This window comes from Bubalus bubalis, chromosome 3, assembly GCF_019923935.1.
Source record: "Bubalus bubalis isolate 160015118507 breed Murrah chromosome 3, NDDB_SH_1, whole genome shotgun sequence".
NCBI classification, from domain to species: domain Eukaryota; kingdom Metazoa; phylum Chordata; class Mammalia; order Artiodactyla; family Bovidae; genus Bubalus; species Bubalus bubalis.
Window position 1 is genome coordinate 105972733 of NC_059159.1, and position 72089 is coordinate 106044821.

At 42.8% G+C, this 72089-nt stretch overlaps 1 protein-coding gene across 8 annotated transcripts; it reads right to left on the reverse strand.

Moving 5' to 3' along the window:
• Window positions 1–3244: 3244 nt before the first annotated feature.
• Window positions 3245–44173, reverse strand: DMRT2 (doublesex and mab-3 related transcription factor 2). 8 transcript variants are annotated; one of them, XR_003108181.2, is made up of 5 exons: window positions 40891–42242; window positions 39133–39235; window positions 18687–18747; window positions 12367–12489; window positions 3245–4738 (listed from the first exon to the last, which is right to left on the reverse strand). XR_003108181.2 is itself a non-coding variant. In XM_025281577.2 (4 exons), exons 1-3 carry the CDS (start codon window positions 41602–41604, stop codon window positions 18701–18703), a joined length of 864 nt encoding a protein of 287 aa, XP_025137362.2. In that variant the 5' UTR covers window positions 41605–42242; the 3' UTR covers window positions 11197–12489; window positions 18687–18700. The 8 variants fall into 8 exon arrangements, 7 of the variants coding, with proteins under 7 accessions (XP_025137362.2, XP_044795852.1, XP_006044532.3 ...); XM_025281577.2 differs by lacking the exon at window positions 3245–4738 and having other exon boundaries at window positions 11197–12489; XM_044939917.2 differs by lacking the exons at window positions 3245–4738; window positions 12367–12489; window positions 18687–18747; window positions 40891–42242 and adding exons at window positions 35724–37039; window positions 42249–42928; window positions 43999–44173.
• Between the last annotated feature and the right edge of the window lie 27916 nt (window positions 44174–72089).

Genomic DNA, 72089 nt, shown 5'->3' on the forward strand with positions numbered 1-72089 from the left:
TGGATGAAGCTGTCACAAAGAAAAAACTTTAGACCCACATTTTATGAATATAGATACAAAAATCTTCATCAAAATACTAGCAAAATGAATCTAGAAACACATACAGAAGATTATATTCATATATAATGGTCAAGTGGAGTTTATCCCTTGAATGCAAGGTTGTTTAACAACCAAAAAAGGATCAACACAATATACCACAATCATGCCAATAAAGGACAAAAATGGCATGACCATCTCAATAAATGGAGAAAATCATTCACAAAATTCAACAAACCTTCATGATAGAAACAGTCAACAAATCAGGAATATGAGGAAACGTCTTCCACCTGATCAACGGCAACTACAAAAAAAACCTGCACCTAAAAATTACACTTAATTGTGAAAGGCTGAATGCTTTCCCCTGTAAGATTACAGACAAGACAAAAATGACTACTTCTATTCAACACCGTACTGGAGATTCTAGCCAAGACAATTAGTCAGTAAAGTGACATATTAGAAAGGAAGAAATGAAGCTCTGTATTCACAATGAACATAATATTGTCTATGAAAAAATCCTATCTAATCTGCTAAAAAGCCTTTAGAACTAAAGAACAAGTCAAGCAAGATTTTTAGAATAAAAGATCAATATACAAAAGAAATCAGTCATAATTCTACAGAGTAGCAATGAGCAACCCAAACATGAAGAGAATTTCATTTACAACAGTATCAAAAAGATAACTAGATCTAACATAAGAAATACAAAACATATTCCCAAAACTTCAAGGTTGTTGAAGGAAATTTAAGAAGACCTCAATAAAAGGAAGTCAATAAACTTCCTCAATAAAAGGAATTAAAAAATAAATAATAAAGAACAGGAAAGCAAAGGTACAAGAAATAGCAGCTCTAATTTATTTCTCTATGAGAGTCTTAGGTCTCCTTAAATGTTTTCCTGTTTTGGCTCTTCAAATCCAACCTAAGCTAAAGTGAAGAGGTATGGTAGATGCTGTTACACATATGCACAGTTCCCAAAGACCCTAGTAGGGTAAAGACCAAAAGGAAGCAAAACTAAAAGAAGATAAAAAAGGAGAGCTGGGTTTGATCCCTGGTTTGGGAAGATCCCCTGGAGAAGGGAATGGCAACCCACTCCAATATTCTTGCCTGGAGAATTCCATGGACAGAGAAGAGCCTGGTGGGCTACAATCCATGAGGTCGCAAAGAGTCAGACATGACTGAACGACTTTCATTTATTCACTCAATAAAAGGAAAGATATTTCACACTCAGATCAGAAGACATAATACTGTTAGGATGGCAATACTTTATACAAATTGAACAGACTCAATACAGTCTCTACCAAAATCCCAGCTGGCTTCTTTGTATAAATTGACAACTGATTCTAAAATTCATACAGAAATTCAAGGGACCCAGAATACCCAAAACAATCTTGAACAAAGTTGAGAGACTTACACTTGGCAATTTCAAAACTTACCACACAAAGCTACAATAATCAAGATAGCGTGGCACATTCATTTCAGTGGAACATAACTGAGAATCCAGAAATAAGTCCTCATGTTTATGTCAACTGATCGTAGACAAAAGTACCAAGTCAATTTTATAGAAAGGAAAATCTTCAACAAATGATGCTAGGAAAATACATGGAAAAGAGTTGGACCCTTACCTCATACCATATAAATAAAATATACCCAACTAGAAAATGTTTGGGCTTCCCTTGTGACTCAGTTGGTAAAGAATCCACCTGCAATGCAGGAGACCTGGGTTCGATCCCTGGGTTGGGAAGATCCCCTGGAGAGGGAATACCCACTCCAGTATTCTGGCCTGGAGAATTCCATGGACTGTATAGTCCATGGGATCACAAAGAATCAGACATGACTGAGCAAATTTCACTTTCAGAAAATATTTTCACCAGTTATTTTGTTAGTCCTTAAGGGAAATGTGAATCAAAATAACTTCACACCCATTCAGTTCAGTTCAGTTCAGTCATTCAGTCGTGTCCGACTCTTTGTGACCCCGTAAATCACAGCACACCAGGCCTCCCTATCCATCACCAACTCCCGGAGTTCACTCAGACTCATGTCCATCGAGTCAGTGATGCCATCCAGCCATCTCATCCTCTGTCATCCCCTTTTCCTCCTGCTCCCAATCCCTCCCAGCATCAGGGTCTTTTCCAGTGAGTCAGCTCTTTGCATGAGGTGGCCAAAGTATTGGAGTTTCAGCCTCAGCATTAGTCCTTCCAATGAACACTCAGGACTAGTCTCCTTTAGGATGGACTGGTTGGATCTCCTTGCAGTCCAAGGGACTCTCAAGAGTCTTCTCCAACACCACAGTTCAAAAGCATCAATTCTTCGGTGCTCAGCTTTCTTCACAGTCCAACTCTCACATCCATACATGACCACTGGAAAAACCATAGCCTTGACTAGACGGACCTTTGTTGGCAAAGTAATATCTCTGCTTTTTAATATGCTATCTACGTTGGTCATAGTTTTCCTTCCAAGGAGTAAGCGTCATTTAATTTCATGGCTGCAATCACCATCTGCAGTGATTTTGGAGCCCAAAAATATAAAGTCTGACACTGTTTCCACTGTTTCCCCATCTATTTCCCATGAAGTGATGGGACCAGATGCCCATTAGGACTGCTAAAATTTAAAAGACAACAATAGTATGTGTTGGCAAAGATAACAGAAAAATTAGAACTCCCATTCATTATTGGTGGGAAAGTAAAAATAGTATAGTCATTTTGAAAGAGAGTCTGGCAGTTCTACAAATGGTTAAACAGAGTTGTCATATGAGCCAGCAATTTTACTCCTTGGTATGCATCCAATAGAAATGAAAGTGTTTATTCACATTAAAAAAAAAAAACTTGCACATGACTACTTATGGCAATAAGCCAAAAGACAGAAAAAATCCAAGTATCCATCATTTGATGAATAAATAAATACAGCATATCCATACAAAACAATATTACTTGGCATTAAAAAATGAAAGTTTTAACACAAGCTAGAACTTGGATGAAACTTTGAGAACATTATATGAGTAAAAGAAGCTACTCACAAAATGTCACATACTATATGATTCCATTTTTATGAAATACCTTAAATAGGCCAACCTACTGGTGGCTCAGATGGTAAAACGTCTGCCTACAATGCAGGGGACCCAGGTTCAATCCCTGGGTCAGGAAGACCCCCTGGAGAAGGGAATGGCTACCCATTCCAGTATTCCTGCCTGGAGAATTCATCGTCAGAGGAGCCTGGTGGGCTACAGTCCATGGGGTCATAAAGAGTCAGACACGACTGAGCAACTAACACTTTCACTTTTCACTTTCACAGAGAAATTATATATCTAGATATAGATTTATTTAGATAGAGCCTACTAATGGGTACAGGATTTTTTTTAAGTCATTAAAAATGTTCCAAACTTATACTGTGGTGATGGTTACACACTGAATATAATAAAAAGCTACTGAATTACAAATTTTAAATGAGTGTATGGTACATGAATCTTATCAACTGTTTTGTGTCCCCTCAAAATTCCTATGTTGAAGCCCTAATTCCTCATATAATGGTATTTGGTGGTGGAGTCTGTGAGGGAATTAGGTTTAGATGAGGTCATGAGGGTGAGGCCTCCAAGATGGGATTAGTGTCCATATGAGAAGATGCTCTCTGCTATGTGAGGACAGCTAAAAAAGCTGCCACTAGAGAGCTCTCATCAGACACATAATCTGCTGGCACCTTAATCCTGGACATTCCAGCTCCCAGAACTTTCAGATAGAAATGTCTGCTATTTAAGCCACTACCCGCCCCCCACTCCCACGCCAGTCTATGGTATTTTGTTAAAGCAGCCTGAGCTAAGACAGGGAGTTACCTCAATGAAGGTTTTTGTTTGTTTGTTTTTTAATGAAGAACCACTTGAGTAACAAAGGAAGAGAAACTCACTCTACCATACAGAGAGTTTTCAAGCAAAGACACAGGACAGAAATACTCAAGAGGCCCATGGGACTAGAGCAGTTAGCAAGGAATACTTAATCGGAGAAAACATTGAAAATATAAGTTTGTATCTGACTCACTGGCCCTCAAATGGCAGGCAGAGATGTTCTCTGTTTCCCCAGCAATGAAGGGGGACACTTGGATGTTACATTATCTCTGCAACATTTCCTCCCCCAAATAAACAGAGCAGTTTGCTTTTGAAAGCAAACCACCATGAGCTGTGACTAGGGTCGAATTGTCTTTCAGAAATAGAGGACTTAGTAAAACAATCTCCTTACTAACAAATACATTCCCATAGTAGTTTTAGGTTTGTTTATTTTCCCCTTAGCACAGCTGCCCAAGTTCTTCCAACCCACTCTTTACCATATGGATGAACATCCCTGAACGCTCCACTATGAGCACCCTGAGTTGTGTTTGCACTGAAAATGGCTGAAACAAAGTATCTGAGTGAGTGAAAGAAATCTGCTCTCCTCACCCCTTTATTCCCACCCCCCAGTACTAAACTATATTGGCTTCATTTTCTTCTCTCTCTCCTAAGAAATACCACCAGTCGTAAATATTGTAGCTGTCCCCTAGACTCCAACTGACATTTCATGCAAAATTCATTTTAGAGAACATCTACCTTTTAGTGATTTATAACCAAAGTGTTAGGGATTTCAGAAAGCGCAAGATTTGAAATACAACCAAACAAAGACCTCACCTTGTCAGTCACCGTGCACTCTTTTTCCGGTGGGTGGTGGTGCATTGGAAACTTATTGTTCTGAAATTAGAAACAGAGCAAAACCTCTATGTTCTTGTGAAAGGGATTTAACTGTCATTATATGAAAGATAGAGAGGAACATTCTTGCCTGCCTTGCTATCAACCTGAGGGCTAGATATTTCACTACATCTTAGGGGACCCCAATTATAACTGAGGAAAAGATGCAACTACAGTAAACTTCACGGAAATTTTCACAAGAGATGCTTTGATAGAAGGAGTCCTGTGGGGAAAGCAGGGGTGAAAAGTGGAGATGGAGCCTGGAAACTCAAGTCTAGGCCTTCTTGTTTCCAGTTTTGATGCTAAACCAAGTAACTTTTGGCTTATTATTTAGCTGCCCTGTCCCACAGTCCTCACTTACAGAATGGAGATCAAACTAACCTATCTTGTGCCGCACAGAAGCATTAGTTTAGAAAAAAAGAAAAAGCATAAACATCAAAAATTCTGTACAAAGAAGCTATGTCATACAAAGATGCTTTAAGCCATGCAAACACACTTCAAGAGGAGTTTGGGGTGTAACGGGAATAACTATTTTCATATATACCTACACACCCACTCTCACTTTTTATAAAGAACCAAGAATCTCAATTAAGATGTTCAAAAACTACCAGCTATAATGTGTTTTCATACAACCTTCTCAACCTTGTCTGTCACTTTAAATATTTAGCCATTTTAAAAAAAAGCACTTGAACACCTGTGATACACAGAGACTATTTCATTTCCCTACTAGAAAAACAATCGAGTGAATTTAAATAAATCAGCTCAATGTATCTCCAGCAATGGCCCAGCTGCCTGGTTATTTGTCCCTGACTTGTCATTAGATTCAAGTTATCCCTGCCCAGAAGATTTATCTATCAAAAGCACAATGTGTTGTTGGCATTCTTTGGAATAAGAACATCTGAAAAGCTATACAAGGAAAGGGGAAGTGACTTTGCTATAACTAAAAGACAACCTCTGTTTACACAGATTCCCAGTTCACTGTCCCCCTGCTCCTCCAGGATATCCCAGCTCCTAGCCTCCACCCCCTCTCCGCCCATTTCCGGCACCCCCCCACCCCCATACTCAGAACAAAATGCTGTCATGCAGTGGTTCTCTCAGTGAGGTCCCTGGACCAGCAGCGTCAGAATCACCTGGGAATCCGTTAGAAACTTAGAAATGCAGATTCTCAGGCCCCGCCCATGATGTTCTAATCAGGAATTTCTGGGTCTGAGTGGGACCCAGAAATCTGTGGCTGGCCAATCTCTCTCAGAGATTCTGATGCGCTCCCATTTGAGAACCACTGCTGCAGCATAAAACAGTCATACAACTGCTCCAGTCACATCCGTCTCCAATCTTCTTACCCACACAATCTCATAGTTACTACTCTAGGACCATTGCAAGTCACCTTAATTTGGACATTATTTTTTTACATTGATAAAGCAGCTATAAACCTACCCAGAAACTTTAAGTTGTTTGGGCTATGCTAGGCTTTTGGGTTTTTTCCTTCTTTTATAATTAGACCATCACATATGCTAAGCAAAGACATCAATATCCCTCAGAAGAAGGAGCTGAGATCCTCACATGCACTCTCTCCAAGCAAGTAGGCCAGAATAATTTCTTCAGTTCTTGCCATGCAAGCATCTTCTCAGCAAGATGTGAGCCGAGCAAGGAAGAAAGCAAGGAAGCCCGCACTATGGAGAGCCTCTTCCACCCACAGGCGTCACCTAGTGGGCAGTGCTGAGACGGAAGTGGCCTCAGAGTGCTCACCACAGGCCTGACACCTGGCGACCTGGCTGCAACCACTGAGACCTCATTTTGCAGCAGAATGACTCAGGCCATGGGGACAGGCCAGGCTGGCTTGCAAAGAGGGGTGGGCAGTTCTAATCACAGTGTTTAGTTACCCTGATGTCAACTGTGAAGATGAAAAAGTATTTTTAAAGAATATATTTAAATATACCTTATTTGAAAGCAAGACCTGAGATTGCAAGACAAGGCAGCTTCCAGGTTTCAGATGCAAAGACTATCAAGATAAAGACACACATCTCTGGCTTGGCTCTAGCTAAAGTAACACAGCCCTGGTTTTTCTATCAGGGTGTGTCCTGTAAAAACTCTGCACTAGGCGGTCTACTTTGTTCCAAAATTTTAGGATGCTGCAATTCCCCCAGGATGCCCTGATGTGGGTATTAATCTATGACTCCCAGGCCCTCGAGATCCCTAAACCATGGTCCCCACCTTCTGCCTCTTTGATTCTGCCGCTGGCTCCAGCCACCATGCAGCTCTCTCCCTCCATGACTCATGGGCGCCGTAAACTCGGTTTTACAGTGCCGCTAAGACCCTGCTCAAGTCAAGTGAATGAGGGCAGAGCACTGCTAACTGTAGCAGGACTGTTTTATAGGAAAGGCTGGCATGACTCTCACAACGGTAAGAGTGGGGCTCCCATGTGGTCAGATGTGGGCCTGATTAAACAGCAGGCTTTCAATGTGCACTGCCGCTCACACGTTTCATCAGGGATGGCTGTGTCAAATACTTATGGAACTGCCAATTTTAATTTTCAGTGCTGCAAAACACCACTCTCCACCCCTCAAATTCTCAGGTTAGAAAGGAAGCGAGTTGCTGTCTTTATGCTTTGAGAATTGTTTAATATTTGAAGAGAAACCGGTAAAAAAATCTTCATAGAAAAGTGGCTAAATTTCAGCAGGCTGGAATACTGGAGCTGTGAGCACCCGTGATTGGGCAACAGGGTGACCCCCGACCCACGGAGAGGAAACCTGGGAAACCGCCTGTGACCCAAACAGCCTCATACTTCAGTGAGAGAGGAGAGCAGGGCTCGACGGAGGAAACTGGGTACCCCCATGCCAGCCCCACACTTCCTTGAGCAAATGACCTCTCTTTCTCAGTTTCCATTTCCTTATTTCTGAAAGGGGGAGAAAATTATCTTGAGGAATAGGAGGTGTTTGATTAATATCTTTCTAAGTAGTAGATAGTAATAAAATAATCCACTTGCATTCACACCTTGAGGAAAGAAATATTAGCAGTATCTTTGAAATCCCTATATGCCCATCTCTGTGCTCCACCTAGAAAATTATCAACTATTCTTATGCTCTGAGGTCTGCCCCGTCAACCAGATGAACTGGCTTAGCACTTCACAGACCAGCACTATTTTATTCACTGGCCAAGTAAAAATCATAAGAGGCTTCAAAAAAAGGGCTTCACTTCAGTTGTGAACACTCCCATTCCTGCATGCTTTGGCCCCAGTGCTTTTCTAACCTTTATCTGGTTTTTGACATACTGCCTCATTTTAAGCACAATTTTTCCTTGGTTTCTGACCCACAGCTTCTGGGATCTTTCTGATCTAACCCGTGCTTTACCCCAGCCCTCTCAGTTCCAACTTGACTTAGCTTCCCCAACCCTGAATTCAGTTGCCACCTCTGTGCAAGGTCTCAATATGATGCATTATGAGAGGGGGCAGTGAGCTCTGCTCATGCTGAATGGACTGAGGGCAACAGGAGGCAAGGTGGGAGAAAGGATGCTTGGAAAACAGATTATGAACCCAGAGACACAAGCGATAAATCTTCCCTCTGGTGTGATGACAGTGAAAAGTTAACCTGACTGCAATACCATTAAGATAGTGTCAGGTTGAGAATCTACCATTCCAGACTAAAAGGCCATGTTTTTATAAGAAATTGCAAAACTCTGCACAGGTGTGTTGTGGTTTCGAGATACAGTGAGAGAGTGTCATAGCACAATAAAAAATGGATGTTTCTTTCCTTTCCACATTCACTTGCTCCATCTCTCCCCTCTCTCTATCAATCTTCCCCAGGCCAACAACTCATTCATATGTCCTTGGAGCCATTTATATGGTGCCGAGTCCACACAGCCAAGTGAAACCATCTGGTCCACAGTAATGAGACCTATTTTCTATTCTCAGCATCCCAGGACATACCAAGAAAGGAAGAGACCTGGCCTGGGCCCAAGTGATGTTTGCAACACACCAGCAATATGATAAGCCTAACTACTAAATATAAGTCAGGACCCAAATTAAGGAGCTAATAGTTCATATGGGGTCAATTAAAGTCATGTAATTTATTAAGCCCTATGGAAATAGTTCTCGCAGTGTGGCTCTCAGACCACCAGCATCAACATCACCTGACAACTTGTTAGAACTACAAACTCTCAGCCTCCTCCAAAGCCTACTAGATCAGAAATTTGGTAGGGGGCAATTGTTGCTTTAACAAGCCTTTCAGATGACTGATGACCAGTACAATTTGCAACCCTCTGCTCTACAGCTGAGTTTCTCAAACTAAGCACTGACATTTTGAAGCAGATAATTAATGTTGTGGATGCTGTCCTGTGCGTGGAAGGATGTTGGGGAGCATCCCTACTAGGTGCCAGCAGGAACTTACCCCCAGTCACGACAATAAAAAAGTGTCTCCAGTCATTGTGAAATGTTCCCGAAGAACAAAATAGCCCCCAGTTGAGAACTACTGCTTTATGGAAAAGTGTTCCCTGATGTGAAAAGAATTATTAAAGACAATATCACTACAGGATGTTAATAACAGTGCACAACACAAGGGCATACAGTTATTCTCTTCTAAAATATTTAAGGGAGACAAAAGTCTGCACAGACTCTAAAAGAGTAACAAATCAATCAAGCTCTTGGAAAAATTCTACTTCCTGGTAATCTCTGAATTATGGAGTAACAGGTGACTACTATTTTATTCTCTGTACATTTTTTGTTTTCAAGTGTTGCATTCCATATGTGTGGTATAACCAGAGCAGAACAGAGGACTTAAAAGACATAAAAGAAAAATGACTGGGATAAACACTGAGGTGTTTTAAATTCAAATATTTCTTCCTTCACTTTAGCAAAGGAAGTATGAGTCCAAAATGACACTTGCACTTTCTTGCCAAAACTGCTCTCATCTGACATTCAAAGGGGGAAACTAAAATGTGTACACAGTGCATATTACCTGCCACCTGCCTACCTTTATAAATTGCCTACTGCTTTCACATACATCTTGTTTATCACAACAATCCTTTAAAGAGTCTGAAGCCCCAAGTTTCGTCTACTAGTAAGTTTCATATTGTTAAATTTTAGTGTCAAATGATATTCCAACAATTTTCTCCATCATAACTAAGAAGCTTTGCTGTTCGTGGTTTCCCAGCCCCTAGGACAGACTCACAGTCTAGACCCTTGCTAAACCAAGCATACTTTCCAGACAAACAGCACAGGCATCACCCAGGAAGTATTTGCAGTGTAGAATCTTGGGGTCACTTAAAACCTCATTGGTCAGAATCTATATTTTAGTAAAAATCCTCCTGGTCACATTAAATTTGACCATCACTGACTTGGACCAGGGAGTTGATAGTCATCTAAAGGCTAGCGTTAATACCTTATTTATTCATATTTCCCAATCCGTAGCACCATCTGGTATTTTCTCAATGTATCAGGTTTTTTTCTTGTTGTGACAACAAATTATCAGGAGTTTAGTGGACATAAGCAAAAAAAATACATAAATGTATATATGTATATATATATATATATGCTTATAGTTTTGAAGGTCATCCAAAATGGGTTTCACTAGACCAACAGCAAGGTGTTGTCACGGCAACATGCCTTCTGGAGGCTGTAAAAAAGAATCCATTCCCCTTGCTTTTGGGCTTCTAGAGGCTACCTGCCTTCCATGGCTTATGGCTCTCCTCTCAGACTTCAAAGCTACCAGCTCTTCAGATCCTTCTTTCTCCTCCCCCTTCACTTACAAGGACGCTTGTGATTACACTGAGCCACCTGGCTGCTCTCCCCATCTCAAGCTCATTAACTTAATTATACCAGCAAAATACAAAGTAGTCGATTCACAAATTCTAGGGATCACAAGGACAATTTTTTTTGAGGAGGTAGGGATTATTTTTTTTCTATCACACTTGATAAATGTTTGCTGAACAAATGCTGGTGAGATGTGGAAAAAAGGGAACCCTCATATATTGTTGGGAATGTAAATTGGTGCAAACACTTTGGAAAATAGGATGCAGGTTTCTCAAAAAAACACAACAAAAATAATGTTGTGTTGGCTATCCTGCATTAAAAATAAATTTTAAAAAAGAGCAAAAAAAGTCCCACTAAATATAGAACTACCATATGACCCAGAAATTCCACTCTGCATATGTATCTGAAAAAAAAGAAAACACTAATTCAAAAAGACACAAGTACTCCAATGTTTATGGCAGCATTATTTAAAATTGCCAAGATATGAAAGCAATCTAAATGTCCATCAATAAATGAATGGATAAAGAAGATGAAAGGATATAATGGAACATTACTCAGCCATAAAAAAGAGTAAAATTTTGCCATTTGCAGGAACGTGGATGGACTTAGCATTATGCTAAGTGAAAAAAAGTCACACAGACAAATACTTTTTTGCATTATATCAGTTATATGCAGAATCTAAAAAATAAAATAATGAATATAACAAATAGAAGAAGACTCACAGATACAGAGAACAAACTGGTGGTTCCCAGTGGGGAGAGGGAAGGGCAAAAAGGGGGCAGAGGATCAAGAGGTATAAATTCTTAGATACAAAATAAGCTACAAGGATATACTGTATGACACAGAAAATACAGCCAATATTTTATAATAACCATAAATGGAATATAACCTTTCAAAATTGTGAATCAGTATATTGTACAGCTGTAACATATAATATTATACATCAACTATATTTCTATCAGAATTAAATTTTAAATAAATTTTTAGAAAAATTTTAACAAATGTTTGCTGAATTGGACTCAAATTGGCTGAACTGATCTATGGTGGCTCACTTCTGCCCCAACTCCTACTTTCTTGGGAATATCCTCTCCTTTCTAGTCACTCTGGTGCTTCCTGCAAGCCAGCCTAGCTCCCTGCCCCCATTTCCACTTTCCTGTCCCTGACCTGGCCCCCTTATTTCATCTTCAGTGAGACTTCCAGTATCAGCACTCACTTCCTCCCACTCTCCTTTCACCTGCCCAGCCTTGTCCATTAGCCACTGCCTATACCTCCTCCTTTTTCTGCCCTCTTTCCACTGTCTTCCCCAGAACATCTACTCCGGAGGTTACCTTCCTGGCAGGAGCCTGATGGCCCAGCTACCAGGCTTTCCTCTTTCAAATCTCCCTGAATATTCACAATGTTACCATCCTGGGAAGATATCATTTCTGTATTTATTCTCCAGTCAAGCTCACAAAGAAAACTCAAAGTAAGAAACCACAAATAAATATATGATTTCATGTTTACAAAGCACATTTCCATGGAGATTCTCAAAAGTGCATAAGGTGGACTTCATTATTGCCTCTACACCATGGCGAGTAGATTAGAAGGCTAAGAAAGGCATTAACTTCTGGATGAGAACACAGACTGAAAAACTTTTGTACACAATGACAGCCAAAGTTTACTTTCAGAGTTCACCTCTTAAGTGCGGTTTTTCCCATGAATCAGTCCATCAGATTAGCTTGATCACCACAGAGTTCCCAGGGGCAATGGGACATAGGAAAATGTTAGGATTTGGGGAATTTGGAAAGCATATCACATTGTGGGAGAGACCAAAGCAGGATGACAGAAACTTAGTGAAGTGGTAGGATTCAGAGAGATACAAATGGAAAAAGAGTAGCTATTCTCATACCTACAAAATAGGGCTGATAAGATCTCCCAAGGTGACTTGGAGAAATAGCTGAGCCAACATGAGTGAAAAGTACTCTCCAGCTTCAGTCTGTTATAGATGTTAAAGTACTAATGATGACAATAACTGTAAAAAAAAAAAAAAAAGTACATTAAGTTATACAAGAAAAAAAAGAGAACTCAGACTAACAGCTTTGCCCACGGTGCCCTGACCATCTTAGCCTAAAATCACTAGGGGCAGGAAAAATTACGAAGCTGGGACAGACACATTCCACCTTACTGACAAAATTCCAATTTAGTTTTAAATAGCTATGTACTCAACTGAAACATTCCTCAGCCACACTGAAGCTATGAATGGACAAGGGAAGTTCTGGACATTGAGGCATAAACAGAAACCAGACAAAAATGTCTGAGAAAGTTTTGCTTTCCTGTCATAAACATTGACCTTTCCTCTTTATCTGCTTCCATGAATACGTGTGTGGAGAGCAGGTGTAATGGCTGGAACTGCAGCAGCTATATTGTATGCATGACAGAGGGCAAAAATTGACAGACCTCAATACTGAAATCCTTGAGCCACTGGATCAATACAAATAACTTTCTATCTCTAGAGTTCTTTTTGCATGAGAAAAAAAGTAAGCCCTTAATTGTTTAAGTAGCTATTATGCCCATTCTTTGAATTTTCTCATCCTTGCACCCAAACAATTCTTTACTGATACAGAAGCCTCAAGTAGGCACTAGAACTGGTCCTGGGAAAACTTGTGCCTTTGATAAAATGAGGTTTTGACACTTTCCCAGCTTCACTCCCAAAGTCCATCTCTTTCATGATATCCCCTACTCTCTCCTCATTGGCCTACTTCTCAGAAAGCTCAAATCATTGAGATTTAGTGCAGTCCTGAAAAGTATCACTCTATTAGATTCCACCACCTAACTTATGAGACCTCTCTGTCCTCATGCGATTAAATTAATCTCTAGCATTTCACAGTGTTTAATAATTGTGGGAAATTATTTTATTTTATTTACATTATCTCACTCCTAAAACAAATCCTTAGTGCCATTATTTTCAAAGTGTGGTCCCTGGCCTGAGCAACATCAGCACCATTGGAAGAAATGCAAATTCCTCAGAAACCTTGAGGATTTGTGCAGCAATCTGTGCTTTATCAAGCCATCCAGGGGATTCAGATGTGTGCTAAAGCTTGAGGGCCATTGCTATAGAGTATTATGCACATTTTTCATATAAAGAAATTGAGGCTTTTGTGAATTATATTGATTTATCAAAGACCTCATAATAATGGGTTGGAAAAAGGCCTTCTGGCTCTTATCTCAGGGTTAGATTAAATACTACAAGTAATTTTCCATCCATATACATGCCATTCTAAAGGGAGCTGTCACTTTGAGAAAAAAAGAAAACCTTATAAACTTACTCACTCTGGAGTACTGATAACCTGATAATATTTGCTTTTCCTTCTCAAGGGAGTTTGCATTTAAAAGAAATCCAACTCAAATCACAATGAGATATATGCAATAGGATGACTGCTAGTAAAATAAAATGAAATAACAAGTGTTACAGAGGATGTGGAGAAATTGGAAGCTTTCTGTACTGCTGATGGGAATGTAAATTAGTGCATCCACTATAGAAAAAGTATGATGGCTCCTCAAAAAATTAAAAATAGAATTACTATATGATCCAACAATTCCACTTCTAGGTATATATCCAGAAGAACTGCAAACAGGGACTTGAACATAAATGTGTACAGCAATGTTCACACCAGCATTGCTCACAAAAGCCAAAAGGCAGACAAAACCCAAATGTCCATCAACAGGTGGATGACAAACAAAATGTGGCATATATGTAGTAGAATAATATTCAGTCTTGAAAGCAAAGAATATTTGACACACGCCCCATGGATGAAACTTGAAGACATTATGCTAGGTGAAACAAGTCAGTCACAAAAGTATAAATATAGTATCCACGTATATGTGGTACATAGAGTAGTCAAATTCACAGAGACAGAAACTAGAATGGTGGTTGCCAAAGTCTGGAAAGGGGTGCCAAAGGGGTGGGGAGAGGGAAGAAGGAAGTTACTGTTTAATAAATGCAGAATTTCAGCTTTTCAAGATGAAAAGATCTGTGGATGGAAGGCGATGATAGTAGCACAGCAATATGAACGTACTTAACGCCACTAAGCTGTATGCTTTAAATGATTATCTTATAAATTTTATAGTATACATTATATGTATATCATCACAATTTTATATGTATTCACTACAAATTTTAAATTCATTTTAAAGAAAAAAATAGAAGTATTATGCAACTTACAGAATTTCTGTTCACTTCTAAGCAAAGCATTGGTGATAACACAATCTGGGTGACTTGCTTGGCACCACACAAAACACATCCCCAACATGACTCTGAGCTCCATGCAGAATCCTGGAGCACAGCAGAGACTAAACAAAAGTCAGTGGTTTTTCACTCCCCTCGGGTGCAGGGTGTCACTGAGGGTTGATTTCTTAAAGATTATTATTATAAATACATCAAATTGGGAAACAGTCTTGGCAAGGCTTAGGCTTGGCATCCACCATTCTGAGCAAAGGAAAACAATAAAAACCTCTATTCACTAACAAACGCCTCCTTTCCTTTTAATAATGGTACTGAATTTACAAGCAAGAGAAGGCAGATAACCAACAAGAAGCTTTCTGCTTCTAGAAAGTCCATCTCGGGGACAAATGTGTAATTTAGGAGTGTCCATCATCCATTCTATGGGAAAACACAGATGGTAAGGGTCAAATCTGTCAGTACTTTCGACAAAGGGCTTTACTAGTTCTTACTCAATATTTTTTTCATTCTGAAATAATTTCATAATTTCTGAAAATATGCAAAAATTGTACAGAGAACTTCCATATTGCCTTTACTCAGATTCACTAATTTATTACTATCGTGCCACATTTGTTTTCTCATTCTTCTACCTGTACATATTTTATTATTTATTTCCTTTCTGAGCCATTAGAAAATGCTCCATTTCCCCTTAATATTTCAATATATAGTCCTTAAAAGCAAAGTGTTTATATGGTGCTACAATTGCTATCTAATTCAAGAAATTTAACACATAGTTTTATCTCCTCTACAGTCAATAATCTAGTTTTATCAATTGTACCAAATGCCTTTTTTTTTTAATAACATTCCTTTCTCCAGGATAGGATATAGTTAAGGATCACAAACAGTATTGAATTTTATATGTCATGTCCTTTTCATCTCTTTTAAACTGAAACAGTTCTCAGTCCTTCAGGACAGGTCAGCTATTATATAGAATACTATTTTATAAAATATTCCTCAGTTTGGGTTTGGTTCATGTTTCCTTATAATCAGATTTGGTTATAGACCATGATGCTGCACCCTTGAAGTATCAAATCTAGAGCCACACAAGCCCATTTTTGGTGAAAATGATTTTTATTGCTAACTTAAGGTGTTGTCCAATTTTTCCACTGTATATTTATTATTTTCCTTCCTTGCACTAAAGGAAAAAAAAAAACCTCTGGACAGACATTTCAAGACCATGCAAACATTCTGCTTCACATGGGAATTTAGCATCCATTGATGATTCAAGCCTAAAACAATCTCTGCAGTGATGGCTGCAAAATAGTGATTTTCCCAACTACACCACTCCCTCCAGGTTTATCATGTGTACAAAAGGAAGAATCTTTTTTTCTATTTCAATTTATATATTTGTTAGTACAGACTCATGGATTCTCACTTTATTCAATGGATTACAACTAATTACTGTTCTTATTTCTTTTGATGCTCAAATTTTTCCAGATTTGACCATCAGGAGCCCCTTTAGCTGGTTCTTGTACCCTTTTGACAGGTCCCTATCATTTTTTACGAGAACTTCTCTTACTTTCTGGCAACAACATGTTCCAAGATCATCTTGTACCTTCATGGTCCCAGTCCTGAAACTGGTAATTTCTCAAAGGAGCTCTAGTTCATTTTTCTTTTCCCCAAATTTATAGCATATTGAGATGGAATTATTTTGTTTTGCTTTTGATGACTGACTGGGTTTCATCTTTATATCTCTTTTATGTTATCAATAGAGATTTTTTAAGGAATACAATAACAGTGTGTGGGAAAGACATGAGCTTTGGAAAGAGATCTGAGTCTGAACACTAGCTCTATTGCTTGCTAAAGCTCTGATGCTGGGAAAGATTGAAGGCAAAAGGAGAAGAGGGCGGCAGATGACCAGATGGTTAGATAGCATCACCAACTCAATGGATGTGAGTTTGAGCAAACTCCAGGAGATAGTGAAGGAAAGGGAAGCCTGGTGTGCCTGAGTCCATGGGGTTGCAGAGTCAGACGTGACTTAGTGACTGAACAACAACAACAAAAGAGAATCTGTGAAATTTTCCCTTTTACTCCTTTTCCCCCATTTCCTGGTTTCTCTCCTCAAGGCAATCAGCATTCACAACATTCCAAGAAAACAAGAAGTTATTCAACTTCTTTAAGCCTTTGTTTCTTCTACCTTAAAATGTGAGAATAATTCCACCTCACATGGTTATTATGAGGCTTAAAGAGACATAACAGCTTTAAAGTTGCAAACTAAGATCCTGACACACAGTAAATACCCAATAAATTTACTTTTAATCACCATATTATACAATTTTAATGAGTTTTTTTTTTCTCTCACAATCCCTTCAACTGCTTCCTATGAAGCCCTAAAGAGCCATAGATTTAACTGCCCCTGGTATTGTTCATTATCTCCAAAAAGTCTGCCCATAATCTCCAATTCTCACTTTATCCTCTCAGCATTCTTTGACATAGGACAGATGCTTAATGATGTGATGTGGGAAGGAAGGAAGAAAAATCATGTGATTACCTAAGAACATGCAAACAAAGCATTCAATAAAGATCAGTGATCCAAGAGAACTGTTTCCCTGAGTTTAAATAAACTACATGCCACACACCTATATTAAACATCACATATAATAGAGAAACATTTCACTTATTTCCACTAATAATGAATACCAAACAAGAATGCCCCATATCACTTCTTCATTTAACAAGAGAAACTGACAAATGCTATAAGGCAAAAAAGAAAAAAAAAAAAGACTTAAGAAGTATAATGATTAGACAAAGAAGATAAAACTTACTGTGCTAAGATAATAGCATTATCCACAGAGAAAACTCAAGAGTTTCAATAAAGTATTAATATTAGAACTTCTAGAGTTTAGCAAGAGTGTTATAAGATAAATCTACAAAAGCAGTTAATATCCCTCTATGCTGACAATGATGAAGTAGAAAGAAGATGCCATTTACAATAACAAAAATTACAAGGTATCTAGGAACTAACAATAGATGACCTTTATAAAATAAACACTAAAAATATTCTATTAAAGTACATAAAGGAAAATCTGAATAAATACAGAAATACTGGAATGATGTCAATGCTTCTCAAATTAATCTATGTACTCAAGGCAATCTCATCAAATTTCCAAGGGGATTTTTTAAAGAATTCCATAAACTCATTCTAAAATGTATATGGGAAAGTGAAATTCCACAAATAGCTAAGGCGATTTTGAAACAGACAGTCAAGGAGGAGACACTCACCCCACCAGATACTGAGACATATTACAAAGCTGTGCAGACAGCATGGCACTGAACCAGGAATAGGCAAACAGACCAATGGCAAAGAACAGAGTTCTTAGAAGCAGCACCACACATACACAGGAACTAATGTGAGATAAAGCTGGTGCCACAAAAGAAGAAGAAAAGGATGAATCGTTTATAGTAATAAATTCTAATGGGAAAGTAGGTCACCAAGATAAGGCAAAATAAGGCTGGACCTTATACAAGACTAGTAAAAAAAGGTGTACTTCAGATGGATTAAAGGCACAAATGTGAGACGTAACTTTATGAAGAAAATACAGATGAGATATGAGGGAACAAAAAATGTAAAGAAAATGTACAATAGTACATTTTTTATATAGGGTTAGTGGAAGACTTCTGGAACAAGACACTAAAAACATAAATGCTAACATTAAAAAACTGATGATTTGATTGTGTCAAAATAAAGTTACTCGGGAACAACAAAAACAAAAACAATAAAATGTGTTTCTTGGAGAATAAAAAAGATGAAAGAGAAATAGGTGGTGGTAACCTAATGATTCCCCTGTGCTCCTGGCCCCTGGAATCCTATTTTGTCATCATTGCTGGCTAGTTTGTTACAAATTAGAAAAACAGGAAATTTGCAAGTTAGAAAAACAGGAATTTCGCAAGGCTGACTTCTGGTACAAATAGCGATGCTAGAATTTTTCAGGTAGAGAGGACAAAGCTACCTTGATGTTGTCCCTCAACTGAGACGAGATGGATCATGGGAGGTGATGAGCCACTGCCCACCTGGAAAGGAAAAAAAAGGATTATCAGTTTCCACTGTCAGATGGAAATTGATCATCAACAATCAACTTCCCAGGGGAGTCTGGGGGACAATTGGTACATTTGGCTGAATCCTTTTGCTGTTCACTAGAAATTCACAATATTGTTTGTTAATCAGCTATACCTCAATACAAAATAAAAAGTTTAAAAAAATAATAAAGAACACCATAGACAAATTAAGAGATGAGAATTTAGGGGGAAATACTTTTAACACAAAACCAGCAAGAATTTTGCACCAAATAATATCCAAACAACTCCTGAAAATCCATAAGGAAAAAGTGGGAATTCCAATTTTAAAATGAGCAAAGTATTACAAAGGTAATTCTCAGAAACAGAAGCCCGAGTAACTAAAAAGAATATTAAGAGATGCTCAGATTCTTCAGTAAACAAAGAAATTTAAGTGAAAATAAGACTATTACCACTGAAGAAAATTAAAAGTAGCTAATTCTAGAGAAGGCAGGATATAGCAAAATAGAAACTTTGGGATACCTTTGGGGAAACTGTAAACTGGTACAGTCTTTCTAGAAAACCATGTATCCTCTATGATTCCAAAATCTCCTTCTAGTTCTATTAAGCCAGAGAAATTCTTGCACAGCTTCATGGGGGATCTATATGAGGTCAGTGGTGGTGGTAGGGTTTGTGGTACTGGGACTTGCAAATAGCCTCCGTGTCCATCAGTAGGGGAATAACAAAATTCAGTAGATGCAATGGTGGTTGCCAGAGGCTGAAGGGAAAGGAGAATGCGGAGTTCGTGTTTAACAGTTAACTTTTGGTTTGGTAAAATGAACAAGTTCTGCAGAAAGACAAGAGTGATGGTTGTAGAATCATGTGAATGTACCTAATGCCAAAGAACTGTACACTTCAAAATAGTTAAATGGTAAATTTTATGTGATGCATATTTTACCAGAATTTTTAAAATATTTTTTAAATACAGTGGATGCTGACTATGCAATACCTTGCAGTAGTTAAAAATACTGAGCTAACTAGCTACAGCCATATGATATTAAATGCAAGATTGAATCACAATTAAAAACACAAATATGTTTCAAACAGCAGTCTATATTTTAGTAACACACACACATCTTTAAAGACTCATTATCAACATATTAGCTGGAAATATATTGGGGAGAGGGAACTTGAAGCGGAGGTTGGGGAATTAGGGGGAAAAATAATAAAATAAGAGGGAATTACATGGACCAATAATGAACGACAGTAAAGTATTATGAACTGAAAAGTTTGCACCTTAAAAAGAAATTACATCATACACATGAAAACCCTTTGAAATGATATTAAGTCTTACAGTTTATAGTTCATTATTTCCTTCATTGACAAGGAACAAAATAAACCAAAACAGATTTGACTCCTAATTTTTTGTATATTCAGTGAATTCTGAAAAATGCTGATCCACACATTGGATAAGCATCACACATTGGAAGTTCACCTATATTTTATGAGCTTGTAAATGTCTCCAGTGATCTCTCATTACCACAAATTTCTTTTTTTCTCTTTTTTATATTCTATTCCATACTGAGCCAGATTAAGAGGTAGGTCAGGAAGGAGTTGCCTGGGGTGCTAGTATTTAAGAGGTGCTAAAAATATCACTAGAATTATAGCAAGATGGAAAAAATTATTTTTCCTAGCACTCATGTTACCGAGAGCACTTTGCAAGGTTAGAAAAGAACTGAGTTATAAATTGTGTGAGGTGGGACTGTGTGTGGCCCCTCTCCCAGGGAAACACATGAAAAATAATAAGAATTATTTAAACTCAGGGAAACAAGATCATAATGCGAAGTCTGCACAACTCCAGCAGATGTCATTTACATATGACCTGCAAGGCTGTCCATGATGACCTTGTTTAAACTGCCACCATAAGAGGCTTGCTCAATCATTTAGGTGAACAAATAACCCTACTCAATCAGAATGCAAGGCTTTGTTTCAAAAAGATAAGTATGTTTGGGGCTGAATTATTTGGGAAAAGAGAGAAGCAGAGCACCACTCATGCTTCTCCCATGCAGCCTGAATAACAATTGGACACATATTTACAGAGCATCAAGGCACCAAGTATGAGACTGCCTGGGAAGCCACCTGCTCCTATCTAACTCTGCTCCCCAACAAAGAAGGACAGATTCAACAGAAGCTCCTCTAGTTTGGAACACTGAAGCCCCATGTGCCAGACCTTCAGAGTCTAACTACCCTTCATCTGGCCATCCTTCCTTACATGGCAGGAAGAGGTAGGAGTAGTGGATGGCAGCTGGCCAACAGTGGTCAAGGGGTTCTCTGTGGATTCCATTCGCTTACTGAGCAAAGCGCGCATAGCCATGCAGAAAACCAGGCCAAGAATCCCGGCCTGAGCCTACAAAAAGGGTGTTTTTGAGAAGAGGGATAGGCATGTTTATTTGATCCTAACTCTTGGGGAAAAATAGATGTGAGCCATTACTAATTCCTAAAGGCATTTGGGGACTATCAAGAGAACAGTTTGTTCACTAGTTTTGTTTGTTTGTGCATATTCTGTAGGATGTTTGGTAACCACAATCATTTAACCCCTCTTCTCAATTTAACACATCATAATCCTAGGTGTAAAGCAGACATCTAAAAAAGTATTTCCTAACAGCCTAAGAATGATTAGGGTTTCAACTGCACTGTCATACATCAGTTAGCAGTTTTCCTTCAAATATCCCATTTTTTTGTTCAGTACACATATTAGGCTGCTTAGTAATTTGTCTTATATAATAAGAAGTTCACAATATTTTGTTCATTGACTCTTCAGAAAGACATAAAAGCTGAAACACAAAGCAAAAAAATGATGTCTTCTGGTTAAAGTTTAGCATCCCTGAGTTTCATTTACCAACTGGACAAACTTTCACTGAACGCCAGGCATCATAACAGGCATTGAATACACCTCTGGGGGCCCTGCCCTGGTGGCACTTAGAGTCTGACAGTAGCATGGTTTAGCAGGAGCACCATGCTAAGGCTGAAACATGTGCCTTTTCCAGCCTATTATGCCCATCCTTTCCTGGGAAAAGCCACTGCCTCAAAATCAGGAAGTCTCTCAAAATGAGGAAGTCGAACCAGATCGTTTCAAAGGTCCATTCCAGCTTTTGAATTTAAAAAGTTGAATGAAGCCTTTCTTATATGTAATGAATTCTAATTAAAAAAAAAATACACTCTACACTAGAGCATAAGAAAATCATTTTATGCACACTACTGTTATTCAGTAGGCTCAGGAGGTAAAGAATCCACCTGCACTGTCAGAGCCACAGGAATGGCGGGTTTGATCCCCAGGTCAGGAAGATCCGCTGGAGGAGGAAATGGCTATCCATTCCAGCTTTCTTGCCTGGAAAATCCCATGGACAGAGGAGTCTGATAGGTTTCAGTCCAAAAGGGTCACAAAGAGGTGGACAGGACTGAGAGACCGAACACAGACGCACGCACTGTCATTCATCCTAAAAGTTCTCCGAGGCAAACACAGATAGGCCCAGTTTTTAGGAGCAGAAACTAAATAACTTCCTCTGACTAGCAAGGGCCGGGTGGAACACAACCCAGGTCTTCCGGGACAGAATGCAAGACCTTGCACTCAGTGCCTTTTTAAACTGCCTCTGAGGTTTGTCCCTAGTTTTCAACAGTATCGTTTCCAGGCTCCACTTGTGACCTACCAGTTGTCAAATGTCGGTGTTTCAGCTCTGTACAGGACAACCACTTACTTCCTCTCTGTGAAATAAGCAGCCAGCCTCCAGAAGTGCAACCCTTTGTACCAAGCTCCAGCGAATTGCTGCTGCTGCTGCTGCTAAGTCGCTTCAGTCGTATCCGACTCTGCGCGACCCCATAGACGGTAGCCCACCAGGCTCCCCCGTCCCTGGGATTCTCCAGGCAAGAACACTGGAGTGGGTTGCCATTTCCTTCTCCAATGCATGAAAGTGAAAAGTGAAAGTGAAGTCGCTCAGTCGTGTCCAACTCTTAGCAACCCCATGGACTGCAGCCTACCAGGCTGCTCTGTCCATGGGATTTTCCAGGCAAGAGTACTGGAGTGGGTTGCCATTTCCCTCTCCCCAGCTAACTAGAGGAGCTATAATTTCAGGGATGTGCCCTGGTGACTGACAGCAGCGTGGCACATGCTCCTTGAGGCTCTCCCCACTAAGGGTTGAGAGGCATTCGCATACTTTACCTGCTCCGCTTGAAATATACATGCTGAAGCACCAGTATGATACATCTGTTCCCTTGACTTTTTAACCAAAGAGTGCTAGTTTATTGCTGAGCTTAAGGATAAAAGAAGCAAGAAATGAAAGTGGTTGATTTTTTTTCAAGTTTCCTCCTCACTAAGTACAATCAGATGTTGGACTCTCAGACCCTGTTGCTGGGTGGATGTTCATTTCACTTTGCCTTGCAATTTATCAGCTCGTTTCTTGAGGTAACACTTTTCATCACAATAGAAAACCCAGGACTCTATACAAATATTTTCAATTAAACGGATCGAACAGCCCTAATGTTGTGCCTGAAAAAAAAGTCAAATCAAACAAAAACAATATCAAAACTGATTTATGAGGTTTTGTGGAAAAATAACTGTCCTTTCATCTCTGGAGACACAGTTTATCTTTGCCCTGGAGTACTCGCTGGAATTCTGAGCAAAGGGCACCTATTCAGAAGTAATCTATCCAAGATCTAAGGAGCTCCATCACGAACCAGAGATCAAACATGTTTTATGTTCTTTCTGGTCCAGGATTAAAACTGCAGACCTATTGTATTTTCATGCACAAATAAAGAATCAAGCAGGGAAATCTGCTGCCTCAGCAAACACCTTCATCCCAAAGAAAAAATTATTTGTGATATCAAACCAGTGAGTGTCTCCACTGAGTATTTCAAAGACGGGGAGGTAGGATGAGCCTTTGCAAAGGAAGTTAGGGAAATGAATGTGTTAGTGGTTTGATACGTCTTTTTATGGGGAAAAGAAAATGCCAAAGTGCTCATGTTCACCCCGGCTCTAAGAAATGTGTGTTCCTTTAGGGTGTGTGGTGTGAGAAATTTCTCTACATCTTTATCCTATGGCCAAGAGGATCTTTTCCCCTGGGCCAGAGATTATTATGTGGTCTGCAGGTACATCATCCAGAGTTCCTCCAGATTTCCATACCTGGATTTCAGCATAGGAACATACCAAGTATACAGGATTTTTTCAGGAAATGAAGAGATGCCTGAGCACCTAAAGAGACCTAGGACTAGCAAACTGTGGTTGGTACCAAATGGGGTCTACTTGACTCAGGAGTCTCTCTTCTGGTCTCTGGTAGCAATGCCTAGGCCCTATCTCTTCATCTTCCTGGCTAGGGTTGATTGGTCCAAGGTTGGTACTTTACCCAAGCCTGACCAATCAGAGTTCTTTCCCAGGACTTTTAAATGGAACAAAGGTAGGAATTCAGTATTCTCAGGGGTGAAAGCTATGAAATATGACGCTTGGGAGGGACTTGGTCTGCAATGAGAGCGAATGAAGGAAGAATACCGCAAGAAGAAGCAATGATAGATGTTAGACATGAGAGAATCCGGTACAGAGATAAATGTCCCAGTTCCAGTTGTTCCTGAAGGGAAGCCTGAACATTTCCTTGCTTCTTTTGAGATTTTATTTATAAACCCTTCTTCAATTATATAAGAAACCCCTGTATTTCAAATATTCTTCATTTCTGTTTAAACTAAATGCTTAAGGGTTAGATTTCTGTCACTTGCAACACAAAGTATTCTAACACAACACCCAGTATACAGTCCTGTCAGCAGGAGCTGGTGAGTGGATATTCTTCTCCCAGGCACATATCAGTTTATGGAGGGCAGCGGTATTTCTGCAAACCCAAAATCTAGTCTACATCAAAAAACTTTCTTTTTTTGATGCCCTAAATCTGCAGGATACACTATCAAAATTATTCAAGATACATTGAATTTTGAGAACAAGCATAAATGAATCATGAATATGCCTTTCAAATACCCCTGCCCCTACCTTCATTTCAGTGTCCTAGTTTATTCTGTATTATTTAGGGTTTAGGTCTCCTGCGAATAAAAGACCTAAGGATTACAGTAAGAGTCTGGAAAGAGGTACATTTCTATCCTGTCCTGATTTGGCAACATCTAATATCTGGCATTCTCATCCTCAGTAGGCTTCACCTTGAGTATAAGCCATTTTCAGTCATTACTTCATTATCAGAAAATTAGATACTGAAAAAAACTGAATTATTCTTTGCTCATAAGTATCCATGTTTTTATAGCAATGAATTATGAAAAAATTGCATCCTTTACCTTCTCAGAAAGAGTGTTGGATTCTGGTTAAGTGTTTCAAAATAGTATAGTCTAGGAAAATACAACTTGTTTAAAAATCAGCACTATGTCTGGCAGTGATCTGGGAACCTATTGGTTATGAACATCCACATTCTAAAAATCTTTCTTGATCACAAAGGTAGGCTGTAAGCTAAAAGGCTTTCCTACAAATAAAAAAGACAGGTTAGAACACAGAATATAGCTGCCAGGAAAATCCATTTTTGCAAAACTATGAACATCGATATAATAATTATCCGAAGTTAGCATATACTTATTGAGTGCACACAATACAAGACCTAATTTAAATCTGTGTGACAACCTGATGACATATATGTAAGTAATTCCACTTTATGGACAAGAACAGAAAGGCATAGAATATTCGTTATCTTGCACAAAATTATACAAAAAGTATGTACATCCCAATAAGAGGTTTATGAAGCATGTTCCCTTAGTTCCCCTAGCTGGATGGAAAAGCATGCCAATCCATGTTTCCTCAGTATCTATCTGATCCATGAGACCATAACTAATCACCACTGCCTGGTAGCAGGTGCACCAAAAGGCAAGCAGAGCTCTGGAGTTAAATTTACAAACTCCAACCCCATGAGTTTTCAGTGGGAAAGCTACAAGAGTTGTGAGTGATGAGGAACTGATTCATGAGATTATGGAGGATGAAATTCTTTCCATCTGCAAGCTGGAGACCCAGAACAGCCAATGGCATAATTCAGTATGAGTCCATATGCCTGAAAACCAGGAGAGCCAAGTGTAAACCTCAGTCCAAAGGCAGAAGATGAGATAAGATGTCTGAGTTCATGCAGTGAGGCTGGAAAAAGGGACTCATTCTTCCTTCCTCTGTCTGTCATTCTATTTGGGCCCTCGATGGACTGGACAATGCCCATCCCCAGTGGGGAGAGCAGTCTACTTTACAGAGTCCTCCGACTCAAATGCTGATCTCATTGGGAAGCACCCTCTCAGACACACCAAAAATTATGTTTAATCTTGGGCACACTGCGCCCCACCAAGATCACATGGTAAGATTAACCCTTTGTCAAATTGGCATCCACATGCATCTCTTTAAACCATACTTGATCTTTAAATAAAACAGTAATAAGGTAATAATTCTGCCTAACATGATATAACTATCTTGTGTAGGCTGAAGTCACAGTAACCTCCACCTCAGAACAAACCGGAGGTAAAGTCCTTAAGTCATGTTTACTCTTCATTGTATCCCATAACTTATAAACTATGATGTAAAATAATAATAAATAATAAAATATTAAGTAATAATATTTAAATACTGATATAAAATTAATACATTTTATGCTACATGATAAGGGAATAAAAGAGGAAAGAAAAAAAGATTATACATACACTCACATACACGCACATATTCAATGCAAAATAGGGAGGAAACATTTATGACACTACCTGTGAGCAGGGAGTGCTTTTCAACTTGCCAGAAAAAGGCAGATCCTGGCCGGAGGCAGCCAGCCAGCATGGCTGTGGCCACATTACTATGTCATCTACTGTTCACAATCCACTGTCATGGACACAGCCTTAGGATTCACTGTGATTCAGTGCTGCAAGACAGGCCTTGCAGGAATCTAAACCTATAACCTAAATGACAAATACAGTGGTGTTTTCACTGTGAGTGAAGGTAGCTCGAATGATTTTGTCTTCCAAGTCTGATAAGGGAGCACATTCCAGGGGAAAGAGGGAAATGAAACTGGGCAACACATGCCATGGTTTAAAAGAAGGAAGTGGGATGCTGACCAAGTTGGCTGACAGGTTTGGTTCTTACAAACAAGATGTCACTTAGTGGTGTCATTCTGAGAGAGCCTACAGACTGGGCTGTCATCATGAAGCTGTGATGCCCTCACCACACCTGCAGGCAACTTTGACCCACACTTCCTAACGACCCATCTTCCCAGCCACCCTCACCTCTGCCAATACAACACAATGTGCCTTTCCCTCAAGATTCAACAAAGTCATTTGTTTTACTGGAAGTATGTGTGTGCACACTTAGTCGCTCAGTCGTGTCCAGCTCTTTGTGACCCCTGAACTGTAGCCCACCAGGCTCATCTGTCCATGAGGATTCTCCAGACAAGAATACTGGCGTGGGTAGCCATGCCCTCCTCCAGGGGATCTTCCCAACCCAGGGATTGAACTCAGGTCTCCGACGTTGCAGGCAGATTCTTTACCGTCTGAGCCACCAGAGAAGTACTTCACATTTAATCAAAATCTAATCACTTTACACCACTTTGCATCCTTTGTCCCCACTTTCCTGAAACTCTCACCTCTAAGAAGGAGAGAGAAAGTTGGGTGCAGTGCCAAAGGGTATGGATTTTAGAGCCTGAGAGAACCAAAAACCTTGAACAGATTCTTTACTTAAGCTCACTCTCCTCATTTGTGTCTGTATCTCTTGTTATGACTTTTAAATGAAAGGCTTGTTATAACTTTTAAATGAAAGGTACCATGTCACAAGTAGTAGGTATTAGCTAACTCACTGGCCAGTGTGCTCACACACGTCTGTGCACACACCTATACTCATCCACAGCTTGGTGACAAGGAAACCTCACCAGAATGAAAATTAAGGGATCTGCAACCTTGAACAGTTCACACTCCTGTAAGCCAGTGTCCTCCTCTACACAGTGAAAGTTTGCACAGGCCTCTCTCTCTGTATACAAAGGGAATGGATGGGGAGATTGGTTCTGAGAACCCTGACAGATACCAAAATTTGTGAAGCTCAAATCCTGTAGATATAATGGTGCAGTACAATGAATACAGTCACCCCTCAGTACTGAGGGTCCTGCATTCACTAATTCAACTGAATGGCAGCTCATTGGTTGAAACTGTGAATGTGAAATCCACGGATATAGAGAGTGGACTATACTGTGTGTTAGTCGCTCAGTGGTGTCCAACTCTTTGCAACCCCAGGGACTGTAGCCAGCTAGGCTCCTCTGTCCATGGAATTCTCCAGGCAAGAATACTGGAGTGGGTAGCCATGCCCTTCTCCAGGGGATCTTCCCGACCCATGGGTTGAACCTGGGCCTCCTGCATTGCAGGCGGACTCTATACCATCTGAGAAGGTCATCTCTGAGAATCTAGTTCAAGACACAGAGTCTACATTAAGTCAACATTAAAGCAGCTCAACATGAATTGGCATGGAATGTGTCCCAGGATACAGTACTAAAGACAAAGTGCAGAACTCTGCACATGTCATCTCCCATTCACGCATCTGTGTTCATAGATTATCTCTGGAAAGATATGTAATGAATGAGCAATAGCAGTTGATTCTGAAGAGGGGATTCAGGAGCTTACTTTACAGTGTATATCCTTTGTAGTCTTGCACCATGTACATTCTTCACCTATTTTTTTAATAGTTTAAAATCTAGAAAAGAAGTCCATATTATGAGTGGGTACAAAATGGCTCATTTTTATTATAGCATTTATTATATTTTATTACAGAATTTATTTATTTTATTATACACATGCTATAATAAAATGTTTATTATGTTATAAAATTAAATGACATAGTCTACAGTTCTGTAGAATCTTGAGGCTAAATTTTTCCATCTTAATAATTAGTCTTTAAAACCATGTAATTCTTGTAGACTGTTTGAAGTTACAGACTCTTGGTGCAGAGAAATACCTTCTAGGGAATATCACGGGTCAAAGGTAGGGAGAGCAACTTGATTTGGATCAAGCCCTTTATACACATTAAACTACCTAATCCTCTGAACAATTCTGATGTTATTGTCTCCACTGCACAGAAGGAAAAGAGGAAGTTCAGAAAAGTGAGATGACTGGCCAAGGATGAGCTAGATTTTAAATTGCTTTAACCTAACTCCAAGCCTGTATGCATTCCAGTTTGCCATGCTGCCTCCTGCAAGCAATCTAAGGGAACAGGTTCATATTAAGAATATGGTCATTTAAGTGAGTGGAGAAAGGAAGAGAAATGCCATATAAAAAGTAGACTAGCGCTGACTTAGTGACTATGAGCCATGTCTGTTTCCTGTTGGAGGCTTTTCAGCATCAGGGTAAGCTTCTTAAACATATCCTCTGGTTCATGCTTCAGATGTCCCCCTGGACAATTTAGTTTTATTCCACATAAAGTGGATTTTAAAGAGTCTCTTTCCAGAGGATTAACACTACAGATGGAGCCCAGGATGAATAGACCAGCCAGAGCCACCACAGCTCAGGGGTTCTGTTGAGTCTTCTTTCCACGTGACAAGCATGTGGTCCACCAGGATTCAAACTCTGCCTTTCAACAGCCAAGTCTTTCAGGCCCATTTCACCAACCCTTGTTTTACAGATGGAAACAAAATCTGAGAAGTAAAAGGACAGAAAGAGGAAGCATGAATTGGAACTCACATCTCCCACCTCTCTGTCCTCATACACCAAGATATGGGCATGAAAAGGAGCTTCGTTTCATTTCTGTGAGGTTGCATAAGATGCAGGTTAAGAGTACACTCTGAAATTCCAGTGACCTGGGATTCTTCCCTACACAGTCAAGTCCCCAGTGTGTGATCCTGGGCAGGCTACTTCACTTCTCTAAGCCTGTGTTCTTACATGTAAAGTGAGGATAACAATTATATCTACTTCACAAGTTAAACTTTGTGTGAATTAAATGAAATAATGCATGAAAAGTTTCAGACAAAAATGAAGAACATAAGTTAGCTCTTTTATCACTGTCATCTGACTTAGAGTTGGATTTTTGTAAAGAACAAAACAAAACAAAAAGCCCACTAAGCATATGTATGCTTCTGCTCCAGTAGGCTCTGAGCCCTTAGGGTGCAGGGACCATGTCTTATTCGTATTTTTAACTAATTTGTAAGGGGATATAGTATATTAATATTCCAAGAGCCCCCTATAGCCAGTGAGAGGTTTCCTAATGAGAGCACCATGGCTTATACCACAGGACTCCCCATGGAGACCAAGTCCAAGTACCTTACCTGTAAGGCTTGGATGAAAGAAGACAACAGGAATTAGCTGAACTCATCGGATCCTACTCTTGGTATGGAGGAAGGAGTTACAGTATGATGGAACAATAGCAGAGAAAGAAGCCAAAAGATGCACGTAGAGGCAATAGTAAAGAAGGGAAGGAAAATTAGAGAAAAGAGAGTGGGAACAGAGGAAAAGCAGGCAAGCAGGCACACCCAGCAGATGCTTCATCAGAATGGAGGAACCCTCCCCACTTTATCAAAAGGGATTACATTCAGCTGTTTGTAACCATGAGCCAGTGACAACAGCTCATGCACATGGTATCTCCCATAAAAAATGAACAGAGGAAAGCAATCGAGGGCTGCTATAGCAGATCCTCTAAAGAAACAGGCATCTAGACTTTTTTGATTTCTCTGCTTCAGCCTCCTTTGAACATGGCTGCCAACCTAAATGTCATCACGTGCTACAGGATTCTTCCAAATTCCAGGAATAAAGAATGCAAAACAGAAAAAATCCAAATGTGCTCCTCCTTGTGGTTTCCGTCCCTGTTCGATACCCTGCAGTCTACCCATGGCTGTCCACCCGTGTCACAACAGCCACGTGCATGCGTGCTAAGCCTCTCAGTCACGTCCAACTCTTCTGACCCATGGACTGGAGCCCGCCAGGCTCCTCTTTCCATGGGATTCTCCAGGCAAGAATACTAGAGTGGGTTGCCACACCTAGATGCAAATCAGCCTGGAAATGCAGACTTTTAGCTGGGCTTGTCACCAGTCCAAATAAATCGAGGGCTCTGTCACTAAAGGAGAGGAGAGTAGATATTGAATAGGCAACTAGCACTTTCAGTTACTTTCCCTAGGTCACACAGTAATTGCCAAGGGAACAACAAGGAAGCAAGGTTGCCAGACCTGGACTGAACCAACTTTTAGTGTTCCGACCATGTCCCAGTCTTTAGGAGACCTGCTAAGTGCCAAGATTTCCATCCTCCTTATGTCCTTCTCTTTAAAATAAAATTTTATTTAAAAAAAAAGAAAAAAAAAAAACAAGTAGTCTTCTGGGTTCTTTTTTCTACTTAAAAGAACCTAAATAATATAGGCCCACTTATCAGCATGTATCTGGCATACAAAAAGTTCTTAGTCGATGTTCATTAAACTGAATTCCATGAATAACCACATACTCTAAACATGTTCAGATATAACAAGGTAAAAAACAACATAACTAAGGATGGTAGAGTACGATAAAAGCTTGGTACAAGCATTAAAATAAATATAAGTGGGTGCCACAAACCAAAGTGTACAAACTGCAGAATCCAGCCATATCAAAAACTAACAGCCCTAGGGCTTATTAAGAAATAAGCCTAAGCTTACAGACCTAGAATAGGAACAAAGAAAGTTAATCCAAAAATAAATAAAATCAGGATGGCTAGTAGAATTCTAGTCCCAATTGAAAATCCAGCCTCAAAATGAAGTGATGTCTTTATTATTCTACAGGGAATTGCAGACTCTCCTTTTCTTACTTCATCCTGACCTTCAGCCATTTCTTTGCTCTTTAGCACTGCTGAGACTTTCCAGAAGACATTCCAGAAAGTTTCTTAATACAAGTTAATGCAAGTCTTTCAGTCTACAATTAGAATTAAGCTTTTAAATGAAGATGATGTGATAACACACTCACTTAAACTCACATTAAAAGGTACATGACTGACACTGGAGCCTCTCTGGGCAAAGCAGAGCTAACTTGGTGAGGAATGAAGATGGTTCACTCGCTAGGAGACAGGAAAACCATGTGGGACGGGTGTACACTTGAGAAAACGGAGTTCTTGAAGCTGGAAAGTGAAATCAGGAAGTGGGGACTAGGGGAAGAGATAGCTACACACCCACGTTTACAGCAGCATTGAAGCAACCCAAGTGTTCATCAACAGATCAAAGGATAAAGAAAATGTGGCATACACACGCAACAGATACTACTGTCTTACAAAGGAAGGAAATTCTGACATATGCTACAACATGAATAAAACTTGAAGACAATATTCTAAGTGAAATAAACCAGTCAGTCACAAAAGGACAAATACATTATGTCTCCACTTATATGAGGTACCTAGAATAGTCAAATTCACTGGTGGCTCAGTGTTTAAGACTCCGCCTGCCAGTGCAGGAGACACTGGTGTAATTCCTGTTCTGGGAAGATCTCACATGCTGAAGGGCAACTAAACAAGTGTGCCACAACTACTGAGCCTGTGCTCTAGAGTCCAGCAACTACTGTGCCCATGCATCACAACTGAAGCCTGAGCACTAGAAAGCCTGTGCTCTGCAACAGAAGTCACCACAATGAGAGGCCCACACACCCCAACTAGACAGGAGCCCCTGCTTACCACAACTAGAGAAAAGCCCCACGCAAAAGCAAGGAAGACTCAGCACAGCCATAAATAAATAAATAAAAGGAGAACGGAGTTTGTCAAGGGCTGTGGGGAGCAAGGAGTTATTATTGTTTAGGGGGTAAAAGGGTTTCAGTTTTGCGAGAAGAGTTCTGGAGAGGGATGGCGGTTATGGTTGTACATAATGTGAATATTCTTAAATACCACTGACTGTGTACTTAAAAATGGTTAAGATAGTGATTTTTATGCTATGTGTATTTTATCACAATTGCAAATACATATTACTTTTTAACCAAATTGAAAGAATATCTAGGCATTAAAAAAAAAGGGAAAACAGAAGCAACTTGTTTGCTTCATGACTTTGCCTAGGTCTTCTACTTCTGCCATCAAAGGGTCAGAAAGAGAGGGAACTTTCGTAACCGACATGGCAAAATTGAGGGGACAGTACAGAGATCTCCCATGTTCCCCCTTCCCCAACACATGTATAACCTCCCCCTTATCAATATCCCCACTAGCGTGGAAAGTTTAACTCATGAATCTTCACTGTCACATCATAATCACCCAAAGTCCATAGTTTACATTAATATTCACTCTTGATGTCAGATATTCTATGGGTTTGGAGGGAAATTTTTTTTAATAATTCATCGTTACAGAAAAACCCAAATGAACTTTTTGGCTAACCCAATGTTAATTCATAATGACTCTATTGCATTAGAACCTAACATACACAGAAGAGTGTGTTAAATGTGTATTAAAATAATAGAAATGTAAACATTTGCTATTCAAAGTGTGGTCTAAAGACAGCAACACAGGCAGGCCCTGGGAGGAATGTTAGAAATGCAGAAGCTCAGGCCCATTCCAGACCTACAGAATCAGAATGTGCATTTATCAAGATTCCCAGGTGACTCATCATGCATTAAAGCTTGAGAACCACTGTTGTAAAGGATTCAGAACTGCTTGATCCATTGAGATGGAAGGAAAATAGGTTATTAAAGTGCATTATTGTACTGTTGAGTCAAATTGAGGGAAAGGTCCATGTTTTGCTATTCCTTAAGTTCTTAAAAATGATTAAAGCCAAATCCATTTATTGTTTTGAACATAAAAAATACTTAAACTGAAATTTTTATTCAATTTGTTGAAGGTAGTATTCTCTGAAGACTGTATATAGCCAAATACTAGCTTTTACAGAAGAGAAAAGATTAAAAGAAGCAAAGTGCCAAGCACAAAGCTCTCACTGAGTGGCTGATGGTAGATGTGAAATTCCAAGAACTCATCATTACAGCAGAATTAATGCATGGTAGAGTAATATATTCACCAAAGAAAGTACTGACCCTCATAAATGTTCAAAACAGTGAAATTTTGGTCACTGGCAATGTGAGGAAAACTACTAATATTCACACCCAACTGGATTCGCTTAATGAGATTAAAATGATATACAGAGAGGTCAGAAAATATATGCTCAAATGTCCAATGAACACAAAAGGATAAAAAATTTGACATATATATATATATATATTCCCAATACTAAAATGTGGTAAGAAAAAGAGAAAAATCCATGTGTGGATTGAGAAAGCCTTCTCAATGGGATTTTTTATGTGGTTTTTCTAATGTGATTTCCCCTGTTACCTCTGCAGCAGTTAGTTTTGATGCTAAGTTTACACTCAATGTGTGTGTGCATCAGTCTCAATCGTGTCCTATTCTTTGCAACCCTTTGGACTGTAATTGGCCAGGCTCCTTTGTTCATGGGATTTTTCAAGCAAAATTACTGGAGTGGGTTTCCATTACTTCCTCCAGGGGATCTTCCCCACCCGGCAATCGATTCTACATCTCCTGTGTCTCCTGCATTGCAGGCAGATTCTTTACCTGCTGAGCCATCAGGGAAGCCCTTATACTTAATATGAAGAATAAATTCCTAATAGGAGGAAAACAATTAGTAACTGTAAAGATAAAACGAAGATGACTGGGGGTGGGGGCAGAGGGGCAACTGCAGTGCAAGATTCTGTCTCTGACACCAGGACTTCATGACTGGAAAACACTTTGCACTTAATGAGAATCTTCAACAGTTATTGGGATCGCCACCTGCTTTCATTTTCTTTTTTTCTGGCGTACTTCCATTCACTCTGGCTCTTGCAACAGTAAAAATAAGAAAATCTGACTCAACTAAATCAAGTGTTATTTTACAAGTACAAACTGAAAATCAATCTACAGTCTGGCTTGTTTTTGCAACTGCTGTTGATTTTAAGCAACAATCCAGAGAACCCCTTGAGCCTTATATGAGCTTATAAGTAGCAAGAAAATCATTCTTAAATAATTTTTAATGTTTTTCAGAGTGAAAAATTCTTCAAACTACTGAATGTCTTGGCACATGCCATATGCCCACCTAGCGTTCCTGTTACCCAATGAGAGCAGAGTTGAAAGTAAAAACCTCACTCCATGGCAAAATTAGAGGTGGATTTGGCTCTTGATTGTTTGAAATGACCATAACATCTTAGTACTTGATTCCAGGTCCACAGGTGAAGTCTTCAAGGATGAATTTCATACTTTAATAAATGCCCTACTGACATTTTATCAATCTTATAGAACAACAGATAACATTTTGTTGAACAAAACAAGGGGATAACAACTTAAAAACAGGGAGAAAGTTGTAAGAAACAAGAAGCCACCCTTATGTTGTGATAAACATCTGCAGGCTTCAGCAACTGTCTGCTGAAGCAGTTTGAAGACAAAATGTTTTTATCTCAGAAGAGAGCTACACTGAAAGCTACACCTTTGACACTGGCAAAAATGTGGGACACATGAAGCTGAGAATCCCAGATCAGCTGCGAGTTGTGACGAGGTCTGCTGCTAAATGCCTGCTGTCACCAGATCCCAGGAAAGAACAAAGTAACGCAGAGCTGAGTTGGGGTTCACCATGTGCAGGGGAACCTGCTCTGTGGCTTCCAGCAACCTAAAAAATCACAGAATGAATGTTCAACCTAGAAAGGAAGCCTGAGGCCCATCAGCAAAGGAAACTGGGACCCATGCCAAGAACCTGTGTCATATAAATGATATTAAACTTCATTTCCCTTCAAATTAATTCTACTTTGTCCAATCACATGAAATGAAGATTCTATAAACTAAATCTTCCTTATGTTCTCCTTAGCTATTTTTGCCTCAGTCTTAAATACCTACACTTAGATGACCTCCAAAATGCACAACTAAGGCATTATAAGTGTTCCCCTATGGCTCCCAGAAACCATTAAGAGCACCTGAAAATACACAGAATCACAGAAAAATAAAGAACACATTTCATGGACACTGCTTTTTTACCTAGACAGAGAAACTATTTACTTAAGCAAATTCTGGGTCTTTTAGAAAACAGTGTCAATTTTATTGCTTTTTGAAATGGTATGTAAAGCCTGAAAATTTGCACATAAGCAATTTCCATCTTTAAATATATTTATGTGGTAAGGTAAAGTACATGCATAAGAATATACAGAATTTTTTTAATCATCATCATTTACATTAGAAATTTCTTTATACAACTTCTATCTTTAAAAAAATTAGTGACTGGTAAGAATCCTCTGAGACGGCAGCAAATCCAGCTTTCCATTTAAGCAGCCTTTCACTGAGAGACATGAGTGATGGCAGATGAAGGCCTCTTAAGAATAGACTCAACAGAAAATGACAGGGGTTCATTCACTGAGAGTTTTGTTCCGACTTGTTTGGCTACAAAAAGGTCTTTTGCACATCTATCTATTGTAAATGTGTATTTCTGGTTCTCCTTGACTAAACACTCCCTGGGTTTCTTAGGGGCCTCTTCAAAGGCCTCTTTGACAGATGATGTTTTCAACTCGGGACCTGATTTGTCATTATGAGTTTGTTGGAATAATGAGTGGAATGGATTATGTTTAAGTGGCAGAGGGTGCCTGGTGCTTTCTTTGCTGATCTTGGTTAAGACGTGCCCTTGAGCTGCCAGGGTGTCCGTGTCAACAACAGGCGAGAAATTCCGTCGGGGTGGGGAGAACGCAGACCTCTCCGGGAGGGCCTGGTGACCCTGAAGGTCACTTCTTAAGATGTGGCCCTCAGGAGTGTGAGGCAGCACCAGAGAGCCTTCCAATTTCGGTGGCATCATGTCATGATCTGCTCCAAGTCCATCCTGCAGTCGTACTCCCTTCAAGTCCCAGCTGGTCCCAGGCTTCAGGGCCTGAACTGACGTGGTAGTGTTCAGCAGGCACTGCTGGTAGAGGAGGGTGTCACTAATGGGGCCACACTTGGGCCAAACTAAAAGTCTCGAGGATAGGGGATACTGTCTGTAAGTCGTGGCCACGCTGACATTGGAAGAAATTAGTTCCATATTCCCAGAGCCTGAATACTGCATGGTGAGATCAAGGCAGGTGGGCAAAAAATTGCAGAAGTCTTTGCTTGGTGGTTCCACTGGGGTGGGGCTGTAGGCACTTTTGTAGGAGCTGTACTCAGAACCGTGCACCATGCGGTTGGGCAGGAATAAGGCAGCAGCTTGGGAAGCTTCCAACATCTCCCTCTCTTTATATTCTCTCTCCAGCATAATGTTCTCCAACTCTTTATCAGCAAAGGCCCGCCTTTTCCTCATCCGGTCACTTACAGGGGGAGGTAGAGGTAAACTCCCTCCCACATAAGTCTCTGGTGGAATGGGGCGATAGCCTAAAATAAGTAAGCATTGCACATGACAGAGATTAACATCTAACAAGGAAAAATCTGGAAATCCAGAAGGCAACAGAAACAATACATATCAGCACAACAGTTATGTACAATTCCATATTACTAATATTTTTATACAGAAAGCAAAAGTATGGGTTCAATTTAAAATGAATCCCTTCCCAGGGAAGAATATCCATACTGTAACTTTTTGTTGTTGTTGTTGTTGTTATGATAGGTTTGTTTATTTTGACAGGCATACCTGACTGGTTGAAATTTTAATATTCTCCCCAGGCTCCTATATATTAAGAAGACAAGGCTGCTCAGCTTGCTTCAATCAATTCTTTATTACTATCCATGTCACCTTTTTCCATTATTTAAAAAAAGATATCTATACCTAGAGCTGATGTCACTTTTATTTTCTAAAGTTGGCTCATTATGTACACATTGTTACAGTTGCAGAATAATCCAAGGAGAACTAGGGAAAAAGAGAAAGTTAAAGAAGATTAGTGAGGAGAAAAAGAGGAAAGACTTAAGGAAACAGAAAAGCATAGAAAATTGAAAAGAGCTGTTAACTAAAGAGACTCGGCAGTGAACAATTTAACCGGGCCCCTACCCCCACCTCTGACTACCAGTACAAACAAAGGCCAGAGTACCCCCTGCTATACGGAAAATAACTGATCTAAAACATTTTTCACCAGTACTAATCACGTTGGCCAGATACCAAAATGGTTGAACAAGCAATCACTAGAACATAGATTAAGTCATTATACATCTTATAAATAGGGATAAAGTAAAAAACAAAGATTAGTATAAAACATAAATAGAATTCCTGGCAGCATAAAATACTTGGAGTATTTCATCAGCCCCAATCACTCGCCACTGTCAAGTCTGTTTGAAGGATTCATTTGTGATGTTTGTGTTTACATAGTGACAAACCCATCATACTCATTTGCAAATAAAATATAATTTGAAAATGAATGTGTACATTTCTATGGTGAGCTCTTGCCAGAAAGTTATTTACTTGGATTTTCTATTCCATTTCGTCCTCCCACTTCTCAAGTTGCTTTGGCACAATTTCAATTTATCAGTGTGGTCCCTATGGTTATAAATCTGTTTACCCAGTTTGTAACCAAATTCATTTTGAATGCATGAGAAGCCATTCTAAGGTCAGAAGTATACAGCGCAGGGTGAGACATGAACAAACTTTAAAACCTGTCCAGAAACAACTCAATTCAGAAGCCACATAGGAAAAACAATTCAAATGCCTACTTTAAAAAAAAAAAAAAAAAAAAAAAAAAAAACCTGCTTTTCAACCTGAGCCTTATGAAATGGCAGCAATTAGAGCAAATATAAACTTTCCCTTTCTTTAAATGGTGAGAGACAGTCAATATATTATTATATCAATAAATAAATTCCATACCCAAACTGAACCATTTTTAAAAATTAGTAGTATTGTAAGAAAAAGTAATATATTCCCAAGCTTTAGAGAAAACAAACACACGGAGAGACATCACTCTGTTCAAATTCAACCTCCACTTCTCTTGTGTGATTCAAAACTTTTTCCACATTCTACAATCTATAAACTGTCAATATGGCAAAATGAAGCGTGGAATAACTGCAATTTAAGTAGATACTCCAGAGAGAAAAGGAGTACAATTAAAAAGAGAGGGATTAAAGGCTGGATTGCCCAGAGTAAAGGCAGTGGGTAGCTGTTAAACTCACTTGACTCATTCTATTTGGTTCCAAATGAAACTAAAGATTTCTTTTCTTTTAATTTATTTCCTTCCAGGACATCTGCTCTGGGATCACTTGGCAATGTATCTGTACATCCCTCACACTAGGGCAAATTTCACATGTACTCCATGTTAACCCATTAACTACTAGGCAGAAAACAAAATTACCAGTGAAAAAAAGGAGGTATGTGAGATTAATTTTCCCAAATCCTGATTTCCTTCCCAAACCCAAACTTTCCAATAAAAAGCAATTCCCCCTCAGATTGCTCCTTCACAGATAAGTGAAAATGCCATGTGCCTGAATAATGAGAATCACTGAGAACACAGTTTAAAAGGCTAAAGGATAATTCTGCGTTGCTTTACCTTCTAAAATGCTTTTGGCCAGCAAACTGGGTGCCCTGACTTGCCTCTGATACACTGCTTTGCGCTCGAAATTATTCTGTTTCCCGGAAAGCCCCTTCTTGTCCTGTAAATACAAGAAACATAATCAATAGAGCCCTGGGGAGGTGGGGGGGAGTGTAAGAGAAGAGAGAGGAATGAGTAATCTTCCTCGTTCTAAATGTATTTATTTTCCCATCCCATGTAAAGATGATTCTAAACAAATTAATATCAGCACCCCTTAGTTCCAGCACAATGAGCTAGATGCTCTGTCCGAACCCTCCAATTGTAGGGCAAGGGCCCGGGCTTTCCCTGGGGCCACTTTTCGAGAGTCATCCAGACATAGTCCACATTCAGAAGTGGAGGGACAGCCAGGGAGGACGTGAAATCCACAGTGGATGAGATGGTAGGAGCCGGGCCCTAAAACAGAGCTGCGGCGAACCGCTGTAACCTCGGAGCCCAGCCTAGGGCCAAAGACGCTGCAGGGCACCCGACGTTGGTCAGAGATGTGGAGCAGGTTTCTCCTCGAAGCAGGGCTGATGGGATCCGGTACAGAGAGTTGACGCGGAAAAGTCCAAAGTTTTCAGGTCTGCCCAAAACTCCAAGCTGTTCACTAGGCACCCGAAGGTGAGCACAACCAGAGTCGGGCGCACCCTTTGTCACCGCCCGGTAGGTGGAATTCCGGGCCCTTCCCCACCCGCGTCCCCGCCCGCAAGCCGCGGGGAGCGCGAGCGAACGCAGAGCCCGCCTTGCAACACGCGGGACACCCGAGGAGGCCGCGCCGCGGCCCAGGCACCTCTGGAGCCCAGCGCGCCGCGCTCTCTAGGGCCTTTGGGAGGCTTCCCATGAGGATCACTGCCCAAGGCCTGCCTGTGGTCCACTCCCCGGCCCCTTCTCGCCAAAAAGTAGTATCAAAAATTCTCCATCCACCCCCAAGTGGGAGCTGCCCGCTCTCTTCGGAGCGCGCTTGCACAGGGACACAAGAAACACACAGTCCCAGGCCCAGGTTCAAGAAGACCCTTTCCCTTAAAGAAGATTCAGGCTCTCCTCACAGCCATAGCCCCGCGCTGGCGGCAGAGATCTGTCAACTGGTTCTTAGGTAGTTCTCCTCGAAGTCAGATGTCTCTTCAGAATTCCCACGTCACTTTTGCTCTCATTTGTAAGAAACGGCAACCCACTCCAGTATTCTGCCGGGAAAACCCCCTGGACAGAGAAGCCTGGTGGACTACAGTCCGTGGGGTCGCAGAGTAGGACACGACTGACACACACATAAATAGGCAGCACTTTCCTAAGTGGCCCATGACTGCGGAAGTGCTGTGAGCTCTACGTGCTGGGTGGTTCTTTTTCTCGATCAGCTGGGTAATATGCCCATGGACTTAGGGAGCTGCATCGGCCTCTGTCCTCCGCTTCCCAACATCACCAAAATAAACAATAAAATATAGAAAATCGAAATAAAATTATGTCCCATAATGTCCCCAAAAGAACTAAACCATTTTCAAGACCTCTCTGCCTGCTTCTTCACACAAAATCTTTTCTGCCAAGTTCCCCAGCGATGGCCATGGCTTCCTGCCTCCCGACACCGCAGGCCAGCGTGGGCAGAGGTGTCCTCATATCCTTCTGAGGCAGGGCCAGGCGCCTCGAAGACCCGGGCCGGAGAGTGTGCGTTACCCGCCTCCCCGACTCCCGACCCCCACCGCGGCCCGAAACACCCGGGAGGGGGCGAGCCGGCTGGCAGGTACGCACCTCCGTGGCCTGCTGCCTCCGGAGCGCCACCTGGGCGGCCATGACGCGCTGCCGCTCCACCACCAGCAGGCAGTTGGCGCACTGGCAGTCACGCCAGCGGCAGAAGCGCTTGTGGCCCTTGAGGCAGGACACCACGCCGTGGTTGCGGCAGCGCGCGCACTTGGGCGTGCGACTGAGCTTGCGCGGCTCCGCGCCGCCGCCCGCGTTTGCGCCGCGCTCCGGGGGCCCGGCGGGCGCCTGCGAGGCCTGCGGCGCCGTGGGCGGCCTTGGCGCCAGGGCTACCTGCCGCTCCGGCCGCCCCGGCACCCCTGGAGATGAGGCCGCCTCCTCCCCGTCTCCCTCGTCCTCCGCGTCGATGTCGTCCTCGTCCTCCGCGTCGTCGTCGTCCTCGTAGGCAGGCGGCGGGCTAGGCCCGGGCGGCGTTGGCGGCGGTGCCCCGCGGCTGTCCTCCTCCAGCTCCAGGCTCTCCACGTCGATCTCCCAGTCCACGGCGGGACCCGGCTGCCCGTCCGCCATGGCGCACCACGCCTCGCCCGGGCCTATGCTCAGTGGCCTGCACTCTGGAGAGACAGGAAAACACCCAAAGACCCACCGACCGACCGCAGTCAGGCACCGTCCCCAGGCTTGGGGCCCAGAGCGCCTGGTCTGCCTGCCTCCGACCTCTTGAGAAGCCCACTTCTCTACACGTCCTTCACATCCAGACCACACGAGCATTTATTTCTTGTATCTTTAGGCCCCCTCACGGTTCCCCATCCCAACAAGGTTCCTATCTGTGCATTCTAAGTGCTCTGTGAACACCAGCCCTCTCTGGCTTTACACACACACGCTTTTGGGACAAGTCCCTGGGTAAAGATAGCGTGTTCAACTACCACGGCCTTGGTCACTAGTCAGGCTTTGCCATATCCAACTAGTATAGCCATGATGAATATAAAAATGTCCATGGAAGAACTGTTTTCTTGCAGATCACAAGGGACCTTTGGACCCTGCGAGGTACCACCCACAATTCCCACACACCTGTCATCCTCCTACACCTGTCGGGCTTGGAGAGATTCTCTTATCCTCCCCAAACCCACCCCACACCCCAGCACACTCCTCCCACCCCAGGATACTCCAGATTTAATCAACTAAAAATCAAAGTTGTTTTGCTGCCAATAGAGTCCCATGGGGACATTGAGCACAGAGCTGCAGACACCCGTCCAGCATCAGCAGTGTTTCAGCCGCGCAGCACTAAGCCAGGCGGGCTCTGTGTACATCGTTCATGATTTGCACTTAAAGACAAGACATACAAGTAGAATAGGAAAGGTAGGGAAAGATGATTCACGCCCTTTGCCCACCCCAGCAACATCACATCAACTCACCAAGACTCTGAGGCCAAGGCTAAGCAGCCTAGGCAAAAGAAATCCAGACTTGGGACCTTGCTCTTGGGCTGCTGGCAGGGCTTGCAAACAGAAATCGGGGTAGCCACACCCTGTCACGAAATCTGGGGCTGACAGCTGGAGGCCCGGAGTCCAGTGGATGAGGAGTGGAAGAGAAGGAGCATGGAGAAAGTGAGTCAAATTCTTAGCGACCAAGCTCCGCACATCCCGGACTCTGATCATTCCTCAGCAGCCAGGCGCTTCACCTCGCTGAGGCTGCTTCTGGCTTTCTCTGACCTTAGCTGAACTGGAAGGTTGGGTCGTCCTGACCAGGTTTCGATCTCGAGTTCCCGGAACGCGCGGACGGGCGGGTGCAAGCAGCAGCGAACAGCGCACTGCCCCTGGCTGAAGTCGCCAGCCTCGGCTCCCTTTCCTAGTATTATCCGCTTGGGCCCCCGAGCTCTGTGCCCGCTGATTGGCCGGTTGTCAGGCGGTGTGCACGCTGATTGGCCGAGGAGCTTCGGCCCGGCGCTCCCCGCCTCCTCGCAACCGCCGCGCCCCTCCCGCCGCGCTCCGCCAGAATCCTTCCTGGCGGCCTTCGGTGCAGCCGGGAAGTCTGTCCCGAGGTTAAAACCGAAGTGTGACGGCGCCGGCGGGAGCGAAGTTGCCATTTATCTCGTGGGCTAGAAAATAAGCAGACAACAGTCTTACAAATCACGTTGTCCTCAAGAGAAAGTAACAGACGACAAGGCAGCTTTCAGAAAAATTTAAGTCATCAGCATCACCAGTGTGTCTGCGACTCAATCATTAACCCAGTGTTAGGAGCGGAAATAAGAAATAGGAGCGGAAATAAGAGAAGCGCACGGAGGCATCCTACTTTCTCCTGCAAGAATAAATCAATGGTTACCTCGCACCCCAGCGCCGGCTTAAGAGGACATAATGACCTGCAGATACTTTGGGGGCTAGCGCACTCATCCTCAAGGTGAAAAGTGGTTCCTCGTTAACTTTCACCACGCCCGTGAGACAGGCAGGTCACCAAGTCACTTATATTTTTCTATATGAATTCCTATGAGTTGATTTGGGAGAGAACGGATATACGTGCCATTAAGAGATCTAAGTACAATATATTCACTCTAAGCATTTTTTTTTAAACGAAACCGCCTTTTAAAGAGAACTTTTTGGTATTCGTGAATGTATTTATAAGAGGGAAAAGGGCTCCTTCGTAAATCTCTTACGTTATGTTTTCATAACGGTTACGTTTCTGACATCCTGAAAAAGGGAATTAGTCTTCTAATTCAACGCTGCATTTTATCTCTTGAACTAAATATAAAATCACTTGGACACTTTTCTAGTTATACCTTTAAATAATCATTGCTTCTTAGGATTGGTTTAGAAGATTAGAAAACTGAATGCCTGTGCACTGAACACATAGTAGGCCCGCTACAGATATTTGTTAAACAAAGGAAATTACTGAAAGTTAGAAGTTAACCGCTAGTGGTAAAGAACCTGCTTGCTAATGCTGGAGACTCAAGAGACGTGGGTTTGATCCCTGGGTCGGGACGATCCCCTGGAGGAAGGCATGGCAACCCACTCCAGTGTTCTTGCTTGGAGAATCCCATGGACAGAGGAGCCTAGCGGGTCGCAAAGAGACGGACACGACAGAGCAGCTGAGCAGGTAGACAGGCAGGCAGAATTAACCAAGCTCGAATAGATGGGAACGAGGCAGCTTAGGAAAGACTACTGTGAAACTAACGCGATGTGCTGAAGGCGCAGGTATTCCAAATCCTCTGGCGATGCGGAAAGTTCTTCCCTAGTTACCAGGCACTGGGATTTCTCTCTGTGCGGGTTCTTCTCTCTCGAGCCGCTTTCCTTGCCCAGCGAAGGAAGTAGAGAAACAGTTCTGTTATTGCTGTCGGCTGCTCAGTCCCTCTTGGCATTTCGGAGGGTGACATGGGAGCTGTGTCCGCTCAAACACAGGACAAAGAGCCAAGCAGACTCCTGTTTGGCACCATCTAGAAACACTGTGATTCTTAACCTTTTGCGTAGTTTCTTACACTCATCAGTGCGCATTTATTCACCATGTTAGAGAGTTTGAATTCTTGAGCGCAGAAGTGTGTTATTTGTCCCGTTTTTCCCAATGATGAAACTGAAGTTCAAAGAGGAGCCCTGGGTCACGCAGTGGGAGGGAAATGGACTGGTATGCAAGGTCCTAGGTCTGCCTCTGTTCTGAAGTCTCAAACTTCGAGAAGCCCTTCGTTTCAAGCCAGAAAAACTCACAATGGTTTCGTGTTTTTTATTTCCCTGCGCGGCTTCTGATTTTAGTACCTGCCCTTCTGCGTCTCCCCTTTAGCTACGTTTTTACCTTTGTAGCAATAGCACCCCACTCCAGTACTCTTGCCTGGAAAATCCCATGGGCCGAGGAGCCTGGTAGGCTGCTGTCCATGGGGTTGCTAAGAGTAGAAAACCACTGACTGACTTCACCTTCACTTTCATGCATTGGAGAAGGAAATGGCAACCCACTCCAGTGTTCTTGCCTGGAGAATCCCAGGGTGGGGTAGCCTGGTGGGCTGCCGTCTATGGGGTCGCACAGAGTCGGACACGACTGAAGCGACTTAGCAGCAGCAGCAGCAGCAAACAGCCTTTTCATTGCTTCTACCGAGACATGCTAACGAACTACAAACTTCCAACACTGCTGGCTGCGTGGGCAAGCAGTTGGCCGACTGGGTTTTTATTTAATTTAGTGCTTTTACCGCGGGAGGGGGCGGAGGACAGGAAATCATTAGCCCTTCGCTAGTTGTTTTAAATATTAAAAAACAAAATTAAGAAAGTAGGTTTGCTAAACTAGTGGTTACCCTAAGAGACGGAAGGCACAAAAAAAGTTTGCAAATTTCGGGTAACTCGATTGAGGGCAAGGGGAACCAAGACTGAGTGAAAGGGGAAAGGGGGCGGGATCTGCTGTTTCCTAAACAGAAAATAAACAAGACGGGCAGCCCTTGAACTAGTTCGAGTTGTAAAAGCTGCTACACAAGGAGGAAACACGTGGGATTTGTGAACAGTAAACCGTGCGGGCTGAAACCAGGACAAGGGATTGGAGTTGGGAGGAGGGGTCACCTGAGGACCATGAAGGCAGCTCCTGAAAGCGTACGGAAAGTGCGAGGCCCTCAGAAGTCTGAGCCCGCTGTGCCTTTCCCTGCGCCGCATCTGGGTAGATTTGGGGAAAGCAGAGCCCGAGAATTTTCTGGAGGGGTGGAGTTCTCTGGATCCAGGTGGGTGGGTCCTGGACCATTCCCTCCACTGCACGCAGGCCCCCATCCTTCCTCCCGCATTAAAAACCTACACTACAGCCCTATTGCTTCCTCCGGACTTCCCCACCCACCTCCAGGTACCTTCACCAACCTGTCCTATTCTCTTTGCACCCCACCTGTGGTACTTTGGGGGCAAGCAACTGTAATCGTGATCCCGTTGAATTACACTCCATTCCCTGACCCTGAGCTCCCCAAGAAGATCAAGATCCCTCCAATTGCTGAGAGGTGAGATGGTGTGGGAGTGGATAAGTTTTTATCTTAGGAGGGGTTTAGGAAAACCTGAGGAACTCTAATATTAAATCAGAAATTATCTGGACTGCACAAACTGGTTAGTAAACTAAATATACAGAGGCAGCAGGAGTGAGAGAGCCTGGGCTGGTTGTTGGTTGTTCCATCCATTACCTGATTTGGTTAATTATATCCCTGGGCCTCAGTTGCCTTATCTGCAAAATGGGAAGAATGTCCATCTTTGGCCCGTTGTAATAAAGAGGACAATTTTCACACTATGGGAGTTTAATAAACGTTATTTGGCCAGCGGGCGGCCGCCCTTGCAGCCCCAGGGGGCCCGGCCACCTAGTGTCTCCCAAACTTGACTGACAGGCGAGGGCGCCAGGAACCCAGCTCCTTTCCCCAGGGCCCTCTCTGAAAAGGGGTCAGGCCCTGACTGCAGATCTATTAGGCGAAGAAACAGAAGTTCTTTTGGCTTGTAAACCAACACCAAATTACAAAGTGCAATTCGGCGTCTCTCTTGTAAATTACAAAGCTGCGGGCCGCCACGGTCTCCGCCAGTCCCCCATGGTGGGGGTAGCTTTGGGAGTGTCTTCTTTCTGAGCTGGCCGGCGCTGGGGGTCCCTTCTTCTCCCTCTCCCTTTCCTCCAGCTCTCTCTCATCTCGCACCCCTTTCCTTTCTCTTGAATTTCGGACACACGCAATGCTAACTTCCCCCTACCCCACATCGAGTCAAGCAAGGGAACCTGGGCGGGGGACAGAAAGGGGGCGCGGGGAGTTTCCCTTTTTCAAAATGATAGGGGCTTTCTTTTCTGTTCTCAAAAAATAAATAAATAAATAAATAAAAGCATGTTTCAAATTGGCCGCGCTCGCCCGTTAATTCCTTGCTAAGAATCGCAGCCGGCCGCCCACCACGCGAGCTCAGGTCCCACTTCAGTACGCCTAGCTTCCCAAGCCTGGCCCGGCCACTTCCCGCCGCGTTCTCTGAGGCCCCGGCTGCTAGAATGGAGCGGGGTTTCTGGGTCCAGGCTCCTCTAGGGTAACCAGCTTGGAGGCCGAGAGTCCGGGTTTGGGAATAGGCCCTCAGGGGTTAAAATGCTTGATCTGCGATTCCCTGGCTGGGGACATCGAGGAGGGTCCTTAACTCCCTCTGCACCTCACTTTGCACAACTGCAAAGTGAAATTAACCTTAAAGGAAAACATAGGTGCAGAGTCCTTGGCACGGTGACCCGCCCGCACTAAACGGTCAGTACCTAGGAGTTATTTGTTTCAGTTTTATCATTTGAATTCAAGGCACTGGCCTGCGGAGAGCCCAAAGGAGCCCGAAGCCGGGAAATACGAGGCCGATTTCCTGGGTCCTCGCCCGACTTTCCAGCATCCAGGCCGGGAGGTGAGGCCTGCGCTGTAACGCCAGCCTGAGCGGCCTCGCGACGTCAACCTGCCGGCAGCGCCCGGAGTGGTAAATGGTTTTTGGAACCGTCTTAGCATCGCAGAAGAGCTCTGCTTTGGCTGATAAACGCTCCGGTTTCTTTTCAGAAGACGACCTCAAATCCACCTCCTCTCGCGGAAGGCTACTCTTAACGTTATATCGTCTCACAACTTCGACCGGCTGTGGACTCAGCGAAATAAATAATCCCAGATGGGACTGCGGCGATTCGATTTCCCAATTTGCTTTGCGTAATCAAATATATGACCTGTCAGAAGCCAAGAGGAGGGGGCCGGGGGATGAGGCAGCTAGCGGAAGATAACTGTTCTCCGCGAGGCTTTAGAAGTCTCCTTTTCCCTGCTCCCTGCTCTGCATGTCTAGGGAAAAAATGCTGAACAAAAAAGGACAATGTGATCTGCGCTCTCATCCCTCCTCCGTGGGAAGCAAGGTTTAAATAACAGTCATTTATGACAGAAGGGGACGCACTTAGTCAACGCCGCCTCGTTTTACAAACGGAGAATAAAATTGAGTTTTGGAGAGTGCATGGGACTTGCTAAGGAGACACGCAGCTCCACAGTGACTGCGTGGGACCAAAGGGTCCACAATAACTCCCCCTCTACCTCAAAGTCTTCACACCATTCAAACAAACAAAAATGTGCCCTTTGTGGGATGCGAATGGAGTTAGATGTTGGGTGTGTGAAGCAATCCTAGAACATCCAAGGATCTGCCAGCCAGCCCGACCCAACCCCCAGGCAGCTTCCATCCTCCATGCTGGGAAATGTGGCTCAATTCACTTGGGGGTCAAGTAGCTTCTAGAAGATGAAGCAACTGCAGGCGTCCATGACTTCTCAGTACCCATTCCAAATGGCCGTCAGGGGAGGTATAGGCTCAGGCTTGTAGTGGGGCCTGGGTTCCATCCCGTGGGCGTGTCCTGCTTGTTGCCACATCGTGAGGCACACTGAGCTCCTGCTGGGGGCCTCCCTGAAGCCCCTGGGGGCCTCATGCTTACCTGACCATGAACCCTTATCCCTGAGAACTGCTCACCTCTACTCCCATCCCATACTGGCCCTTAACATTTCTAGAGGACAGCCTTTAACCACACTCAAATCACTCTCCATATTTCCCCAACAGTCCAACTATTAATATCAAGTAGAGAAGAAGAGGAAAGCAAAGTGTTTGTGGTGCAGGCACTATGGTGAAAATTTAATTCATCCCTGGTAGGGCCCATTGGGTAAATCGTTTCACTTTCCTGGGCTTCCAGTTTCTTGACTAAAGTGAAGAGTAAATTTCATTGGTTTCCAAGTTCTCTCTCAAACAGTAACAAATGTAAACTACCATTTGATGGACTCATGGTTCAGATCATAAGGGCATGAAGAAAGTCCAAGAAGGACAAGAAGAGGAGAGAGGAAAAAGAAACAAACAAACTTGGTGTTGATTTTGACATCTTGGTGATATTCTGCTCCTGCATATTTCCGTTACTGATCTTATCTAATCAAAATCCAAGTCAAGTATGTGATAATAAAACCCAAACATATCAACTAGTGAAAGAAAGGGACATGGAGTAATTTCACAAAAGATTCAGTTCCCTAGAGCCCAGATCCAGTGTGGTGGATTCATTCAAGTGACAAAGAGGGTTCTCACATGTCATCAAGGTTCCATGATGCTGCAACTTCCAGATTCAGTCCAGATGGCTGAATTTTAAGGAAAGAAAAGAAAAAAAAAATTACCAGGTCACTTAAATAGGCCTCCTTATCCCTATCCTGGGAGAAGGCAATGGCACCCCACTCCAGTACTCTTGCCTGGAAAATCCCATGGACCGAGGAGCCTGGTAGGCTGCAGTCCATGGGGTCGCATAAGAGTCGGATACAACTGAGCTACTTCACTTTCACTTTCACTTTTCACTTTCTTACATTGGAGAAGGAATTGGCAACCCACTCCAGTGTTCTTGCCTGGAGAATCCCAGGGACCGGGGAGCCTGGTGGGCTGCCATCTATGGGGTCGCACAGAGTCCGACAAGACTGAATCGACGCAGCAGCAGCAGCATCCCTACCCTGTGTGCTAAGCTCCCTCTGGGGTTTGAGTTTGGGCTCTGGAGAGGGCCAAAATATTTTCTTTGCTGTTAACCCCAGGAAGTCTCCCTGAAATGTGTCCTTGCTGGCTGGCTGAATTCCTTCCAGTTTCTACCAGAAGCATCCCTATGGTCAAGCTTTACTCTAACCTAGTAGAAGATTCCCACAGTGTGACACAAAGAGCACAGATGCTCCTCCTGATGGATTGGGGGTGGGGAGGGAGTGGCTAAGAAAAGAGGATCAAACTGTGCTTGGCTCCTGCTCGCCCTGGATTCACATAGATAGCAAGCAACTATCCATACATCCAAGTGACTGAAGTGTGATCACAGGTCTGGAAGCCAACTGGCAAAAACACATACACTTCTACACAGCACTTGACCTGCCTGAGACAGTTCTAAGATTCTTTTCCTCTATGAAATAAGCAGTGTAAAAAAAAGTAGAAGAGTCTCCAGGGATTTTCCTGTTCTAGTCTTGGTTTTGCCAACTAAAGTAACCCTTGACCTTGGGCCAATTTACTCACCATTACTTCTTTAGGCTTTGACTGGCTACTCTGCAAAATGAAAGGCTTGAACCAAGTCACCTCTAAAGGTCCTTCCCATATTTTTTAAAAAATACTTTTGGGTGGGGTGAGAAACTGAAAACGGCTTGTGTGATGGTTTCTCCATGGAGGTGTGTGGGGAGAGAGGGGACCGGGGAAAGAAGAAAGCCCAGCTTGAGCGCGCAGCCCTCTTACAAAGTGCTTACATAAACTTGAAGAGCCAGGAGGAAATACTCTCTTTGAAACGCTGACCCCAGACAGCAGGCAGGTGTTCTAAGGAAGGAAGATGAGTTTGAAGGGGGCAGGCAAAGGGGAGATGTCACTTGCTTCACACTGATTCAACGGGGCAGGAGTGCAGGTGCAAGAAACTCCCTTTCTCGCCTCCTGGTCACCAAGCCTCCCCACCCCGCCCCCTGCCCTCCACCCCTGCCCCTTCTTTAGTAGAAAATTTATTGGCGAGGTGAGGCCAAGCTAACAAAACTGCAACCCCGGGTGCCTGCCTCAGACCCCGCAAGAATGCTTTGATCCTCCCACAGTGCCTAGTGGACCCTAGCCGATTGTATTGTCAAATGCCAGGGACCCCCCTGGGCCAGGCCACTGCCCAAGGATTCAGCTTCCTCCAAAACAGGGACGGGTGCATCCTCCCTACCAAAGGAAGCCACACGGGGGCGCCATGGGGCGGGCGCACTAACCAGCACTCGATAGACTCGGCTGAGACTCAGAGCACTGCTCGAAATCTCCCTGGCCCTCCCGTGCTCTTTTCTAGGTGGGGTCGGTGGTCAGAAGCACTGATCGATTGGAAGTCTGAAGGGTCATCAGCGATAAAGAGATTGTAAGCGGCATTTGCTTGTGGCGGGGCGGGGGGGTGAGTGGGGGGCTAGGGGGGCGGAGGAGGGAGCGGTTCTGAATCCCAGTCTTAGCCTTTTACGCATCTACCTGGAAGAATGGAGAGGGGCCTTTCTTGCATTGACTCTTGGACTGCATTTCCCAGGAAGGATAAGAGAAATAGGATTCACAACTACCGAGGGCCCACAGTTTGTCAGTTTTGGTGCTGGACCCTTCTAGGTTGGTGTTATCGACTCTTCACAGCTTTTCATTTGACAGTTAAAGATGCGGGTTCTAAGAGGCTGTCCTGTCCAGGGGGCTAGGACAGCAACAGAACCCAGATCTGAATTTGAACCACCCCATTCCAGCACAGGTCCCAGCTGCTTCTGAAGGAAACCAATCCCCCAAACTAAGAAATGACCCAAGACAAATCCACACAATGCCAAGGTTACAGGAAGCTGTGTAAACCACCCTAGGCTCTGAAAGCATCATTTCAGTTCAGTCGCTCAGTCATGTCCGACTCTTTGCGACCCCATGAATCGCAGCACGCCGGGCCTCCCTGTCCATCACCAACTCCCGGAGTTCACTCAGACTCACGTCCATCGAGTCAGTGATGCCATCCAGCCATCTCATCCTCTGTCGGCCCCTTCTCCTCCTGCCCACAATCCCTCCCAGCATCAGAGTCTTTTCCAATGAGTCAACTCTTCACATGAGGTGGCCAAAGTACTGGAGTTTCAGCTTTAGCATCATTCCTTCCAAAGAAATCCCAGGGCTGCTCTCCTTCAGAATGGACTGGTTGGGTCTCCTTGCAGTCCAAGGGACTCTCAAGAGTCTTCTCCAGCACCACAGTTCAAAAGCATCAATTCTTTGGCGCTCAGCTTTCTTCACAGTCCAACTCTCACATCCATACATGACCACAGGAAAAACCAGAGCCTTGACTAAACAGACCTTTGTTGGCAAAGTAATGTCTCTGCTTTTGAATATGCTATCTAGGTTGGTCATAACTTTCCTTCCAAGGAGTAAGCGTCTTTTAATTTCATGGCTGCAGTCACCATCTGCAGTGATTTTGGAGCCTCAAAAAATAAAGTCTGACACTGTTTCCACTGTTTCCCCATCTATTTCCCATGAAGTGATGGGACCAGATGCCATGATCTTCGTTTTCTGAATGTTGAGCTTTAAACCACCTTTTTCACTCTCCTCTTTCACTTTCATCAAGAGGCTTTTTAGTTCCTCTTCACTTTCTGCCATAAGGGTGGTGTCATCTGCATATCTGAGGTTATTGATATTTCTCCTGGCAATCTTGATTCCAGAAGTCCTAAAATAATTTCCAAGGCTCCTGAGAAGTTTTGGTCAAGGCCCTTGACCTGTCTATGTCTCAGCTGCTCATTTATAACATGGAGATAAATACTTTTTCCTTACCAATACCAGTGGTTTTCTAAGTTTAAAATGAAAACAAACAAACAACCCTGGAATTATTTGAAAAACATAAAGCATTTTGAACATAAGGTATTAATGACGCCCTCCTTGTCTTATTTTGTCAAATCAAGAACATCATATCCTGGGTAAGCAAGTTGATAAGATTATGACTGTGAACAGCCACAGAGGGGACTACCGTGCTGGTTTTATTAACGACTGTTCAAGCAATACCCTTCTCTGAAATGACACTGCCATTATGTTCCTTCATTTGCCAAATAAAAAAAGTACTTTACTTTCCTTGTGGCCAATGGGAAACAAAGTTTTGGAATGCTTATAGATTTCTTTATCTGTGTGAAAGCATTGAGAAGGAAATACTATTCTCACTTTGAAGAGCAGGAAGGAGGCTGAAAGGTAACAAAACCTTGCTAAATAAACACACTGACCCACAGGCTTTCCATTTCTCTTCCAAAAAATCCTTTGTGTCATTATGCAGGGAAGAACAGGTTCATCTTTAACGGTCTTATCTCAGTCTGCTAAGATTGGTTTCCAGCTAGAACTTTAAGCTAAACTGTTTTCCTTCCCTTTCTTTTTCTTTTGCTTTTAATAACGGAAATGTTAAACAATATACAAAGGCAGGTCAAATAGTGTAATGTCCATTAGTAAAATCCAACAGTGTAATATCCATGTTATTCATATATCCATATGGATACACAACGTGTATATATCCGTTAGCCAGATTTAACAGTTGTCATGGGCCAGTCTTTCTGCTCCTCCGTTCTCAGAAGAACACTTCAGAGAGTCCATTGCTTTTATGTCAATTAAAGCTTCAGCCCCATGGGCTGAGTTGGTAAGATTTAATTACAGTAATTGGATAGAATTTCTTGGGTCTCTGATCTGATATCTTCTAGAATTCACAACCTTGTGATAAATCACTCCAGCAAAATACTCGTTTGAGCACTTGGCTTGATGCCAGTAGACTGGAATCAGAGACACAGGTGGCAGAAGTGAATCATGGCTCTAGATTCTAGGGTCTACAAACTGAATTCCTGCTTTTCTAGTGCAGCCTGCTTTTCTAACCAAGTTGGAGGACTCCCTCAAACACAGACAGTAATTACTCACTCTTTCAAAATGTTTAGAATTTTTACACTGTACGAGCCTGGAATTAGTTACTTTTGCAGTTTTAACTAAAGTAGTTCAGCACTGGTGTAGATCTAAGAACCCAGTTGGACTCTCTACACTCAGAGAATTTTACCTTTTGTCCAAGACACATCTTGAGCCCAGCCTAAGACATCTTCACCTGCCTTACACTGACATGAACAGACTGCCTCCCAGGGGTTGCATTGTCACTGTTTTCTTTTTAACGGTTTTTCTTCAGCCCAGTTTGCACCATGCATGCAGACATCGGCACACTTTACCTTCATCTATTTAAGAGTTACAAGGAGGAGAGAGGAACGACAGAGGATGAGATGGTTGGATGGCATCACCAACTCAATGGACATGAGTTTGAGTAAGCTCTGGGAGTTGGTGATGGACAGGGAGGCCTGGCCTGCTGCAGTCCATGGGGTTGCAAAGAGTTGGACACGTTTGAGCGACTGAAGTGAACTGAGTCAGTAGACTTGGCTTATCTTTTTCAAAAGAACTAGAACTGGCCTCAGTACACAGTCCACCATATGAAAGGACATAATCAGGTTCCAGTTACAGCATTCTCTATAGTATTCCCAGATGCTCTGGGTCATTTGGCAAATCTATAATGTAATAATATTGATGGTTCCCTCACATGTGGTGTTAAGATTTGCTCAGCCAAATATTTTTTTTCTGCACTCTCTTTTAAAAATATGTCACTAGAGTTGTCCTGAAATTTGTTTGTACTCTGGCAGCTTTATTTAAATGTCAACCAGATGCAGAATTTCATTGTACAGTTTCCTTTTTTTTTTTTTTCCAATTTGTCCCTGTGGATTATTGGTGTTTTGAAACATTTTTTAAAAGTTTTTCTAAATATGTTGGTTGCTGACCGAAGATAAAAGATTTTAAAAATTAATGAACTTCCTCAGTTAACATGTTTTAATTTTCCCTTCTGGCTACAGGATCACAGTTTCTGAATTTCAAATGTTTTTCAAGTCAAGACAGAAGTAGAGGAACTGCCTCATTGAGTGCAGCCCAACATTACTGTAACGGTGACTTCTGCAGCAGAGAAGGGACGTGTGGCAACGTCCCCCTCCTCTTCCAGTTACACACACTTCCATTCAAAACCCTGTTCTCGCTCCTTTCGAAAAATATTCTTCTGGGGTGAAATTTTTCACGCATAAGCTCAGCTCAACCAGTGACTTTCTTTGAACAAAAAAAAGGAACTCTGATTATTCTGTGTTGTACTCAGAAAAGCAAAACAAATTTCAGTAAATTTAGAATATACAGTTAAAAATCTACATTGTAGATAAATTTTCCTGGAAGATATTAGGTGTGGAATTTTATCTAGAACTTTTTATAAATTTACACCATAATGAGATTAATGCTAGTTTTGCCTGTGTGTCTGTAAAACAAAGTTTATTAACCAGATTTCTCATACTTAAATTAGAAATAGAATTTAAAAGTTTTTCTAAAAGTACAGTTTAGCTTTTACTTCTTTTGTAAAATTATTTTCTCTAAAAACTATGAAATTAATTAAATTGATATGAAAAATACAAAGTGTGTGGTACCTGCTTTGGCGAAGGTGATGACTCAGTGGTGCCAATCATTTCATTTCTATTGCTTATTAACTGCTTTCAAAACTTTAAATGAAAAAAGCCACAATATGCTACTCTTAAAATTACTCAATAATTACAATAATCTAACAAAAGAACTTGGGAGTACAATTTATCATGTGCAATGGTATTCAGGATGACAGGCAAGGGATTGTTCATGCAATGCTGCTTGCCTTATGCTACTGTGTTATTTGATAACCATCCCCAGGGACCTGGGTCCCAGCCCTACCTTGAGTTGAATCTCATCCAGTCAAGAGATAATTAATCTCAATCTGAGTCAACCCTACTAAGCTTCAGCAGGGCCATACTGAAATTTGGAGCACCCACTAATAAAAACCCAGAATAGAGGGAAAAGCTACATGTAATACTGTACCAGTTATTTGCCTCTGGGAAAGCAGATCTTAATGGGCTTTAGAAGGCATTTCTATGAATGCATTTTTTCACTCTTACTTAGGTTTAGAACATTGAAGGCGTTTCCTTCCTTTGTAGGCAATGAATTTTTTAATTCAACTGTCGGTGAAATCATAAGAAAAATTCTAAGTCCATATTTGAAGGCTTGCCAAGATTCCAAGTCATAATTAGACCTCAGATATGCAGATGACACCACCCTTATGGCAGAAAGTGAAGAGGAACTAAAAAGCCTCTTGATGAAAGTGAAAGAGGAGAGTGAAAAAGTTGGCTTAAAGCTCAATATTCAGAAAACAAAGATCATAGCCTCTGATCCCATCACTTCATGAGAAATAGATGGGGAAACAGTGGAAACAGTGTCAGACTTTATTTTTTGGGGGGCTCCAAAATCACTGCAGATGGTGATTTGCAGCCATGAAATTAAAAGACGCTTACTTCTTGGAAGGAAAGTTATGACCAATCTAGATAGCATATTCAAAAGCAGAGACATTACTTTGCCAACAAAGGTCCATCTAGTCAAGACTATGGTTTTTCCAGTAGTCATGTATGGATGTGAGAGTTGGACTGTGAAGAAAGCTGAGCACTGAAGAATTGATGCTTTTGAACTGTGGTGTTGGAAAAGACTCTTGAGAGTCCCTTGGACTGCAAGGAGATTCAACCAGTCCATTCTGAAGGAGATCAGCCCTGGGATTTCTTTGGAAGGAATGATGCTAAAGCTGAAACTCCAGTACTTTGGCCACCTCATGTGAAGAGTTGACTCATTGGAAAAGACTCTGATGCTGGGAGGGATTGGGGGCAGGAGGAGAAGGGGCCGACAGAGGATGAGATGGCTGGATGGCATCACTGACTCGATGGAAGCGAGTTTGAGTGAACTCCAGGAGTTGGTGATGGACAAGGAGGCCTGGCATGCTGCAATTCATGGGATCGCAAAGAGTTGGACACGACTGAGCGACTGAACTGAACTGGACTGAATGTGTTTGAGAAATTAAATTCACATCCATCACATAGGCTGTTAGCAAAAGAACACCCAGAAGCCAGTCGAAGCAACAAGAAGTAATTCAGAGACTAAAACTGCCTTGATCATTTGGGTTTGGGGAGAAGGGAGCAGACCGTGTCTCCAAAGACATGAACAGATAATTCTTACAGGAGCAAGCAGTAGGCCATTGACCTTACAGGTCCTCCCAGACCAGCAAAACACCTGTCTGACTCTGATGTTACGCCTTGCCAGTGGAGCAGTTTCTAAACAAAATACACTTGTGAGCACTGTAGTGAAACAGCCGAAACAGTTTATAGGAGAGAGTCCTCATCGCTGTCTCTGGGCACGTGAGACTGGGGATGGGCAGGTGATGTAAACTACCTTGATGGACAGGCAGCCTGATGTAATTAACATTTAGAAAATATTAAATGTAATGCTCACATATTTTTTTCCAGCTGCACTGCGAGGCTCCTGGGATCTTAGTTCCATAACCAGGTATTGAACCTACATCTTTGGCAGTGAAAGTGCAGAATCCTAACCGTGGGACCACCAGGGACTTCCCCCATGATGTTTATTTTTTAAATATTCATAAAAGCCCTGCACCCAAGTCTCTGGCCCTCTACAAACCAATTCTGAAACTGCAGTTGAGAAAAGTTTTAAACAAACTCTTGCCCTTCTTACCTGGTTAAAGGGGCCAATGAACCATGAAATGACCAAAACACTAACTGTTAATATAGGGAAAATAAGACAGGAGGCCTGGATAAACCCCAAGCTGTCTAACCAACCTCTGTGTAGTCAAGAGTTTATTTTCAAAGCCAGCCTTCCTGTCTGGTGTGTGGCTCAGTCTCCCATGCCCTCAGCCTGGCTGTTTGCACAGCCTCCTCTGTTGGCAGGTCTCTCCAAATTCAGTGCTCCTTTACATCAACAGGTGCATCATCTGAAAACATCATGTGGTCTACCCTCCAACTCTCACTCCCAGCTCAGTGCCTCAGGACAGTGCCACCAGCCCTGACTCTCTTCCAGCTTGCAAAGCCATCCACAACCTCAAATTCCGCTTTTGTCTATGAGAAACCACCCACCCATACTGACCCGCCCAATGCCCTCTAACATACCTGCAGGTCTTTACTGATACCTCCTCTCTGTCTGTCCGCTGCTACCAGCCCCTCAGTACTCCACCAATCACAATCCAGCATCTCTTAAGGATTTGTTCACATTTTATGAAACCTTCTCTGCCCAGCCCATCCAAGGAATACCCTTCTCCTTGACCCCTGATTTATCTCAATGTCTATGCTCTTTATATTCTACCTTGTATTTTTAGCTATTTTTATATTGTTTTGTTTGGGAGAAGGCAATGGCACCCCACTCCAGTACTGTTGCCCGGAAAATCCCATGGATGGAGGAGCCTGGTAGGCTGCAGTCCATGGGGTCGCTAAGAGTCAGACACAACTGAGCGACTTCACTTTCACTTTCCACTTTCATGCATTGGAGAAGGAAATGGCAACCCACTCCAGTGTTCTTGCCTGGAGAATCCCATGGATGGAGGAGCCTGGCGGGCTGCAGTCCATGGGGTCGCACAGAGTCGGACACGACTGAAGCGACTTAGCAGCAGCAGCAGCATATTGTTTTGTTTAGTTTTGTCATTTTTGGTATGTTATTTTTCTAAATCTAGACTGTAAGCTCCTTAAGAGTAAGGACCATATCTTAAAACTCTTTGTATTTCCAATAGCACCTAGAACACCACCTTAAGGAAGATATGTAGTGAGTGAATATGTGCTGATTAAATGATTAAGTCACCCGTTTGTGAGTGGCAGATAAGGGTCTTTCATTAATTAATTTAACAGACATTTATTGAGTACTTATCATATGTTAAGCCCAGTTCTAAGCTCTGGAGACACAGCAGTGAATAAAAGAGACTAAATCCCCTGACTTTATGGAAGGAAGACAGACAAACAAATAAGGTAGTACATAATATGTCAGATGGAGATAAGTGCCATGAAAAAAAACCCTAAGTCCTCTCAAAATTCACATATTGAAGCCTTAACCCCCAATGTGACTATACTTGGGAAAGGCTTTTAGAGGGTAATGAAGGTTAAATGAGATCATGAGGGTAGGGTCCTAGCTGAAAGGATTGGTGGACTTGTAAGACATGAGAGCAATCACTGTCTCTCTGCACACATGCTCTGAGGAACACAGCGAGGTCACAAGGAGAAGGTGGTTGTCTGCAAACCAGGACGACAGCCCTCAGCGGAACCTAACCATTTCTTGCACCCTGATTGTGGACTTCTAGCCTCCAGAACTGTGAGAAAACAAGTGTCTGTTGTTGAAGCCAAAACAAACAAAAAAGCCTTTAAGTCAGAGTGACTAAATAACAAGAGGAATAAGGAGTGTCTGGAAGGGGTGCTATCTTAAAAAGAGTGGCTTCACTGATAAGAGATGTTTGAGCAGAGACCTCTGATGGAAGAACATTCCAGACAGAGAAAATGATAAGTACAAAGGCCCTGAGGTAGGAATGTGCTTGGTGTGTTCAATGAACAAAAAGTGGCACAGTGCAACTGTATCAGAGTGCGTAAGGAGACCGTGGTAGAGAAGTGGGGAGGGGCATTCAGATATAGAACCTAGAGGACCTGGACTTTGGAGGAAGATGGGGAACTTAACAAACAGAACTGTAAAGCATTAAAGCACTTAGTGTCATTTAGCATGAATGGCAGTGACTAAAATCAGACCAATGCTCAGGCTATTTGTGTAAAATAAAATCACTCCCACATTTATAGAGCACCCATCTAGGCCAGGTGCATTAACAGATTATCTAATTAATTCATCTGAGTTGAGCAATATGTCCATTTTGTAGACATACCAAGTTTAAGAAACTTGCCCACAGTCGTACATCTGATCAACTATCAGTGGGCCTGGAATTCATCTCCAGATAGACCTAATTCCAGAGCCTGTTCCTTTAACCATTGCTGGTGGAAACTGCAGAAGTCTCAAATATACATTATACTTGACTACACATGCATGCATCCTAAGTCACTGCAGTCGTGTCCAACTCTTTGCGAGCCTATGAACCGTAGCCCACCAGACTCCTCCATTCATGGGGATTCCCTAGGCAAGGATACTGGAGTGGGTTGCCTTGTCCTCCTCCAGGGGATATTCCCAACCCAGGGATTGAACCCGTGTCTCTTATGTCTCCTGCATTGGCAGGCCAGTTCTTTACCACTGACCCACCTGGGAAGTTCTCAACTTCTGGAACAGACAGATACCATCTGTGAAATCTGGGCTCTCCTTCACCCCCAGTGCCCAGACGAACATCGCTGCAGGTGCCAAATCAGGAACCAGGTATGAGGGCCACCAAAATTAAGAATCACTGACTCAGGGGCTCAGATAGTCTGTTAGATCCATGATATCCAGGGACTCTTTCCAGCTCTTAGTGACTGAAAGCCTTACTTGACAAATATCTAGCCAACAAATTCTCTTTTTTTCTATTTCATTTCAGAATCATAAAACACGTGTGTCAGCCAAATACACTTTTTGACTCCAGATTCGGATCCACATATGTGAAAGGAGGCGTTATAAAAGGGTACACTAACAAGCGGAGAAGGCGATGGCACCCCACTCCAGTACTCTTGCCTGGAAAATCCCATGGACGGAGGAGCCTGGTGGGCTACAGTTCATTGTTTGCTTTTGTCTTTTTCCCCCAAGGCTTATGTTGACTTGTTTTGTGATTCTCTTGATATGCCTACTTGTTCAACACTTAAATAAGCAAGCCCCTACTCTAAGAATATGTGAAAAAGAAGCCACTATCCACCAACAACCTCATCTTTAAAAATGTTTAGGCAGGGAGGGCACAATAAAAACACTGTTAGGTCATCTTTCTGCATGCAATACTCTTCAAGTTACTTTTACTTTTCCTCCTATTGTTATGGAACAATTTCTGATATATAATTTTTAAATATTAAAATATTCTAGGTTATGCATAGTTATTTTCTATTTCATGAAACTATTAAGTATATGTATATACCACATAGATAAGTATATGTGATTTCATGATAAGTACATATAATATCTTACATTATGCATAACTATTACTTTGGCACAGAATATGTCAGGTATACTTCAACATGAAAAGATTTGTTGACTCTGGAAAGATAACAATGAAAATCTCCCATGATAATGTGTGCTCATGCCAATATCTCCTAGTTATGCTATAGAATGATAAATATATTAAATTGAGAGCTGGGATCATTTGCTCATGATTTTCCAACATATTTTACCTTAAGAACCTTTCTACAAAAGAAAGCATCCTGCAAGGCGCCAATGTGAAACTTAAATTCTGAGCCACCCTCACCGAACCACGAGTGGGGACCCTGTGTAGCTCTGCTTCTCCACTTGCCTCAGCCCAGCCCCACGTGGCAGTCTCTAAATCACGGAAACTGAGGAAAGGGAGCCTTAACCAGATGCTATATTACACAAGATTTGTTTGCTGAGCATTTCAACACCAGACTATAAACCGCTTTATCATGTTTCCCTTGGATCAATCACCCCTTTATGAGAGGCCTCTAAAGCAGGAATTCTTAATATTTTATGAGGCTCCATCAGGATGGGCTTTGAACATGCTCTTCCCTTTATTTTTTTTCATAATTTATTTTCTAAGTTTACATCCAAAGTCACTTAAATGAATGGGAGTAATGTCATTAGAGAATAATGACCACAAGATCTGACAAGGTGATGGATGCCTAATATAGTAACTTCAGCATCTGTTTCTATAACTTGTTTTGACTATAAGACACTCAGAAAGTCCTGATTCATTTGGACACGTAGCTGTAAAGAGTAATTTTTAGAACTTTTTAATTGAGGGAGAATTTATATTTAGTGAAATGCATAGACGTTAAGCGTACAATCCAATGACTTCTGACAGAGGTGTACAGCTGTGTAACCAACACCCCAATCAAGATAGAGATGCCTATCTGCCTGGCTGACTTTGGGGTGAGGGGATAAATGGGGATAAATGATTTTGGCAGTGTGCAGGTAAGCCAGTTTTCAGTCAGACAGAAAATCTCCCTTCAAGGCCTGCTTAAGAGCTGTGAACCAGGCAGGGCCCCACATCCCAGTCTGAATGGTAGCCCAGGGTGTTAGAGAAACACTGTCTCCCCGCGCCAACCCTCCCACCCCCTGGTCAGGCACACTTGGAGAGCCCACCCCCTCCAGCTCTGTGAACTCGGGCACCAAACACCAAGGGGACAGCGGGCACCAAATTTACAGTGACACACAGTAACGATGGCATTTTTGACATGGTGGGGCAGGCCTAGCCCAGGAGAAGGGGCCAGAGCTCCTTTTCCCAATGTGAGCTCTCTGTGGGTCAACAGCAGGATTGTTATGAGAGAGTAACCCGAGCCGGGTAATGTGTGTAGGATCTGTGGCTTTATTGTGTCCCTGCTATGTTAATTAGTATTAGGAGCATGATGGATTGGCAACACGTGTGCGCTCGGAGTCTTAAACCAGCCTGAGAGTTTAGCACTCCATTAGTTACACATCACAGAAACCCAGGGGATGTTTACTCAAAAAGAGGATCACTTACAAGAGGGAAACATGCTAATTCATTCCTGATACCGTCTGGGGAGAGGGACACCCCATCGGCCAGGGAGTGGTGAAACCCGTTTTCCAAGACAGAGATGGAATGAGGGGCTGGCGGGAAACTACAGAATGCCCTGCCCTCCCCTCCACTCTGGCCTGGAAACCCTGAAATCTCAAATCCTCAGTTGTTCCTACATGAATCCCTCTGAGACAGAAGCTCACAGAAGGCTCTGTGTTGACATTTCAATTCATTACCCTGTTCCAGAGGCAGGGAGCTCTCGACCCCATCTCTCCCACACCCTTGCCAGGCTGCAGAGAGGGGAACTCCCACCCCACCCTCCTCATCAGGTTTGCCAACAGCTGGACCAGCTCTGTCTTCCCCCACCAGAGCCCAAGAGCTACCAAAAGGGCCCAGAAAGGATGTCTCAGGTCTTGGGGCTCCTTCCAGGCAGGTGATGCTGTTGTTGCTGTTCAGTTGCTTGGTCATGTCCAACTCTTTGTGACCCCACGGACTGCAGCACGCCAGGCTTCCTGTCCTTCACCATCTCCTGGAGCTTGCTCAAACACGTCCATTGAGTTGGTGATGCCATCCAACCATCTCATCCTCTGTCATCCCCTTCTCCTCCTGCCTTCAATCTTTCCCAGCATCAGGGGCTTTTCTAATGAGTCGGCTCTTTGCACCAGGTGGTCAAAGTATCAGAGCTCCAACTTCAACATCAGTCCTTCCAAAGAATATTCAGGGTTGATTTCCTTTAGGATTGACTGGTGATACTACTGTACTTTTTTTTTTCTTTTATTTTTCTTAAACACAGAGAATTTTGAGAAAATAAATGCCAAGTTCCCTTCTCACTCTAAGGTTCTGACATCTTAATGCCATCAAAGCAATATTCTAGACATGAGAAAATATAGCTGTGGCTAAAATATTAATGAATCCATGAATGGTGCTGGCTTTAAATTAGCTTTCGTAATTGGTATGTAATATCTAGTAAGGATGTAGACTACACACAAACAGACACACAAATACATTTGGGCAATGGTGTGATGGTAAATGTTTAACAACTGGCTGAGGGTGGGGAAGCCCTGACATGCAACACCTGATAGTTTCTGGGGTGTAAATATTCCCAGAATAACACATTTTGAGCAACCCATCTGATATTACTGAAATCAGAGTTGGGGAGAGATGTTAGCAACTGGTTCTCACCCGGTAGGAACAGGCGCCAGCACACCATTAGAAGCTGGGTGCTGCTGCTGCCAAGTCACTTCAGTCATGTCCGACTCTGTGTGACCCCACAGACGGCAGCCCACCAGGCTCCCCCGTCCCTGGGATTCTCCAGGCAAGAACACTGGAGTGGGTTGCCATTTCCTTCTCCAATGCACGAAAGTGAAAAGAGAAAGTGAAGTCGCTCAGTCGTATCTGACTCTTAGTGACCCATGGACTGCAGCCTACCAGGCTCCTCCATCCATGGTATTTTCCAGGCAAGAGTACTGGAGTGGGGTGCCATTGCCTTCTCCAAGAAGCTGGGTAAATACACCTAAATAAAAGTCACCCTTGTCTCTCATTACCTACAAAGCGTGTCCTCCTCCTCTCCTGTCGGTTATTATCCCCATATCTCAGTGTGATTGCAAAGATCTTGGGCTATTAGTCAGCATATCTGGTTCAAACCCCAGTTCTGCTGGTGTGAAATCCTCAGTGAATTCCTTTGTCTTTCCTTGTCTACAAAATTGAGACTTTCATTTTTTATTTACTAGTTATTTATTTTTGGCTGTGCCTGTGGGTCTGTATAGCCTATGGGACCTTAGACCCCCGCCAAGACTCAAACCCACGGCCCCTGCCTTGGACATGCAGACAGTCTCAACCACTGGACTGCCAGAGAAGTCCAAGACTTTTTAAAATAGGTTGTACTCCACAGGGTTGTCATGTGGATTATATAACTTACTCAGCACTCCCCAAAACAGTGATACTCAAACTTCAGGGTACATCAGGATCCCCTATAGGGCTTGCTATGACATAGAGAGCTAGGCTTCATCTCCAAAGCTTCCAATTCAGCTGAGGCCTCTGTCTGCATTTCTAGAAAATTCCTAGGAAGTGATGATACGGTTCACTCAGAGCTCTCACTTGGAGTACTCTAAGGGTTTCAGTACAGTGCCTAAAATCCATTAAATACTGGCTGTTGTACTGTCAATTCTAAGAGGTCAGAGCCACTGCCTCTAAAGACCATACCAGGAAGACCCCAGGCCCTTCCCCTGAACATACTATATCAGAGGGGCTTCTTGGGATCTATGAGCAACCTTGGCTGCCCTCAAGTAAGGAACAGCAGGAGAGAATCCATTCTTCCCTTGCTGCTCCCTCCATCAGCCAGCAAGGCAACCCAACTACCTTGAGTGTCCACTGTGGGCCAGCTCAGACAGAAGAAGATCAAGTAGGGCTAAAAGACACATACATGACAGAGGCAGGAAGCAGAAACAATTACCTCCTGAGGTCACCAGCCAAAGGCAGAAGCCCTGAAGGGCAACTGTCCTTCCTTCAGGCATTCAAGCTTGCCTACTGGCTTGGTTTTCAGTAGTTGATCACAGGTGTGCCTGGACAACATTAATATTTACTGGTAAAACACAGGGGCTGATAGAGGCCTTTCTCAGCACCAGACAGAACTGAATCTTAAGTGAAGCTCAGAATTTCTCTTCTGCATCACTAATCCTTCATAAATCTCCCATATTGGGTTTCAGGCTGTACTGAGATCAAAATTATGTAACTTCTTACACTCACCTCTCATTACAATTACCATGTTCGCTGCATAACTAAGAGAGGAAGTACAAATGGTTTAAATCTCGGTGACTTTTTAGGTCAGTTACACCAGTTTATTAAGTTCTTTGCTAAAATACATCACATGAGCCACATGCTGCAGTCAGGCCGTGGGGCAATGATAACCTAATGCTTAAAATAACACAAGGGAAAGCAGGACTCACCCCTGAGAAAGAGAATTTTCACAGCCTGCCTCTTCCCATGGGAACTGCCCGGAAACTAGTTCCCCGAACTGGCACGCTGGGACAAGTGCTCTGTTTGGTTATGTAACAGCTAGCACCATTTTTGCCCCGAACCCACCCGCCACGGGAAACGCAAAAGTTATTGAAAACCCAGATGGGAAACCCCAGAGAGGAAGGCCCTTCAGCTCTTCCATGGAACTAGTCTTCAGAAGTCTCAGTGTTCTGATCTTCAGATACACCCGGAGGAGGCCTGGCCTAACATTTCCATCTCATTTGAGGGCTGGTTTTCTTCCCTTTTGTGTAATGCATTTATTTGCACACCGGTGCCTGCACCAACATTCCCGCTGTGCGCAGACCCCCTAACTCAGCCTTAAAAACCAGCTTTGCACGAGCCAAGAAACACTGACTCCAGCCTTCCTCTTTCCCGCATGTTTCACTTAGGGGGCAGTGAAGCATATTTCACTGTCACAAACTCTTCCTTCCTCCAGTGCTCAAGTCAGCTGCCTTTCTCCCCACTTCCCATCTTCAGTCTTCACAGAGGGAGCACTGCTGCTGCTGCTAAGTCGCTTCAGTCGTGTCCGACTCTGTGCGACCCCAGAGACGGCAGCCCGCCAGGCTCCCCAGTCCCTGGGACTCGCCAGGCAAGAACACTGGAGTGGGTTGCCATTGCCTTCTCCAATGCATGAAAGTGAACAGTGAAAGTGAAGTCACTCAGTCGTCTCCGACTCTTCGCGACCCCATGAACTGCAGCCCACCAGGCCCCTCCGTCCATGGGATTTTCCAGGCGAGAGTGCCGGCGTGGGGCGCCATCGCCTTCTCCAGGGGGAGCGTTGAGGCAGGAAGAAACAGAGCCCTCTGTTTACTGCTAACCCCACAGAACAAACGCACTATGGCAAAAGTGTCAGAACTATAACCTGCCCTGCACACCATGAGCTGATCACACAGCTGAAAACTCCCTAAGTAAACATGGAGTGGGTTTCCTTGGTGGCTCAGTGGTAAAGAATCCACCTGCCAGTGCAGGAGACCCAGGTTCAATCCCCGGCTCAGGAAGATCCCCTGAAGAAGAAAATGGCAACCCACTCCAGGACTCTTGCCTGGGAAATCCCATGGACAGAGGAGCCTGGTGGGCTGTAGTCCATGGGGTCAAAAACACTCAGACAGGACTTAGTGACTAAACAACAACAAAATATGGAGAGAGATGTAAACTAGCCAGCAATACAAGACTAGAGAAATTCTCCCACCTCATGTATCGGTGCCTCTCGTTCCCCTCTGTTTCTAGCATTCACATTCTAAAGGCTGATAAACAAAAAGATCAAAGGAAAAGATCAACAGATTGGATTAACTGGACATTAAAACAACAGAAGGGAAAAAGGAAGGTATACAGGAAGGAGAAAGAAAGGAAGTAAAAAATAGACTAGGGAAAACATTTACAGCACACAGTATAAAGGGCTAATAACTTTGAAGATACGTGTCATTTCATTGATAATAGAACACAGTGGTGAACAGAATTCACAAAACAGTAAATTCAACTAGCAATCAAAAACAGAAGAAGAGTCACCGGAAGTCGAAAAAATGCAACATTAAATATCAAGAAACCATATTTATGTGGTTAAGTACCAAGTGAAATTTTTATGTTAACAACCAAAGCCAGTAAGGGTAGTGTGAAAATGGCACTCAAACATTACTGGGGGCATCAGAAATTGGCACAAATCTTGGGCAAAGAAGTTTAGAAATACATATCAAATGCCATAAAATCATCCACACCCATTGACTCAGAAATCCCACTTCTAAAAGAAGAAATAACCTAAAAGAAAGAAAAAGCTATACACACACAAATATAATCAAGGTAACGTTATTCGTAATTTTTTTAAAAAGGGCATCCTAAGAGTCCAACAACAGGGAACAGCTAAGTAAACCATGGTCTGTTCATTAATTCATTTATTCAACAAGCATTTATTAATCACCCTTGATGTGCTAGTGAATCCTTTTCCAGTGTCAAATTCTAAGGTAATCAAATAACAGATAAGAAAGATAGAATCCACATTTAAATTGTTTCCTTTTAAATCAAGAAACGTCAGTCTTTGGTGAAACATGTATAGATGGACCATGTATAGGCATATATATCATTCCAAAATCATCAGGGAATAAAGTGTACAGTTAGAAAGGCTATCACCAAAAAGAACACACGTTGGCCAGAACGCAGAGGAAAGAAAACCATTGTGCACTGTTGCTGGGAGTGTGAACTGGTGCAGCCACTATGGAAACAGCAACAGGGTTCCTCAAAAAATTACAAGTAAAAATGCTATGTGATTCAACAATTCCACTTCTGGGTATTAATCTGAAGAATATGAAAACACTAAGTTGAAAAGATATCTTTCTTTGAACACCTCTGTGTCCAATGCAGCATTATTCAGAATAGCCAAGGTATGGGAACAACCTAAGTGTCTGTCAACAGATGAATGGATAAAGAGTATGTGGCATATGCACACAGATGGAATATCATTCATCCACGAGAAAGGAAATTTTGCTGATGGATGAATCTTGAGGTCACTATGCTAAGTGAAATAAGACACCTCACTTGGATGTAGAACCTAAAAAAGCTGAACTCATTGAAATAGAGTAGAATAGTGGTTACCATGGCAGGGAGTGAGGGGAGATGCTGACTAAAGGGTGCCAACTTTCAGTTATAAGATGAATAAGTCCTGAGGACCTGATGTGCAGCATAGTGATAATACTATAATTACTTGAAAATTGCTAATACTATTACACTTGAAAGTTGCTAAGAGAGTAGATCTTAAATGTTTCCACTATAAAAAAACAGACGTGTGGCATGATGGAGGTGTGAGCTAACGCTATGATGGTGATCATTTTGCAATATGTAAGTGTTTCAACGGTGAAGGCAATGGCACCCCACTCCAGTACTCTTGCCTGGAAAGTCCCATGGACGGAGGGGCCTGGTAGGCTGCAGTCCATGGGGTCGCTAGGAGTCGGACACGACTGAGCAACTTCACTTTCACTTCTCACTTTCATGCATTGGAGAAGGAAATGGCAACCCACTCCAGTGTTCTTGCCAGGAGAATCCCAGGGATGGGGGAGCCTGGTGGGCACCAGTCTGTGGGGTCGCACAGAGTCAGATACGACTGAAGCGACGCAGCAGCAGCAGCAGCAAGTGTTTCAAATCAACGCATTGTACTCTTTAGACTTACACAATGTTATATGTGAAGTATATCTCAATAATGCTAGAAATAAATAAAATGAAATTTAAAAGCCTTTTAAATAAAATGCCTAGTGTGACTATCAAGGAAATTGATGGCAACTGTCCTTAAGGTCTGCTTACGTATTTAGGGCATCTGGATGTGAGCCTTAGGAAAATCATGGGAGACAGTCATGCCAAGGGCTCCCAGTAACCCATAATTCACAGTCCACTGCTTTAAGAACTTGAACCTAAGTGAGTGGTGCCTCTGGACCTGAGCGACTACTTGCCTTCAAGAGCCCTATAAATGTTTACGTGACACTGGGTCTTGGGGGCAGCAGAAGTGACAGGCAGAAGCAGGTGATGAAACAGCTTTGCTCCCCAGTGGGACTTCTTTCCTCAAACGCATTCCCTCAGCCCTTACTATGCGTCCATCACTGCACTGCCAGGTCCCTGGTGGCCCCACGGACTGTCCGGGAAGAAAGGGAACACTGAGCACGGTGGGAGGGGAGCAAGCCTGTGGGCAAGGAGGCTGATCTGTCTTGGGACGCTGGGCTGCTGGGTTCCCTGGTTTGGCCAAAGAGGGCTCTCCTGCCTGCACCATTTGCCACTAGCCTCTGAGAGCTGCACCCATCTCCCTGGCAGAAAGGGCTGCCCCGGCTGTGAATCAAGGAATCAGCTAAGATGCCCTCCTCTAAAGAAGTCACTTCCCACCACTCCCTAAAAGCTAAGCTATTTTTTCAATAGAGGATAACCCTTCATTTCACAACTAGAGATAAGGCATAAAATTGTGAACTGTGGCAGAGATAACAATAAATTAAGCACTAAGTATGAGACTTGCTATGTGCCAGATATCATTGTTTTATATATGGTAACATTTAATTCTCACAACAAACCTCATGATCCATCTCGCTTTACATACAAGGAAACTTAAGCATGGAGATAGCGAGTAACTTGTCAAGTTCACACACTAATAAGATGCCTTTTGACCCAGTCATTCCACTTCTGGGGATAAAAATCAACCCATAGGAATGAAAAATTCTATATACAACTGTATCTGTGGTGTCATCATGTAACATGGGAAGAAGTTGGAAGCAAACTAAAATGACTGACAAGGCGAGAAAAGCTAAGTAAACGCATCCGTTTATTATGGGACTTGGGCACAGGCAGGCTGGCTCTAGCGCATTAACCACCACACCACTCTGCCTCCTTAGACAGAGATTAACCACCAAAATCTCTACGTGGGGAAATGGCTGATATACAGAGCCCTTCCTGATGACAGTTAGTACAGAAATGAGGGAGAAACTAATGCCTGAAGGATGGGGGATGCTGTGGTATGATTAGGATCAGGGCTCAGGCAACACACGGTGCTGGCCTCATGCGTCGCTGTACTGGGTGTGGGTGCCTCGCTCCTTCCCAGAATCAAACTCCACACCTCTTCCTCCTCCTCTTCTTCTTCAAAATAAAAAATAAACAAGCACTAATCTAGGTACGCTGGGCTGGAAGAAGCACAAGCTGGAATCAAGATTGCCAGGAGAAATATCAATAACCTCAGATATGCAGATGACACCACCCTTATGGCAGAAAGTGAAGAGGAACTAAAAAGCCTCTTGATGAAAGTGAAAGAGGAGAGTGAAAAAGTTGGCTTAAAGCTCAACATTCAGAAAACTAAGATCACGGCATCTGGTCCCATCACTTCGTGGGAAATAGATGGGGAAACAGTGGCTGACTTTATTTTGGGGGGCTCCAAAATCACTGCAGATGGTGATTGCAGCCATGAAATTAAAAGACGCTTACTCCTTAGAAGGAAAGCTATGACCAACCTAGACAGCATATTAAAAAGCAGAGACATTACTTTGCCAACAAAGATCCGTCTAGTCAAGGCTGTGGTTTATCCAGTAGTCATGTATGGATGTGAGAGTTGGACTGTGAAGAATGATGCTAAAGCTGAAACTACAATACTTTGGCCACCTCACGTGAAGAGCTGACTCACTGGAAAAGACTCTGATGCTGGGAGGGATTGGGGGCAGGAGGAGAAGGGGATGACAGAGGATGAGATGGCTGGATGGCATCACCGACTCGATGGCGTGCTGCAATTCATGGGGTAGCAAAGAGTCGGACACGACTGAGTGACTGAACTGAACTGAACTGAATCTAGGTACTTATCTAATGTTTTAAGGAGATAATTGTGCTTTTATTCTCCCCCAAAACCTCAGAACCACTAAGCTAATCAAAACTAAAACAAATCTTCTATCCACTGCTTAGGGCTGGCAAAGGAACCTGTTAACAGCTTTTGGTGTGACCATTGGTCAGAAACCTCAACACACTAAGTAAAGTAAGCCAGACAGAGAAAGACAAATATGATGCCACCTATTACCTATACGTGGAATCTTAAAAAAAAAAAAAAAAAAGACACAAGTGAACTTAGTTACAAACCAGAAACAAATTCACAAAGAAAACTGACTTGTGCTTACCAAACAGGAAAGAGGAGAGGGATAAATTAGGAGTTTGGGGCTTCCCTGGTGGCTCAGATGGTAAAGAATCTGCCTGCAATGCAGGAGACCTGGGTTTGATCCCTGGGTTGGAAAGATCCCCTGGAGAAGGGAACAGCAACCCACTCCAGTATTCTTGCCTGGAGAATTCTATGGACAGAGGAGCCTGGTGGGCTACATTCCATGGAGTCCCAAAGAGTCAGACACGACTGAGCGACTAACATTTTCACTTTTGGAATTAACAGATTCACACTACTATATATAAAATAGATATCCAACAAGGTCATACCTTATAGCACAGGAAACTACACTCAATGTTCTATAATAACCTATAAGGGAAAAGAACCTGAAAAAGATGTATACACACACATATAAAATATATATATATATAACTGAATCACTTTTCTATTCAGCTGAAACTAACACAACGTTAAAAATTGACTATAGTTTAATTTTTTAAAAAGCATCAAGCAGAGCTACCCCAGAGCCTAGCAGAGTCCCATGATTCCAGGCCACTGAGCAGGTCTGGGTTTCCCCATACTCCATAGCCCCTCCAGTCATGCCAGGCTTTGGCTGGGATGCCCAGCACTGAGAGGGCTGACCCGCCATGTGCAGCGGCCTCAGCCACATGCATCACCTCACGTCTGCCAGGCTCACGGGAGCGTGAACCTGCATGCACACACACGCACTTGCCTTCTCTGGTGTGTATCTGCCCTGCCTCCTCCACAGTTTCATAGCTGGAAAGCCCAGCCTCCCCTGAGACTCTGCTGAGAGCTGTCTAGAGACACAGGTGAGGGCTTCCTGAGCTTCGGCTTCCATGTAAATTGGGGTGTTCCCCTCGTTTCAGTTCTGAAAAGATCCTCCTGAATTCCTAGATTTCATATCCGAGGATGTGGGCACAGTGATCTGGCACAGAAATCAAGGGCTAGCTGAGACTAAGTACAGAGGTCCCCTGGCATTGCCAGGTTTGACATTCACAGTTCCAGCTCTCTGTGAGCAGTCTTGAAGATCTGAGCACATGGACATCTGTGATTTAGGTGGGGGTGGGGGGAGGCAGAGGCACGAGCTTGAATCAGCCCAGTGCAAGGGGCCCAGGTTTTATCCCTAGTCAGAGAACTAGATCCCACGTGCCGCAACCAAGTTAAAGTGCCACCAGTTATGGCATTTAAAGACCCCGCATGCCACGACTGAGACCCAGCACAGCCAAATAAATTAAAACAAACAAACAAAATAAACCCACAATTTAAACAAAATCTCTCTGAGCCTCAGTTTCCTTATCTGAAATGAGGATAACAAAAGTGCCTTCCTCTTTGGGGTTCTTAGGAAGATTCAAGGAGAAGACCTGTGTGAACTGTCTGGCAGCCAGTCAACACCTGATTAACGTTAGACAGTAGTTTTATTATTTTACTATCTGTTAGAGAATGATGGAAATTAGAAGTTTCCTGAATGCCTAAACCACTACTTTCTCCTTCATCTGCCATTGGCTTAGAAGTTATTTTCCTGGTCTAGACACATGTCTCCTGGGTCCTTCTCCTGTGGGGTCAGAGAGGGCTCCACTGGCCACCTCTAAGCCTAAAGGACATAATTGGCCATCTTGGGTAACGACACTCTCTGTCGGAAGAGAAGCAAAGAGGCCAAGGGATGGCACATCTGGTCAGACTGCTCACTAATAAAAGCCAG

What these genes read in the sequence shown, in the direction of transcription:
- DMRT2 (XM_044939915.1), bottom strand. Translation starts at nt 41,604, where the DNA reads ATGCTCGTGTGGTCTGGATGTGAAGGACGTGTAGAGAAGTGGGCTTCT. An exon ending in GGAGGCAGCAGGCCACGGAG is followed by an intron (nt 39,236 to 40,890) that starts GTGCGTACCTGC and finishes TTGTATTTACAG; the next exon opens with GACAAGAAGGGGCTTTCCGG. An exon ending in GGCCAAAAGCATTTTAGAAG is followed by an intron (nt 37,040 to 39,132) that starts GTAAAGCAACGC and finishes TACTTATTTTAG; the next exon opens with GCTATCGCCCCATTCCACCA.